Here is a 72,089-nt window from a genome sequence, read left to right as displayed (position 1 = left end):
CTTACGATCTCCCATCCACTCATCAAGATTTCTCTTGAATTGAGTCAGTGAGGGACTCTGCCTAACATGAACTGGGATCTTGTTCCAAAGCATGGGAAGCCTCTGGGTTATGAATCTATCCCTCCAGCATGTCCTATTCATACTTGTGCCGAGGTTTAAGTCTTTAGATCTCGTGGTCCTGATGGATTTGGATTTTTTGAGGTGGAGCATGTCCATCAGATCCTGATTGGACATGGCCTTGTACGTCAGGCGGAGATCACCTCTGAGCAGGCAGTATGCTACTGAATAGAGCTGAAGTTTCTTTAGTCTGGCAGAATAAGACATATGTTGGAGACCCTTGATCCTCTTGGTGAGGTACTTTTGTGGTCTCTCCAGCTGTTGCAAATGCCGGGTGAGGTACATACCAAATGGGGCATTGTACTCAATAATGGGTCTGATGAGGGAGGAGTATAGGGGTACAATGACATCCTTGGATCTGGATGTGAATCTCTTCATGATGAGGTGTGCAAGGTAGAATGTTTTTCTAACCACTTTGGCAACGTGGTTGTCAAATGAGAGGTCGCTGTCGACTTGGGTCCCTAGGTCTCTGATTACTTTTTCCGTACTCAGTGGGTTGCTGTCTATGTGATAATTTGTGGGTACTTTGTTTTTCCCAAAGGGGATGACTATACATTTTTTTGGCATTTAGTTTACGGCCGTGACTCCGGCACCAGTTGTCTGTTTCTGTGAGGCCTTTTTGTAGGATGTATGTGTCCGCTGGTGTATCTACTATGGCGCCTAGTTTGCAGTCATCTGCGAACTTTGTCAGCCACAACCCTCCCATATTTGCTTTAACATCTGAGAAATAAATGCCGAACAAGAGGGGTCCCAGGACAGATCCCTGTGGGACACCACTTGTGACTGGCTTTGAGTCTGACATTGCTCCAGTGATTTTAACTTTATGGGTTCTGTCCTTTAGCCAGTTTGCAACCCATCTAGTGACATAAAGGTTTACGTTTAAGCTGTTGAGCTTGTCTATGATGCCTGAGTGGGGTATTGTGTCGAAGGCCTTAGCCAAGTCCAGGTAGGCTGTATGGACTGCTTTGCCCTCATTAATGGCTCTAGTGACTGTTTCGAAAAAGTCAACCAGGTTCAAAAGGCAGGATCTGCCCTTTACAAAGCCGAACTGGGTGGGGTCAAGTGTCTGCAGGTCCCCTATGTCTCTGTTTATGAGTTCCATAATGATTCTTTCCATAGCTTTGTAGACCAGGCTGGTTAAGCTTATGGGGCGGTAGTTTCCACGGTCTGTAGAGGTACCTCCTTTGTGGAGTGGGACCACTGCTGCTGTATGACAGTGTTCAGGTACATATCCTGTAGTAAGGCTAAGGTTAAATAGCATTTTTATGTGCGGGTTTAGCTCCTCTTGGAGTTCACATAGCACGCAACCTGGGATACCGTCAGGTCCCATTGATGCTGTGTTTTTAGCTTTGTTGAGGGCGGTTCTCACTTGGATATCTGAGATGACAGGGAGATTACATTCAGCTGGGATAAGTATTTCTTCTTTTGGGGGGGTGAGGGAGGGGAGAAATTTGCACTAAACCTGTCAGCCAGAATGTTGGCAATATCTGTGGGTTCAGTGTATTTTTTGTTGTTGTGAACAAAGTCTGAGCATATCTGAGGGTTTCCACCCAGGTTTCTAACATAGCTGAAGAAGGCTTTGTGGTTAACTTTAGTGTCCTTAGTGATTTTTCTCTCAAAGTTGGCCTTGGATGTTTTTATGAGAGAATGTAGTTTTCTGCTAATGTTGATCAGAGATGTCTTCCCTTTATGGGATTTTGCTCTGACGTGCAGTAGCTTCCTTCTTTTGTTATACAATTTGTTAATGGCTGAGGTCCACCAGACAGGACGCTTGCCTTTGGTGGAGAGGGACTTGGATTTATTTGGGATTGCATGATCCATGCATTCTTGGAGATGTCCATAGAAAGCATTTGTGAAGGATTCAGCATTGTGAGATGTGGTATCCACTGGCCCAGTGGGCTTAAAGGATACCATCTCAGTCTTAAGAAGAGTGAAGTCTGCTTTTGAGAAGTTTTTCACTGTGTTTTTGTGCTGGGGTGGAGGTGGGATATGTATATCCAGGGTGATTAGTTTGTGGTCAGATCTCACTAGTGAGGAGTATACCTCCAGTGTGGAGCATTTTGTCCCCATGTTTGTGATGATCAGGTCTAGTATATTATCCCCCCTAGTGGGAGAGGTGACTAGTTGTTCCAGTGCATTTGAATTTATGAATTCCAGGAACCTTTGGGCTAGGGTTTTAGGGCTAGAATAATGTACCCAATCTATGTTTGGGTAGTTGAAGTCTCCCAGTATGATGGTATTTTGTGATACATTCATATCCTCCAATGTCTTCAGGAAGGTTGAGTGGGGTTCCTGAGATTGGGAGGGTGGTCTGTAACATGCTACCAGTTGTATAGCAGTTTTGCCTATAGTTAGTTGCACCTGTATGGTCTCTGATGCTTCATGTGTTGCTACTAACCTGGAGGTGTGGGTGTCCTTGATAAATATGGACACTCCCCCTCCCTTTGTGGTTCGGCCCGGGTTTTGAGGCCAAAAAGCATGATACGAGGTATAGCATGGTAGCGCTGGGGTGCTCTCAGGAGCCTTGAACCAGGTTTCAGTTACTGCACAGACGTCGATGTTCTCCATGCTGAGGAGTGCATCGAGTGCCTGCATCTTGAGATTTAGACTTCTGGCGTTGAGCAGCATTACCCTTAGTTTTTTTCCATTTTTGTTTTCTAAGAAGGTGGGTTTGTCTTTTGAGCCTTGCCTAAAAAAGGCACTATGGGGGTGGCAAGAGCCTTAGCCAATATCTGGAAGCCCAGTGGTGACAGGTGTAAGCCATCCCTTGTGAAGCAGCATGGCTTGTCCAACATGTCATCCCAGGCAGACAGACATTGGATCCCCTTAGAATGACACCAGTACTTGAGCCAATTATTAAAGCTGATCATCTTGTCTTTGTATTGTGGCATCATTCTTGGTGAGGGCAAGATGCTGCTCAGGGTCAGGGTCATACCAGCCTGGGCTACATAATCGGAGAGCTCCTCTATGTCTCTTTTCATGTAGTCCAGGGAGGTACGTCTCAGGTCATTCATGCCAGCATGGACAATGACGGAGCCATATTCGTACTTGCTTTGGAGTGACCTGAGTGCGTGTGTTATGTGACGGATCCTAGCTCCCAATAGGCAGCTCACAGTCACCCTCTCCTTCTTCAGCCTGGTCAGCGGGACATCAGTGTGTCTGACTATAGAGTCACCTATTACTAGTGTATCAGGCATGGTGTTTGGCCTTAAGGGCTGTGATTGGTTGACACACTGATTTATTGAAGTATGTGTTGCATGTGTTTTGTTTTGAGGTGATGGATTTTTGGATGTCTGTTTTGGGAGCCTCTGTTGTTTTGGTAAGGTTTTTATTAGAGCCTCCGAGTATGTCTTTGTGTTTTTATGTGTTTGGTTTGCAGTTGTGGTAGGTCTATGTGGGACTGGGTTTGTTGTGTGTGTGGTTACCATCTCCTCCTGTCTGGTCATGCCAGCCCTGAGTTGAGAGAGTTCAGCCTCCAGTTTGGCTATATAGTTGCATCGCTCACATGTATTTGTGTTTGTTGGAAGGAGGAGAGGGTTGTCTGTGTACATGAGACAATTGTAGCATTGTCTCAAGATACCCAGATTAACCAGCTGAACTGGAGAGGACGCCAGTAATCTACCACTCGACATGCTAGAACAGTATAAGGGAGTGCTGTGCCTTTAAGTGAAGTGGATATTCACAGGGGTGGTAGGTGGATGTAGTGCTTTACTTAGTACGAGAGTGCTTACTTATTAGAGAAGTTTTGAGAACAAGTGCTAGGGTTATAATATAGTGAGTAGTCTGATTATACTAAGAGTAGAGCTTCCTTAAGGGAAAATTTGAAGAGCAGACTTGGCGGAGCCAGAAGAAGTTTAACCTTGTTTAACCAGTGCTGCGCTATGCGCACAATTGCGTAAAGCTGCGCAAATGCGGATTTTAAACAGGGAACTACAAAAGAGCTAGAAATGGTCCAAAACAACCAATTACAACAGCTCTTTGCTGAGGTCACTTCCTACAGGGACAGGTAGGCTGCTCAAGGCTCCCCACTCCCACTGGTGAACAAAGAAACTTCCTTCTATCCAAGTAAGGTAATGGACAACACAGGAACTACACCACAGCCCAGAATACAGCAATGCCTGTAAACTGGTCTAAACTAGTCGAGGAGAGGCGGGAAAACAAGGATTATTTTTTTGTTTTTGTTTTTTTTGATAGAAACACACAGAAAATGCAGAAACAGTGATAAATCAGTTACACAGGCTAGCACTCTTTAGTGGGCAGCCTCAACAGTTAAATTAAACAAACAAACAAACAAACTTTCGATCAAATTCGACTAAAAAGTAACTTTAAGTGCAGATTTTAAAATAATGCAGCAAACAGCTAAAAAAACATATTTGATCATTTGTTTTTGTGAGGGAAAGGCACAATTTTCATTCCAAATAACTGTTTAAAAGGAAGCATTGCACCTGAACTTTCAGTAACGTCCTATCTTCTGTTTTTTCTTGGGTTATTTGAATTTTAAATCTGCAAATGATGCTACGTTGTTCACTCTGGAAAGAAAGTGAGGAAGAAGTGGGAGTGGAAAAGCAAACAGTTTTACAAATTCTTTTCCACCTAGGACTACAGTACATTGTAGTTTGCAAAGATTCCTTGGTGAGATGAATAGTTGAAGCTGCCTACAATATTTATTAACTCGTACCTGTGAGAATGGAGGTATGCATCTTCATTCTTGATGAATGTTTTAGAAGTCTGGATTGACTGCCTAGTGCCCATGTCACTTGAGACAGCGTGGCTTTTTTAAATCTGGAAGGAGCTTGGCACTATTTTCAGCTCAGCTGCAGACCATGCAACAGTGCATATGGCAGCTCAATATATAACCAGAACCCCTCTACCTTTCTGTATTTAAATGCTATTCTACTCCTTATCTAATAGCTATGAAATATTGCCTCCCTGGTAACAGCGAAACCTCTCTTTTCCCTTCTGAGATATATACATGTATGCTGTAAGGAAAGGAATATCCCCAAAACAATTCTTCTACATAAGTCTACCTGGCAATTATAAGATTATAAATCTAAGAAGCTGCTTTGCACTGTGCTAGTTTATGCATATAACATCTGTGATTCACTACCTGGTGCATTAGCATTGACCTTCTGCTTATTCCTGCATTAGAGTTAGGCTGATTTTTTTTGTTTGTTTTATTTTTCCACAAATAGACTATTCTAGCTTTATGTAGAACTGCCTCAGATGTTTACACTTTAATTTTTACTACATTGTCAGCTATTTTTTTCTCTACTGATTTCCCTACCAATGGCTTTCTTTGTTACCTTAAGTAATCATAACATTAAACTTCCACTATAGCACTTAAAATTAAAACCTATCAGTATCCTAACATTACACTTTATGTTAAAGTCAATTGTTTAATACAGTAATCTAATTTGCCCTATTAGTACTTTAATGTAAAAGAAGAAACTTGATACCTATCATTCCATGCAATTAGGCATACATCTACAATGAATCATCAAGACTCCTTGTTTGAGATTATAAGACCACAAAAGCTTGATTCAAATTGTAAAGGCATCTTTATAAGTCATTCTGTCAGACAAGCCGACATCTCACTGACCAGACTGAATAAAGAGAGGGTCACAGTCAGTTACTTCTCTGGTGCTAGGATCAGGGATATCACAAGTGCCATCAGGACCTTTCACCTTCTTAAATATGGATATGATCTCATTGTTACCCATATGCTGGTGAATGATCTTAGGCAGTTTATCATAAAGGACGAAACTGAACTCACACTTTTCTCTCTGGGGAAGATAAACATGACTGTTCAGCAGTATTCTTTGTTTAGCAAGAATGGTGTCTAAGTTCAAAGAAGAAATAATTGGCTACAATAATTAGCATGTTACCTATTTATTCAAGGAACCCTGTTTGTGAGTGTGTGTGTGTGTGTGTGTGTGTGTGTGTGTGTGTGTGTGTGTGTGTGTGTGTGTGTGTGTGTGTGTGTGTGTTTCCCTGGAAATAAATGGTCAACATATCCTTCTACTTTGCTACAGAAGGACTTCTCCTCTCATCACATTACTTTCACTTACTATAACAAAGTTAACTCTCCCCCCAGGGTGTTCTTCAGATAATGTTCAACTCAAAGGTTACCCAAACAATATCATAGCTGCTGTACTCAGTGCAAGGAGTATGAATAGAATGTCTGAGTGTCAGCTCAACGCATCCTTGAAAACATCCATATTTGTGAAGTTATGGAGAAGTGATTTCAGAACAAAGTTTGCACTTACCCTTTATCAGAGGATTGCAATTACCATGTATTTGGAGCCTTTGGGAAATGTAGGGGTGTATCAATATTTATCATGAATCCTACTGCACTGCGCCAAGTCTTAGAGTACATTAATCTAGAAATCGTAACGGTCCTTGTGTAACTCAGTGAAACCACTTACTATATGATTGCCAACTACAAGTCCTTTTCTATGTCCTCATTGGAGTATACCAAGTTAATATACTCTTTAAGATGAATGCATTTATTATGTGTGGTTTTAATTGTACCTCACTCACCTGGATAGCCAATATAACTACTAACAAATTGGCCAGAGTTTCTTTGATTTTACAAATACCAGCTTCTTAATGCAAAATGTCTTCATCCCCATTATAGATATAGACTTCTATTTTCTTGCACTTACCAGCTGTTCCCACTCCTTTATCATCTGTCATGTCACCACCAATTTTGGTTAAACCAGATCATGTAGCTGTGACCTATATTCTTACTAGGATTGTTATGGTTAATTATATTTTTTATGTCTGGCAGATGTGGTAGCTTGTGGGGATAGTGAAGGACATTACATTGGTCTTGTTATGGTTAATGTAGAAGTCGTTTTCTTCCTAGGTGCAGAGGTTTGAAAAAGACTGTTGGTGTACTGTTGGAAGGCTAGAGGGAGACTAGTGTGAATCTAGGTGAAGAATTTTTTTTCAGTTTATAATGTAATATTTAATAAGGGAAGTCTTCCAGAATTTCATTAATAAATAATGAAAATAATAGTGGCTCTAGGACAGATACCTGATGGATACCTGTAGTGACTGTGCCGTTTGCAGAAATGTGGTTACTTGAAAGGACATGAAAAGTTTTATCTCCAAGATAGCTTTGCAACCACATAATTGTATTGTTACCAATTTTTTTAAGTTTGGTACTGAGTAGGTGGTGGTTTATAGTTTGAAAAGCTCTAATCATATCAACACATATGCCAGCTGTAAATGAGGCCTTTGTTGATGTTACCATAGATTGCATCTTTTGCAGTGAGAAGGGCTTTAGTGGTGTTAAATACATTTCTGAAGCTATGCTGCTTAACCAAGAAGAGGCCATAGCTATTGAAGTGCTTAAGCAATTGTTTGTAAAAAATGTTTTCAAAGATTGTGGTTAATGAGTAAATATTGTTCATAATCTTTATGTTTTTTGGCAGGATGGACAATTGGAAGTGGAATAATGAATGCTTGCTTTACTGCTGGGAGCCTATTCCTGTTTTAAGTAATATATTGTAGATAAAAGCAAGTGGTTTAGCAATTGTATTTGCTACATTCCTTAGGAACGTAGGATGTAGGAAGTTGATGTTTGCTGAGGAGAGTGTTAAGTTTTTTAGTAATTCTTTTATAGAGATATCAGAGAAGTAGAAAGTTGTTGTACAGTCTACAAGAGGATAAAGTTGTGGAGGTGAGTTGAAATATGTGGATGTATTTATTGAAGTAGGTGAGAATGAGCTGGTTAAGATCATCTGAATTGCTATTTTTGGTGGAGAGCTATATATATATTCCTCAGAGTTTACTCTCTCAAGAATAATTCTGTTGAAAATACTGTTTTCATCCCCTACAAGAATTGTGATAAATTTAATAGTAAGACTGTATGGAGGAATACCAGTATAAATCTACAAAATCACCTCCTCACTTTAGAAGTCACCTAAAGGCATTAAACAATACTCTTAGGTGTACAATAAGCAACTTCAAAAGCTAATTATGATCTTAAAATAGTCACTGATGCCAAAGATAACCACAAGGACTTCTTTGGGAAAATTAGGAAACTCAGAAGTAATACCCGGTCATTCTCTGAACTATTGGCATGGAATCATAGCTAATATCCTAGATGATAAATTGAGCTTTACATTCATGCCTTCCATAGGTACCAATACTTTCCAATTACTCTGATTATTATTTCCCTGGTAATATCATCTATAGTCACCTTAGAATATCTTACCTCATCAATCACCAAAGCTAAAACACTAGTTCTTCGGGCCCCTGGCAGGAATACAGGATATCTGCTTACAAATACTAAAGACTGCAACACTCAAACACTTCTAAATCTCTTTAAGCTTAGCCTCACCAAAGGCTATGCTCCTGAAACTTGGAGAACTGCCACAGATCTACTTTTCACAAGAGTGACTGTAGAACTGACAGTAATTACATATAAAAACATCATAGTCTGATTGGCTTATGTTATAAAAGGTATGCTTTAACACATGCCATGCACTTTTGAAGCCTTTTGTAACTCACCACCTTATAGCTACATCATTTTTTCTGCAGTTTAAACCCCACAAACTATATAATATACTCGAGATTTTTAGTCACCTTTTAGCAAGTCCAGGACCAGCACTAGCCTCCTCAGGTAGCTGCCTAGGGCCTGGTGCTGGCTGAGGTGCATCATAAATATGACTGTTCTCCATCATTTAGCAGTAGTTCAATATAGTAAAACAAAACAAAAAAAAAAAATCACCTCAGACCATTTTATTCCATCTGCTTCACAGCCAGCCAGCACCTTTAAATTAGTAATAGTATCTAGCCAACTTGTTACTTCAGTTGCATTAGCTCATTAATAATCATTTGGCCTTTTTCATCAGGGGTGGGCTACGGAAGTCAGTAAGTAGCATTTTCCATTTTGTTAACTTTAAAGAAAACATTTTATTGTTTTAAAAATATATCAATGTGCAGTTCTTAATTAGTCATTGTTGTTCCCACTTTCTCATTTTTATTTGTTGTAGGTGGCCATCCCAAATTTCTAAGTACCTCCCGTCCCATCAGTTGATCTGTTCCTCACAATGTAGACTTGGCAGTAGGATAGACTTTACATCTGTAGGTATAAATAGACTATATTGTGCTTATTAACTTCATTTACCAAATATAAGTTTCTAGTTGCTCTTTGTTGTTTGCTGTTGCCTGCCAGAGGCAGACTGCAAGCAGAGTGTTCATCAGCAAGCATGACCTTGCCCATGTTAAAGACCTGCAGTAGTCTTAAAGCCAAAAGAAGTCCTAACCAAGTAGTAGCCTTGATGTTATGCAGTCTTGCTAGCTGCTGTCAGTGTGAGTACAAAAAAAAGGTTTCACTGTACTTGAGCACAAACACTTCAGTGGTGGGCTGGCAGTGAAGTGGATAACTTTGTCAGAAGAGATGAGTTGTGAGCATTTAGAAATATATATATATATATATATATATATATATATATATATATATATATATATATATATATATATATATTTATGTATATACATAGCTATATATACATATGAGCAGGAGGAAACCCCAACAATAACAATTTTGGAAGATTGTCAGGCATTGTATCCAAAGCGTAAATGGACGGGTACCATATCTTTCTGAAAAGGGAGAGAGGTGATATTCTGATGGACCTGACTCAGATTATTTGTGAGTACCTGGTGACAGTCACTTGTTTTCCATTAGGTAAACACAGCCAGATGTGTGAAAATCAAAGCTGTGAAATGCAATTCTATAATATTATGCATTCTCCATTGCTCCCATCTGTAATTCAGCTTTCAAATCTGGATTAACTGGTATGCAGATTGCATACTCAGTGTCACAGATAAACAAATGAAATACAATGATTGTTGAGAAACTCCATTGACCCAGGATAATGCATGCCTTCGTAGGTTCATAGGTTCATAGGTGGTTACTGGGCAATTGGCCCGAAGGTCTTTGCAAGCTTAGCATGTGTGCCCAATATAATACTAGAGAAACCCAAATAAAGGATCTTGCCTAAACTTGAGATCTTAGTTAGCAATCACTGCCCATATCTAGGAAGGTCATAAGTGAAATCCTCAGCAGGAATTTATAGTATCCCATCTAGTCATCCAGGCTATGCTTAAACAGGGTCATAGAGTGGCCTTGTTTGATGTGAAGTGGTAGCCTATTCCAGAGGAGTGGGCAAGTGGCAACCTCTGAGAAACATATCTGTCTCTACAGCAGGTCCTATTTTTTTTGCAGGCCAGGTTAAGGTCCCTGGAGTGGGTGACCTTGTCCCGTTTGACTTGTGGATGTACAGCATTTCCATTAGGTTTGGATCCAAGATTGTTCTGTAGGCCAGGCATAAGTCTCTTCTAAGTAGTCTGTACACTACTGAGTACAGTGACGGTGACTTCAGTCTGTTAATGTTTGACATGTGCTGGAGACCCTGAATTTTCTTGATTAGAAATATCTGAGGTCTCTCACGTTGCTGCAGGTGCTTGGTAAAGTACATACCAAAGGGAGCATTGTACTCAATTATTGACCTGATGAGGGTCAAGTACTGGGGTGTCATGACCTCTTTTGCTCTGGAGGCAATACCTTTGCTAATGAAGTATGCAACATAGAATGCCTTCCTTACCACAGTGGACACATGGTGGTCAAAGTTTAGGCTACAGTCAACTTGCATTCCCAATTCTCTCACTACTGAGTTGTTACTTATGGTATTATTATTTATATGATAGTCTGCAGGGATATAATTTTTACCGAAGGGGATGATAATGTATTTTTTTCAATTGAGTTTAAATCCATGATTTGCCAGCAGTAATTAGTTTGTTTAAGTCCCTCTTGAAGTATATTGACATTATTTGGGGATTCAATGATTGCACCTAATTTGCAGTCATCAGCAAACTTAGTCAGCCACAGGGCACAGCTCGTCTGTTTTGACCTGAACTTCTGAGAAGTATATTTTAAACAACAGGGTGCCCATCACTGACCCCTGTGGAACCCCTCGGGTGACAAGTCTACTGGTTGAGGTAAAAATCCCAAATTTTGACTGGGCGTGATCTGTCAGTGAGCCACTTAGTAACCCATCTGATGGCATAAGGGTTGATATTCAACTGGAAGAGTTTATCAATGATGCCCGAAAGTGGAATTATGTCAAAGGCTTGGCTAAGTCAAGGTTGGCTATATGCACAGATTTGCCTTTGTCTATGGCTCTGGTGCCATTTTTGAAGAAGTCTACCGGGTTTAATAGGCATGACCTACCTTTGACAAAACCAAACTGTGTTGGATCAATGTTTTGTTGATTACCTATATCTTTATTTATAAGCTCCATGATGATTTGTTCCATGGCATTACAGATAAGGCTAGTTAATCTTATGGGTCTCTAGTTTCCAGGGTCTGTTGCTGTACCCCCTTTATGAAGGGGGGTGACGGTTGCTGTTTCCCATTCAGCAGGGGCAAAACAACTCAGGCTATGGTTGAAAAAGAGTACCTAATGGAGTTGCTAACTCATGTTTTAGACCATTTAAAATGCAACCTGGGATGCTATCTGGTCCCATAGAAGTTGTATCTTTGGCCTTGGAGAGAGCATTAATGACTTGCTCTTTGGAGATGTAAGATTGGGGAAATGAAGTAGGAATGCTTTGTGTAATGTTTGCAGGGGACATGGGGGTGAAATCTTTACCAAACCTGTCAGCTAATAGGTTAGCTATTTTCAAAGGATCAGTGTGTGTGATGACATCCACAGCTAGTCCAGCACACATCTGGGTCCTACCTTTTAGGTTATGGATATAGCCGAAGAATGCCTTACTGTTATCCTTAGCTATGGCTGCTAATTTTTTTTTTAAGTTGCCCTTAGAGGCTTAGAGGATTTTACAAGCTATGCTATCTGTTTGTTCAAGCAGAGGAGGGTGTTCTTCCAGTGCTGGGACCCCTCTTTTTATTCTTATACAGCAACTTCTTCCTCTTGTTGTAAAACTTGTTAATGCTAGATGTCCAACAGGGAGGCTTGTTTTTACTTGAGGATCTTGTTTTGATCTTATCAGGTACAGTTGTCTCAATACATTTGTATAAGTGTTTGTATAGGACATTTGTGTATACCTTAGTATAGTTGTCAATACCGTCTGTGGGAAAAGGAGATTAGAAGTTATTTATGCCATCCCATAGGAGGGTATAATAAGCTTTGGTGAAATTTGTTAGCCTGATTTTACTTAAGAAGGGTTCAGTGTGATAGCTACTTCAAATGTCACTGATTTGTGATCAGATTTAACCAGTGAGGGTCCTATACTTGTGGTGGTGCAATGGTCACCCATGTTGGTGAGAAGCAGGTGGAGAATATTTGAGCCCCTTGTGGGGTTGCATACTATTTGTTCTAGGGCATTAGCATTAACAAAGTCCAAGAACCTTTGTCTGATCATGTTCGTACTCATATACAATAAGTTTCCCAGTCAATGGAGGGATAGTTAAAATTGCCCATGACTAGAGTGTTTGGTTGTAATTTGACCGACTCAAATAGGGCCAAATAAAACAGCATGAGCATCTTGGTTCATTGAAGGGGGCCTATAGCTAATGATAATTTGAAAGGGGTCTTACCCACAGTTAGTTGAACTTGGAGTAATTCCATTGTGTTTTCCTGTTTAACCAGTCTAGGTATGTAGTTATCTTTGATGAAGACATATACTCCTCCTCCTTTTGTTATCACATGTTCATTTTGTGGTCTAAAAGTGTAGAAGGCATTGTAGCTTTGCAAGGCTGAAGTACTCTCTGTGGCCCTGAACAAGTTTCTGTGACTACATCAGCATACTCCAGGAAGAGGAGTGCTTGCAGAGAGTGCAGTTTCTGATTTAATGTCCTAGCTTTTAGCACCATAAGCTTTAATTTATTTGTGAGTGATATTTTCACGCTGGAAATTTTGTTCTTGAGACCTTGCATAAAAAGGCACTAAGGGGAGGTCAAGTGCCTTAGCCAGTAACCAAAAGCCTAGAGGTGACAGGTGAAGACCATCTCTGGCAAAGCAGAGTGGTCTATCAACCATATCATCTCAGGCTGGCAGGAACTGGATCCACTTAGAATAACATCAGAAACTAAGCCAATTGTTGAAGTCAACCATTTTTTGTTTATATTGTGGTATCATCTGGGGTGAGGGCAGAATGCTGCTCAAAACTAGCTATATACCTGCTGCCTGGGACACATACTTATGGAGCTCAATGATGTCTCTCTTCATATAGTCCAATGAGGTACATCTCAAGTCATTCACTCCAACATGAACTATGATGGAGTCATAACAGTACTTGTTCATTGACATAAGTGCATGTGTGATCTGATGGATCCTGGAGCCTGATAGACAGCTGGCCATAACCTTCTCCTTGTCCAGCCTGGTGAGAGGGACATCTGTGTGTCACAATAGAGTCAATAATGACTAAAAAAAATTGGTTTAGATGTGCTTTGCCTTAGGGGCTTATTTGGTGAGACACTGGTGCTTGTGGTTTTATGTGTACTGAGTGCTGTAGGTGCTGTAATAGGTCTAGCATGTTTGTGTTTGGAAGGTCACCGGTGTTTAGGTAGGTTTCTGTTGAGTACCTCCACATATGATGGTTTATATGGTGAGTGCATGGTTTGCGTAGGAGGTGTAGTATGTGAGCTGACAACCTGTTCAGTGTTACTGCTCTGTGTGCAAGAGAGCAAGGAATCCAGATTGTTAGTGTAGATGCATCTCTCACAAATTGTACTTGGATGATTTAGGAGTAGAAGGTTGTCAGAGTACATGACGCAGTTGCTACACTGCCTCAGGATACTCATGTCAATCAGGCTGATAGGAGAAATGAAGGGGAAACTGACCATCCATAGTGCTAGAATAAATCCTGTTTTCACAGTGGGGAGAGAAAATGGAGGGGTGTGGTATAACTGGGTGCTCTAAGCGAGGTCTATACTTATAGGGTGCTCAGTAAAGGGTCTATACTAGTGGAGGTTCTCTAAATGGTATGAGACTATTGTAGATATGGTGGTTTTGGGATTGTTTAAGGGTTTAAAGTGCAGCTAGGGAGCTCTCTGAGCAGCTAAGTGCAACTTAATGACTTCTTGGCCAGATCATGGGCAGCTACTATGGGAAAATGTATCTACTGAAGTTTTTGCATTTATACCCACCAATGATTACCCCCATTGCGTGGTAGTGGGCGATGGTACACTGAGATGTGCTACGCATAAACAGATGAATAAAGCAGAGCAGTGGCTGGTCATCTAACTCCATGTATCTGTATTAAAACAACTGCAAACCTGCGCAAACACTAGGCTTATGTAGCAACAGTGAGCAAACTGAATTAAACAATTTAACCAATAAAAAAGCTCAAAACGTTGTCCTGTTCCACCAACCTTCAATCAGATGAGTCCTAACTGAACTCTTCTGCCACAAGGGTGCAGGGGGGGGGGGGGTTCTTCAACAAAAGTCAGCCTGGTTTAGTGCTCAATTTAACAAACGGAACCACATTCAGCAGGTCTGAATCTACTCTATGCTACAGCATACAAGAAGTGCAAGAAATCAGCAAGAACAGTTTTAAACAATCAGCAGTATAGGAAAAATACAGTTTAAAAGTGCTAAATACAGGATAGAATTGTACTTATAGTTAGCAGAATGCAGGAGATTCCTTGGATTGCACAGACAAGTACAACAGAGGAGTGGCTGGTTGCCTAACTCTATAGAGCTGTGTTAAAACAGTGAACAAACTGAATTAAACAATTTAACCAATAAAAAAGTTCTGAACTGAGCCCTATGCCAGCAACTTTCAATCAGATGAGTCCTAACTGCACTCTCCTGCCACAAGGGTGCAGGGGCCCTCTCCAACAAAAGATAACGTGGTTTAATGCTCAGTTTAACAAACAAAACCAGATTCTGCAGGTCTGAATCTATTCTATGCTACAGCAGACAAAAAATGCAACAAATCAGCAAGAACAGTTTTAAAAAATCAATGATATAGCAAAAATGCAGTTAAAAAGTGCAAAATACAGTATAATTTTGGACTTATGGATCGCAGAGATGAATACGGCAGAGAACATACTCTTATATTGTGGAGCTTAGGGTACTGTTTTAGGAAGATTTCAAGTGTAAGCCCTCACTCAGCAACCCAATAGGTAAAATTAAGTCTAAAAGGGGGTTTTGCATATGCGTGACTGCACTAACTCAAATAATACAAGAACAGCATTGTACCCCTATAATTAATTCACACGCTCTGCTCTTACAAACAGGGTACATATTTTTTGACTGTGTGCATTTAGGATGCTTGATTATTTAGTTTAACTTTCACTTTGCACATACCTGTGCATATTTTACAGCTTTTATGTTGCTGTGTATGTTTAGCATGAGAGATCATTTGATTTCAGCTGTTACTATTACTACAACCAAGGGCTTTTTCTGACAAATGTCAATGATAATTACAAGATCTGTGCTTTACGTTGGTTAACAAACAAGTATATAAAAAAAAACACTGTTGAGGTTTGTGTTGCCTTTAGAGGAGTACATATTAAGTCATGCTAAAATTGATTTCTGTACTGGTTTTGAAATACATTGAAGCAGAAATCTTCATTAAATCATAGTTGCCCTTGGCAGATGATAAGGAGATGAAAGGGAGGTCTATCTATCAAAATCTTCTGTCATACAGTGGTTGTGACAGAGAACATATTAATTTGTTTTTTTGTTTTGTAGCACCATTCTGCCTTAGGACATTATAGGATTTGTAAGTAATGATTATGCCAGCTCTATCTCTTTCATGTTTAAACAACTTTTTAAATGTAATAAACGCACCAAAGAGTACAAGAGAGGTACTTTTTCTGAAATTACAGTGAATTGTTTTTTTTTTCCTTATTGTAAATGTGGTAAAAATACAAGACGTGTTTTGATTCTATAAACTAAAGAGGTGCTTTTTAACTATGTTAAAAGAAATCTTTCAGGAGTACTAACTGATAATTAGTTTATTCAGCTTGCCAAAGACATGCACCATACTGTTTTTGATTGTGGTTCTTTACATAGTTACATTATTCCCATTCAGTGATATGCACATAAACAGTTTTATTAACTAAAGGTGACTAAGTTATATGAATAAAATTGAAAAAGCATTATAAACAACTGTATGTCTGTATATTTCTAAATATTTCATTTAGGTAAATCTCCAGTGATGGTATTTCTCTATAACATATGTTAGATAAGTATAGCTTTGACTGACAAGTAAACTGTCAGATCTGTTTCACACAGAGATTTTGAAGCATAATCATTCAGTGAGGCAGTGACATTCATTTTGTCTTAACTGCATGTAAAAATATTCTGTTTTGAACTTAAAACTGCAGTTGCTAAAGCAAAAATGTAAGATGAAATCTTGTATCTGCTGCAGAACATGACTGAACCAAGACCTATTGCCACAAACAAAAGATGGGTTGATTGGCTGTCCTGTTTAGAATATTCACTTGTCAGTCAGACACTATATGAATTCATCTGCTCGTGCATACTGGAGTGATGGGTGAAGGCTTAGGAATGCTTTCTGTATAGCAGGTTTTACTCTGGAGAGATCCCCACATTGCTGATAAAATTCAGCAATATAATGAAGCTTCTATGACAAGTGCTAGCGTGTAGAGTTGAATGCAGAAGAAAAGATCAGCTTCAGTTGATGCATATAGAGTATCCAGTGCCTTCAGAAGTACCTCGGGAAGCTATTACCTCTTCTTTTCCGTTACTGCTGCAGAACACACTTTTACATTTCATAGAGAAATCTGCAATGGTCAAAAGGAAATTTTACGTAAAAGAATTATGCAAAAGTCTGGCAATCACTATTGAAAGAATTTCTATTATTTAGTTTCACAAATACGTATCTATAACTATGCACACATATTTGCAATGAATATGAGCATAATCAAACTCTGTGAGCTGTGATTTATTTCAATTATTATAAAAATTGCTTCTTCTTCTTCCATGAACTGTATATCAATTTGTATGACGAAGTCTATGACACTGCTCTCAGAAATAATCTATTAAGCATGCTCATTAATTGTTACTTCTGACTTTAATAATTTTATATTTAGCAATTTTGTGTATATTTTTTCTTAAATCCAAAAATGTGAAACATGTACACATTTCATACATATTATAATTATGGAATCACTACACACCCACAATTGTATTCTTCGCATTTCTTTATGACAAGGTAGAAAAACTGCATTATAGCAGAATATAAATTGTAGTAACCTACTTCTTCTCCTATTAGCTTTTTCCCAGTTGGGGGTCTCAACAGCAGAGCAATGGTCTGCAGAACAATTGTCAGTCGAGTTTTACAATGTCGAGTTGCCAGCCCAGCGCCCAACCTTCCACAGAAGACACACACACACACACACACACACACACACACACACACACACACACACACACACACACACACACACACACACACACACACACACACACACACATATGCCTAGGGCCAATTTACAGTGTCCAGTCCGCCTACATCATGTCTTTCGGATATGGAGAAAACCCATGCAACTGCACGAGGACATGCAGACTCTGCACACAAAAACCTCAGCCATGAATTGAAACAGAGAGACTCTTGCTGTGAGCTGTCAACGCTAAACACTGCACCACTGCAGCCAACCTAAATTGTAGTAACCTACTGCACTATTAAAAAAGGCGATTTGTTAAATCTTATAACAATTCTATTGAAATGAGATACATTCAGTAGTGGCACTTACATTTTAAATAATGCACTACTAATTGTTACACAGTCATGGTGACCAACAGTACACCGGAGAAAATAAGACAAAATCTACATGCCCTTAATGCCGAAGGGATTCCAAGTCTGATTTTTATGACAAAAAATAAAGTCATCTGTATGCTGAAAAGTTCTAAACATATTTTTACTAAACAGACTGAAAATATGTTTTTCTATCAAACAGGAAACATGATGATTTGGATTTATGCCAACTTGCTGTTTGCAATATTAGTGAGTGCCAACATTGTGAAACAATATAGATGAATCCAATTTCAGTGACAGACGAAGATTTTTTTTTTCCAGGGTGCAAAGGAGCAAACCTTATTGTACACCCCACATGGAGGAGAACCCAGTCATGTATACACTAACACTGAAGAAAAGGTCAAACTCAATGAGTACTGAAGGTGGATTTTAGAGATATTGAATCATCTGACCTCAAACTGACAGTACACAAAGGAATCTGAGATCCAAGGCCCAATATAATGAAGGGAAAAGTAAATTCAGTTTAATACAAATCATAAAAACACAAGTTAAGCACTTTCACTGAACAAATGTCTTAACCAAGGACTCTTCACCAGAGCTAAGTATTCACATGTGATTTCAGTAGTTAAATAATTTCTTTAATTCATCATGGCTTCCTTAAGGATATGCATCAACAACAATATTGATTCATGTTACCAGCAGTCATGCAACTGTCAGCTATACCTGTGAGGGTACTGAAGGTTTGAATAATTAATTTTCTCCTAAAATATAGCTATGCAATACTGAATCCTAAATGCACACTATATTAATTTAACAGCAGTGTTCAGTGTAATTAGTATAGAATATACTGGTACTTAAATTCACAGATGTAGACTGTAGCCTTGTTGTAGTTAATCAAACAACACAATTATGTCCCAATAGTGGGAATAAAAGACAGTTCTAAGCACTTTTCTGAAATAGCAAGCTTTTGCTAAGCACCCTTCAGCATTGTTACGATCAGATGATCTTCGTGTATCACTGTTGTAGTCCTGACTTGTGGGATTTTCTGCCATGAAAGCCCTTGCCTGGCCTGACTACCAGAGAAATTCTTTCCTCCTCCTCCTAAGGCTGATGGATGCCCTAACTGACATCAGTACACTTGGGTATATAGGGAACCAGCCGATGTCATGAAATCAGTCTTTTCTTGCAGTAGCAGTGTTTCAGTGTGTTGGTCGGTCTGCACCATAGAGAAGTCGTTGTAAAGATAAATACCCTGTTGGTCAACTCCTTTCTTTTGTTTTAAACTCATGTCAGATAAAGTAAATAATTGTCTCCACTGTGGTAAGCAAATCCACACAGAGACTTTCATTAGGTTTGTGTCACCTACTTAGGACAGGATTATGAAGTCCCAAGTTGCCACTTTTGTGCATGCTTTACCTCTAGGACAATGAGATGTAGGGCTGAGATCTTAGCTAGATTCTTTAGTCTTGAATCTTCCCCTCAGAGTCTGATGGTATCTGCTGGTGATCCAGAGGTAGAGCAGCCTAGGCATAGGAGGGAAAAAGAAAAGAGACTCAAGCTTAGGATCTTGGACAGCAACCATTCTCCGCCTGTTTCTTCCTGTAGGCTTGTGATTGTTGAAGAAGGCAAGGCACTTTCTCAGCCCTCTACTTTGTCTGAGGTGGTGATGCAGGCCTCTGTCAAGACCATTTGGAGTCTGACATGCCATCAGGTCCCTCTACCTCTGCACAGGCCATTGCTTTCAGCTCATTGGTCAGGTCCAGGACCGTTCAGCAGGCCTCAGCTTCTGAAGAGCCCTCTCTTACCAGTGGCAGTCCTTTATGGCTTCTGCCTACACCAGTTCATCACCAAAAAAAAAGTAGTGCTGTAGGGCCTTCACCTAGGCCTACTGGCTCCCTTTCTCAGGGCTTATTTAGACTAGCAGAAGGCCTGATCTCCATAGTTAGATCTAGACAAGTACCTGGGGATGCCTTACCAGGTAAAAAATAAAGGGACCCTACTTCTGAAGCCTTCCCAGACCCTTTTTAATCTGATGAGGATTGAAACATAGAGGGATCTGGTTTTGAAGAAGGACCCTCCCTCATATCTTTTGAGGATTCAGATTCAGAGAAGAATCTGCCCTCAGCTTCCACCCAGAGGATATCATCTTTGTAGAGATTCTCCATGCTATGAGGGAACATTTTCAGTGGGAGGCACAGGAATACCCTCAGTCAAAAATGGAAGTTAGGGAGTTCCTGGAAATGCCAGAGCACAAACCTCTTGCTATTCCACCGATCTTAGAGGTGGTTGAGGATGCCTTTCAGGATTCTTCCTTGACTCTCTTCCCCCAGCCTTTCATATACTAGACAGGTTTTATAGGGTGCAGGATTCCCATGAGTACCTTTTCAAAAACCCATCTGCTGATCCAGAGATAGTTACCTCGGACCCAAAGGGGCTAGAGCCAGTTCTTCTAAAAACCCTTTACCTATGGATAAAGAAAGCAGGGCCCTTGATAGATTTGGTAAAAAAGTTTATACATCAGCCATCCTTACTATGAGGGCTCTCAGCTGTCAATTTCACATGATTAAAGATCAGCAAACCATTCTGGATCAGATAAAACAAAAAATCTCTTCTCTAGAGGATAAAAACATTTCTAAAGAATTGTTGTATCTCTGCCACTCCAGTTCTCAGGGAGCTAGGCATTCTTTACACTGTGGCTATGATGCTATAGAGGCTTCTAGCTGAACAGCTGCCACTGGCTCAGTTATTACAAGGCATACTTGGCTTAGGGAACAATCTCTTCCTGACCATGTTAAATCTAACCTTCATAATGCTCCCTTGACAAGGAATTCCTCTTTGGACCTAAGTACCTAAAGCTGAGGCTGTTTTAAAAAAAATGGAAGACAAAGATAAGTCTATGCAGACTGTGAAAGACTTCCTCCAAGTTCGGCCTCCTAGTTTTATCAAGAACTTCCCCCACGAAACACTGGTCCTTTCCCTCCAAACCTAGAGGCAGACGGAGGAAAACCCAGCAGGAAAGGACTCAAAAGCAGTGACAGCAGCTACAGATATCTAGACAATGGTCCTCAGAAATTTCCAGGCAAGGGAGTTCTAGGCCACAGGCTTCTGCCAGAGATCAACAATGACTCACCGACCATGCTTCCCCTCCAACCCCCCCCCCTCCACAAGACTAGAAGGAAGGCTTCCTATTTAAACAAAACTAGACTCAAATCACTTCAGACAAGTGGGTTCTAGTCATTACTTGACATGGTTACAAACTCACTTTCAAAGAGCCTTTAAAACACTCAGGCTAGCCAGATATTCCTCAGAATCAAAAATCAGAGGCCCTTTCTTAAATCCAGAATTTGTGTACTTAAGAATTAGTGGAATCAGTTCCAGAACATTAAAAAGGCAAAGGATTCTACTCCAGGTTATTCCTGGTTTCCAGAAAAGAAAGTGCTTGGCTGCCTATCTTAGACACAGCTTCTGGCTACTGTTTATATAGTAGTGCAATATTTTTATGGATTTTAATACTGTACAGCACATTGATCCGATATATATTTTTTTTTTCATTAAGTAGTAGTGCATAGGCACTACTAATGCTTCATGTACTTCAAAGAATTTTGACTGGGTTTCTTTAATCATAAAATAAAATAATGACTGACAATCATGGGTGTGAACAAAGACTGATAACCACTTTATCGACACCAACTCCATGGAAAATTATGCACCTGCTTCCTCTGCTTCATTTATTGCAACTCATGATTACTTTATCACCATGGAAAAGTAAAACCAAAGTCACAAACAATAACTGAAATAACACCAGGAAAGAAAGAAGAGATCCACACAGTCTTTGTATTAAACGCTTTCGTTTTTTAATAAAAACTTCTTCAGAATACACATCCACATATATATAAAAAGGTTTGATTCATTGTGGATGTGTATTCTGAAGAAGTTTTTATTAAAAAACGAAAGCGCTTAATACAAAGACTGTGTGGACCATGGAAAAGTAACCGCATTTTCTATTTAAAAATGTCAGCTTTGACTAACCTGTCTTCTTATAATTGCTGACAAACTTTATGACTATCTTTCACACTCGGTAGTTATACATTCATTACTAAGTCACAAAGAAGCTGTAGAAGGAGTTGATAAGTCAAAGCATCAAAAATAATTGCAAAATTCTATTAAATATTTGTCAGATGTTAAGACAATTAAGCTTAAGGAGGATCTATAACTTAACTCATAGATAAAATAGTTAGCAAATTAAAGTCAAGAGCTCCTTATCTACTGTCAGAATCTATTAAGTATAGCAGACAATAAAAACTAGAGACAGGAGGATTATCATGCTTGCATTAAAGGTACTACATTTACTTAATTTAGAAGCAAAATGCTGAATATATTCTTACCTCAGCATAAACTTTAAAGAATACATTTCAATATAATTTTCACTATTCTGTAGTATGAGCATTATTTTTTAATGTTATTGTTGTTTGGGATTTTGCCACATGGCGTTTCTTAGCAGAACCCCTTGTGACACTTAACAATGAAAAGGCGTTTGCTTTATAGTTTAGTTAGGTTTTGTTTAGCTTAGACTTACTCCAGGATCTAATAAAATCCATGTAGGCACCATGTAGAGCCTACACAAACTTACCATGTCCGTGTACATAGTTCCCACTTGGCAGCGCGCCATGCATATTAATGATGGTGCAGTGCTGAGGGTGAGCTGAGGAACATGCTTATTGAATCAGTGTAGGGAGGGAGAGGTGTACTGGCTAACTGTGGCTGTAGAGGAGTATGTGACTCCCTGCAATATCCTTTGTTTTGTTCTTATTTTTTAATTTGTTTTATTTTTATTTTATTTTTATTTTTTTTTTTTTAAAGTATGTTTTCGAGGTGTGGTGTGGAGCACAGCAATGCCAAGCAGTGCTCATATATAACATAGCAGACACCTGCCAGACATCTAAAAATACAAACAGGATATGATTACTTATTTAATTAAAGGTGTTTGTAAGCATGTCTAAGTGTGTTTGCATGGTGTGGCGTTCAGCACTGCTTATAGGTAGCTCAATGTTATATGTAAAGGTATAATGCTTTTCATAATATCCTTGTAGCTAAATGGGTAGAGTTACAGCTTTATGTGCAGTAGGTCCAGGGTTTGAATACATGGAAGGGAAAACATGCATTTAGTTTTGATATACATATTATGCATTTGTTAAATAACTGATGACCTCACTGTGCTCTGTCAAGCTCTGATCAGCTATGCTCAGATTTGCTAAGCATTGCATAAACATGATAATGGTTGCTAGTGTTTGTTACTTGCTCAGCTCTGTTTGGTTGGTTTGTGTGCTGCTAAGCTCCACTAAGATCATTAATCTGTGAGTTTTCATGCTTCTCAGCTGCACTGGTTTGTGAAGGGCTAAGCAATGCAGTGCTTTTCTGAATGTTGCCCAGTGATTTGTAAGGGTGGAAAAACAGCCTATATTAAACCCAATAGGTGGGAATACAGCAGAAACTATTGGAGGTCTTTCTCTGACTGTTACTATGGCTGGTGTTGGTGAAGGTGCACACTTTTGGGTGCAGCATTGGGGCATTCTGAAGTCCAGGGTCATGGTTGGACTCCTAGTTAAAAACCATGATGACTGGCTGCTGCAGGGAGGTTTCCAGGGCTCAGAGTGTAAAGTGAAGTCCTCGGACTGGCTGGCCAGAGAATTAACCAGTGTTACTGGTATCCCCCACAGAGGTGAGCAGTGCTGTCACCACCATGATGACCTGAAAAGACAAAAGAGGGGACTGTTGGACACTTGGGTCCAAAAAGCTACAGCAAGAAATGCCCCACAAGTTTGTAAGTAATTTTACCTCTGCTTTAACAATATGTAATCTGAATGTCTGCAAAGCTGGTATGCATAATAGTGTGCTTCTCTCCCAACAGCTGTAGCTGAGTGGGGTCACAATGTCTAGTTGCATGCCTGGCACTTGGGCAGTTTGCACCATGAGTGTGGTGAGTTTGGATGTATTATGCTAGCTGTAATGAAATAAGTAAGACATAAGTAAGAACGAGTAAAGTATTAAATGCATTAAAGTATATACAATAAAGTTTGTAGTGCCATAAATGTGGAATTACAGCTGTAGTGCAAGAAATAAATAATGCCAACTGTAGTGCAATAAAAACATGAAGCAATACAATTGACTGTATTAAAGTATATACAATAAAGTCAGTAGTGCAATAAATTTGGAAGTAGAGCTGTATTGCAAGAAATGAATAATGCCAATTGTTGTGCAATAAAACATGAAACAATACTAATAACACCAAGGAAAATGGTGTACATCAGGATTGTCTTGTTGTAACCATTGCAGTAGAACTGTATGCAGTCAGGCTTTAAGGTAAGGTGATGCAGTCAAGTATAACACTGTCATAGCTGTAGCATGCAAATCTAATGGATGCAAATTGTATTGGTTAACTCATATAGTACTGTTCAAGGCTGTCTCTAATTCACATAATACTCTGTCATTTACAGACAACAGGTAATAAAGCTATATGGGTGAGGTAACCTACTCTATGAGCTGATATTGTTTGTTGACTTCACAGATATTTCAAACCACTAACAATAAATTGTGTACACTAGCATTGTTTATACTGATATATAGCTAACCTACTATCTGTGTTATGCTTGTATTTCATGCATGTTCTACTGTCACTGCAGTCTAGTATAACACTCTAGTAGTACTACCAGGTCATATTTTGGTTCAAGGTGAGCTCTAGGCAAATATCAATCAGTAACTAATTAGCAGTGATTCAGTAGCTCAGTTTATTAAATGCTCTGTATATAGTACATTTTGCCACACACAGACCAGGGTTCAAATCCAGTGATATGTAGCACTAAATATTACAGTAGCAGTCACACAATGCTTAAAAATTCTTTCTCTACAGAAAGTACAGGTAAATGGGTGAGCTAGCCCATATTATGTGTAGATAATTGTGTGTTTAGATATCACAGACTGTTAAAATCATTAGCAAGAATATGTTCATCAGCAATGTTCAGTCAGAAATAAAATGTGTAATCCTGGTATGGCTGTAATCCTGGAGTGTCTGTTAACAGTTGCTGCAGTCAATTAATGCATCCTATGCACATGTCCCCTGCAGTCCCTATTATTGGGTTCTATTCCCATGCCTGCCAACAAGGGATGACAGCTGTTTAGTGTCTGTACTGTACACATACATGTCTCTCAAGTGTCATGATTTCATGTTATGTAATTAATAGTACATAATCCATCTGTCACAGGATTACCATGGAAATGATTACCTAGATTGCAAAGTATCACCAATTCAGCCCACAGAACGCTTTGATAGTTATATAGGTCCACCTGATGTTCAACTGTTCCATGTATTTTGTACCCCACAGTTGTTACTGCTTGGCCCATATTATCCCATGAAAATAGCTTGAGAGATATGTACATGCTACATCAGCTATAGGAGACTTCTAGTCACTGTACACATAAACAAGATACAGACCCACAGAGTAGATAGTAGCATTGTCAAAGAACTAACTAGAAATGTTACTAATGGATTGTTTTTTTTTCTCTCTCCTCACCCCTAATCTTCAGTTATTTCTTATTGTTATTCATTATTTTGGTTTACTATTAACATATGCTGTTACAATAACTGTATTATGGGACAGGTGTTTTATTATTTTGTTTTATAATGGTTGTATATTAACAAGTTTTGTTACATTACCTATTTTGTTGGTGGTATGCTGTAACTGTTGCTGGCATGGTATTAACACACTGACTGTTCTGTTATTTATTACTGTGTTTTACATAATATGCATTGATATATAGTTGGGTTATTTTCAGTGTTCTGCCATGCTGTTACTTCTAACAATGATTTTCTCACAGCTAACCTATACTTATTGCTATACCTCCATTACCACAGCATGTGATCCTCCTACCTTACCTCAACCAGCAGTGGCACTGAGTCCTAGCATGTCTGGGACCCAGACTTGTAATGCTCCCTCCACTGCCCCTGCACTACCTGCAGCATTGCGTGGAGCCACTTCAGGGGACAGGGCCCAGCCTCACCCTGTGAGTGCTGGCAGGGGGGTGTTGACATGCAGACTGAACTGCTGGTCATGGTGCACAGAATTGTTCGTCACAGCTATGAACACCACCAGCGCTGGCTTGAGGGTATGCTGGACAACCTGGTGGTGCAGTCTTGCCCTTGCACCAAGCCTCTAACACAGCCCCCCTCTGGACAGAGAAGGAGTAGTATCGACTGTCTCATGGGTGGGGATGTGAGTCATGCTGCTGCCGTCTGGAGGCACATGCTACTTAGATTCCTCAACAATCCAAGGTGTTCACCCACCTGATGTGTCACACACCACCCCTGTCTGCTGTCTTGTCTGTCTACAAATGCATCCTCTCCTACCTAACTTACCTCCCCACATGTACCTAAGTCCCTTCCCCAACATTCCACTCCCACCTTAATATAAAAAAGAGCACCTCTCCCAAAAAAAAAAAAAAAAAAAAAATATATATATATATATATATATATATATATATATATATATATATATATATATATTGCCCCCATAAGTAGGTCTCCAATTCAAACACGTGTCCACTGGACACAAGTAATTTGTTCTAATTGGCTTGACAATGCACTTATGTTGTCCTCAACCCTCTCTCTGGGGTATGAGAGCTCAAATTCATCTACAAACTCTGTCAAATTGTGCAGCTGTTGCTGTACAAGAAATGGGTAGCTTTGGTTCTTTCCTACACCCTTCCTGCACATTCCTACATACCTTTCACTATGTTTTTAATCCTGCTTGCCCCCATTTCACTACTTTCCTATCTTCCCTTTTTTCTTTCCTTTATATCTTTTTAGTGTGGAGCTGAGCGGCGCACCTTGTTGCACAGCTTCACTTAGCTTAGCTAAATAGAGCTCTAATGAGTATATGTGTTTATAGCATTGTAAGTCACATGTACAAAATAAACACCTCTGATATGTTTTGAACCCAAGCCCATCACACCAACAGCCTACTGCTTTAACTCACCACACCACTTAGATCTTAATTAAAACAGGTGTTTTCATTACAACATAGTGATTGCCACTTACAGTCATTATTTGTGTCTCAGTGGAGCTGTGTTCCACTCTGCACCGCGCAAACTAAAATTAAAATTAATGGGAAAAATGGGAGTGTACCTTGTACTCTGGTGCAATAATACACCACTAGACAGCCAAAGACATAAAAATGGATTTAAGTGAGGCCTGTGATAGCAGTTAAATGTGCCTTTGTATCAGCGACATGTAGAAAGACACCTGCTAAGACATTCATGGCAAAATACATATTCATCCAAGACTCTGGTGCAGAAATACATCCATATAAAGCCATGCACATACTAATGGATGCAGAAAATGTTTGCCACAGCCTGTATGTGTACACCTATCTTGTAAATGCACCTACTGTAGCAGTGACTCAATAACTCAGTCTGTTAAATGCATTGTATACAGTACATTTTGCACACAGTCCTGGGCTCAAATCAAGTCTTGTGTTACAGTTCAATTACATTATTGTGAAGACATCAAGTAATGACTGAGTCATGCAATATTTATCCACATAGGTTATTGCTAATTAATAAACTACTATCCAAATTTTCAAGTCAAAGGCCTGCAGGTGGGGAAACACTGCACATATCAATATAGCATAAGTATATGTCACCTACTACTCAGTTATTGGCACTGTTGCATAACAGATGCACCTTAATCACATGCCTCGATTGGACTGTAAAGGGTGCCCTTACCTTAGCTTTGCCATAGTAACAAGGGCTGACACAGCTGCCACAGTTACATGTATGGCTTGTTGTCCTCTGAAGTGTTCACACTCTGCTCTAGGTGTTCTAGGCTGCAGCAGCAGCTGCAGCTTGTAGCAAACACACTTGTATGTAATGGTAGCTACTACAGACCTACCATACCTCCCAACCCCCTAGCACAAGGAATGCGGGCACAGCTATACTTAATGGGGGGACAAACATCCAGAGATTGGGACATGTTTTACAGTTTGCCCCTACATTGACAGTAGGTTGCCACAAAAACATCTATTGCATTAGCATGCATATTCAAAGGGGTATGAAGTCTGACACTCAAGTGTGTGTCTTCCATTGCTAACCCCAACCCACAATGTTTGCCAGTAAGTTGCCACATGACCAGAATGCCATGGGACACTAAACACACATATGAGGCTAAGTTGTGGACATACTGCATAAATCTCTTCAATTGACATTTATGGTACCTACCCTCTGTGATATTGTAGCCTCCACACCTCAGTAATGTCCATCTTAACAGCTAAGAAAGGGGCCCAGGTCTACATGAACACCTTATATATTGCACTAGGGTAGCATGTCATTGCCTAATGTTAATGCAATTCAGCTGTTTTGGCTGCAATTATCATAGCAGAGCCACAGATTGGTATAGAGGCAATTACCTGATAATGAGCAGTACCTTAAAAAGGCAAGCAGCTGATTATGTAGAATAAGTCTGTATGAGACTTACCTCACACAAAGAGTGTATTTTGCAAAGATTACCAGAAGCAAAGTTCAACAAAGGAGTACTGCACTCAGCCAGGTATGCAATTGTTTTCTCCATATAACATGATGCAGATGGGAGGATGGAGGTATGGGGAATAGGGATCACTGCAGTAAGCCTGTCTTACATCTATGGTAATGACATGTCATTGATACTCAGCTGTCCCCCACCTACAGGCATGCCTCTCAACTTTCATTGATTTCCACTCACATCTTAGCTCTGTTCCTCTTATTCCAACCTACAATGATTGAATTTTGTAGGGGAGCTAGTGAATGACACATAAAGCATAGTGACAGGAGGTAAGTGTGTATACTCTTGTAATGACAGATGATGTACCCTAATTCACCTCCTCTCAGTCTGTCAATGTCTCACATAAATATGTCTAACATTTTAAAAGTGTCCCTGACTGCCCCTGATATATTCTGTCTAAGTCCATGATCCTGTTTACATTGTTCATTGTCTGATTGAGAGCTATGCCTAACATAGCTGTCAATCTGTTACAGCAAGATGTCTGAACAAAGCCATAATTACTGATGGGACAAAGGCCCAAAATTAGGGACATTGTAACTATTGCTTGTACAAAGTAAGAAAATGAATAGAATAACAGATATTACAATATCATAACTGTGCTTTGAAGGGGTATGACATCTTAAACCCAGATGTCTGCCTTTATTTTCTGACATCAGCCATCAAGGATTGGCCAACCTTTTGTCAGAAATCCACAATATTGTGTGGAAATTACCAAAACTATTAGGCAAGCATGTTGACATTCTGCAAACATCCGTATAGTTGAGAAGTATGATGCCTACAGGGAATGTATACTACAGCAGGTTTGCGTTTTTTCTGTCATTGTGGCACATTGGTGTTGCTGGACTGTCTCCATATACTAGTTGTAATAGCATACTGCTATTTTTCTGGCAGTGGCCATAGGACATATTAGTGGAAGTTTGCCCATGGGGACACACCACAGTAGACTGCAGTGCTGGGTGTAGGAACATACAACAGAATCTGTCACAGTGCCCTATGAAGGTTAAGGGCTACAATATTGCCCTATGTACAAATGTGGTGTTTAGCCAGAGTACAATATTTGTATGTTCTAGTCTGGAACAGTTAACTACAGTTCATAAACTGGATAATCTCAGGTGTGTATTTGAATGACTATTGACATGTTTGGACTTATAGTTATGACAGGCTACACAGCCTGGTATACATGAGGCAATTACTCCCAGATGCCTATACAAACACAAAAGGGAGATGGTACATAGCTGAGGCAGTGACACTAGTACTGGCATATCATTCTCAAGATAGGTGTACTGGGTTTTATGTGTAGTTCTATCACATACAGTGTCATATTGCATACCTTACAGGCAAATTGTATTGGCAACTTTAACTGGATGTGGCTGAAGTGCATGTTATAAAGAGCTTGACTTGTGTGTGTATGTTGGTGTGAGGTTGTCTGTTGTGCATGGGATCAGAGATGAGAAGATGTGAGACTGGTAATGTGGTTGTAGATCCTCATTTGTATGTGTCTCTGTGGTGTACCATATGTAAAAGTGCAGGTAGTAAAGTACTGCTTTTGTCTTGGTTTTCACAGGTGACCAGGTGGTTTGGAGTCTGTCCCCCTCCCAACCTGATATCAGTATCTCATCAGACTCTGATGATGATGGTGGCCATAATGAGGCACAGGTGGGGTTGTTGGGGGATGAATCTGTCCCAGAGATGGACATTCTGCTTCTGCACCATTTGTCACCACACACAGTCGGTATTCCCACATATACCCAATCCCTAGAGGCCACAGATATTGGACAGTCAGAAAGTGGTAACATTGAGCAGGGCAGTGTAGAAATGATGGTGTCACTGAGTGTAGACATTCAGGCAGATTGACAGGGGTGCTTGTAGGAGGACTGCTGTCCATCCACCACCTGTTGTAGGTGTTACATCACAAGTCACTTGGTGCATGTTTCGGGCCATCATAGAGGCACAGACATGCTCTGAACATAACACCAGAGGGATGTTTCTGGTTATGGATGCAGCGCAGTCTGAAACCTGTGACTGACTCCACCACATTGGAGACACCTTGGATGAGTTCACTGATGCAGTGAAGAGACAATGGGCTCAGACAGTGTCTGTTTTGGACCACACACTGTCTGTGCTGGAACATGTGGTTGGAGTTGGGTGTCAGACACTTGGACGTAGGTCTGCAACACCATCTGCTGAGTATCCACTTGGCCATGCAGTCAAGCTCCCATACTAGCAGTACTTCCAGCACTATAGAAGGAAGTGTGCTGTCCAAACCATGATGTGGCAGGCCATGGGTACATGGTCCTGCGGGGGACACAGCCCCAGCAAACAGAAGTCACCATCAGGTACTAGCATTGCATTTGACCTTGGGCATGGTGGTTCCAGTGCTACTGCTGGCAGAGCCAATTCCTGTGTTTGTGGCAAGAGACAGTGAACTGTCCACCCTACCATGTATGGTCCACAGCTGCCCAACATAGAAATGTGTATGGATAGCAGTGGTCTTGACTGTGTACATGCATGCACTCAGACACTGCTGTCACATGCAGGTCACCAATAGACACACACAACACCTCCCCATGGCCCATCTAACCCACACCCTTTCCTGACTCACACACATGCTGTCAACTGTTTGGCACAGCCTAGGCCTCCAGTACCCCCACACCATACCCTGTGCATGTGATGATACCTGTGCCACATCCCTACCATCTGCCCCATGGATGCAGGGGAAATTCTACTATTTGTCTGATGCACAGGGGGTGTATATTACTTGACATGTACTTGTGTTGTGCAGTATTGTTTTGCCATGCCACTTGTTGTAGGTCACAACAGGTACTGTATGCTGGCATCTGTCATGACTACACATCACACTTTGTGTATCTCTGTTGCATGATGTTGGATTAGTGGTAGTATTACAGAATGACAGGTGTATCACAGACCTGTGTATGTTTCTGTTCCAGGAATCTAAGGGGATAAACTATGAATACATGGCAGCAATACAGTGGCACAGGATGGCATGGCAGCATAATAGACATATGATATCAGCAAGGTACGGCAGTGTATGTGCATGGCTCCCAAGGTGTATATGTGTAGGTCAGGAACAATTGGGGCAGTCAGTGTAATCATGCATTCATACATTGTGATAAGGTCTGCTACCCTTGTTACTTATCACCTGCCTTTTCTGAACTAACAAATCTAGAAGGTGTGCTGATAGAGTTGTCATGTCTGCAAATATCCTGTGTCCAGATCAGACAGGTGGCGGACATCAGTAATGATTATGTAGAAGAGTGCAATATAGAGGCCAACAGCTAGTCACAAAGCCATAAAATGCATAACCATTGCATGGAGATGGCCCATATGGGCATGTCCGTACTGCTGCAAGGGGATATATTTACACACATGGATGGCTGATGTGAGATTAGAACCCCTACCTATCTACTATAGGTTCATAGGTTCATAGGTTAGTACTAAGCTAACTGCCCTTGCGAGTCATTGTAAGACTAGCCACCTGTATCTGTCTATAAGGTGACATTCCACAGGCACAAGAGTCTGTGGGTGAGTGGATTATGTACTGTTGTGGCCTTGGTCTGGTTCCTTTGGACAACTGTTGTGATGTTAGTGCGGACAACCTCAGCATTCCAAGGGTATGTGGGGACATTCTTACATCCCATATATGTATATATATATATATATATATATATATATATATATATATATATATGTATGTATGTGTGTGTGTGTGTAACAGGGATTTCTTTGTAAATGTTGCCATATGTGTATGTTTTGTACACTTGTTAGGTAGATATATGTGGACAGTCTATGTATCATTGTAATTTATATAGCTATATACTGTATACATCGGTGTCATATGTATATGTGATACATACTGATAGATACACTAACCATGTGTGAGGGTGAAAGGGATAGACAGATATGTATACGTAGCTGTCTGTATGTACAGCCATATTTCCACATAGTAGGTCTTTGTGAGGAAGGAGGCAACAGACTTGCGCTCAAGTTAGCTAAGTGTGTGACCATGCCCAATGGGACTGTCAGTACTTACAAGTGACTCCAGGCAAGACCTACCTGTACTGTCATCAGGGATTTTGTATGCTGCAGACAATGGCTGCTGCACCTGTTTCCATAGTACAGCACTTCCCTGAAATTGTCCAAGGCGTTCCCCGGCTGTGTGCTAACATCCCTAGCCCAGTGAGCCACATCAGCCACCAGACAGAGAGATGTCATTCCTCACACAATCAACACCATACAGACATACATTGTCAGCCCTGCGTTATGTGAGACATACAACATGTGGCCAGGTTCTATGTCACAGCCCTGGAATTGACTGGTCTGATGATATATCATTGCAGATGTACTGATACAGCAGTTGTATGGGAACACCAAAAAACAGCTAATGATAATAACCAGCTAAGCAGGGCTAGCAGAGCTGAGCTGTGTACAAACATGCACAATCATGGTTTTAGAGAAGCTGAGCACCACACAAACATTGCCAGCCATTACCATGTTTAAGCGGTGCTAGGAAGGTTTTAGTACAGTTCGGCAGAGCGCAGCGGAGCCATATTTTAAAATTGTGTTCATAACATGTACAACAAAATTACATTGATGTTCTCCCTTCCCTGTATTCAAGTCCTGGATCTACAACATATAAAGCCAGAACTCTACCCATTTAGCTATGTGGATATTAAGGAATCTAGTATACCTTCACATATACCGCTGAGCTACCTATTAGCAGTGCTGAGCACTGTGCCATGCCACGCAAACACACTTAAACCCACTTACACATGCTTAAACATATTAAGAAATAATTAATTAATTACACCCGGTTTCTATTTTTAGATGTCTGGCAGGTGTCGGCTCACTATCATTTTAGCTTGGCATTGCTGCAGTCTGTACTGTGCAAACATGCATTAAAAAAAATAAGAACATTTTAAAATACAGTTAAAACAGGACATTTACACATTCAACAATTGACACACTGCAAAACATTGCTACAGTGCCAGGACCATTGCAGGGAGTCTCATACTCATCTGCTGCCATGGTTAGCCACTACACCTCTACCTACATTGATTCAATGTCCATGGTCCTCGGTTCTCCCTCGGCAGCATGCCATCATTAATATACATGGCATGCTGCTGAGAGGGGACCATGGCCATGTGCACAGATACATTCTGTGTAGGATCTACACGGTGCCTATGTGGATTTTATTAAATCCTGAGGAGTGTTTTTACATAATCCACTTCAGCTATTAAGAATCACTAAACAGCTTTTTGCAAAAGCAGCTTTTATCTGTTTTATTTTGTTATACCCACAAGGCACACTGGAACACACACCAAGAAATCTCCAAAGGAACTCCAGGCAAGAGCAGAGCTGAAGTCAAACTTGTTAAGCAACAATTTATTTCCACAAAGCTTTTCGTTCAACTGATAGCCGAACTTCTTCAGACAAACAGAGCAAAAGTTTCCAGGTTATCGTCAAGCACCCTTCCATGGCAGTGATGACAATGGGCATGGGGAGGTCCAAACTGCAGTGTTAGAAAATATGATAGGGACCGCTTCAGGAGTTTCTTCTGGAGATGGTAATGGGCAGGTGTTTGTTGACGATGCAGAGTCTGAACATCCTAGAGCTGGGAGGGATAGTGATCAGAGCCCTTTTCCGAATGGGGGGGGCAGAATCATCAGAGAAGGTACAACACAAGAGACCGTTACAACACGAGGGGACAGAATTTCTACAACAGCAGTAAGTCTGTGACCAACAAAAGGTAATGAAACACAGTAATGGTCTAAGAGTTATGTCGAACAGTGAAGGTGATTTTAAGATATTCAACTTTTCCAGTCATAACATTGACCAGGTTTTGTGTGAACTTTTTTCTAGGGGCTTGACTTTTGTGCCAGCCCAGCACTTTGATTTTCCTAGAACGTTGATTGATCTTAAGTTGTTTACCAGAAAAATGAACTTGACCTTACTTTTGGGGAACAACCATCATCCAGGTGGAGGTATGAGGGTACCTAGTACTTTCAACCCTCCCACACACCTGTCTCTTGTCTTGTTTGAACACGTGTGAAATGGACACCAGGAACTTATGCCATGCTAAATGTAACTGTAATATAAATATGTCTAGGGATGAACATGAGGCATTGCAAATGTTTAAATCATTACCAGTGAGTGTGTTGAAACCAGACAAGGGAGGGGATTTGGTGTTAATGGACATGGAAAATTACAATGAGAGGATGAGGAATGTGATTAGTGGTAAAGCTTTCGAGGCATCTAGTGTCAGTGAACTGAATACTGAGCATAAACGCATTAATGGCTTTTTAGGAGACCTCTTTTTGGAAGGAGTTATAGATGCAGAAATGTTCAATTACTTATCGGTGGTTTCACCAAGAATTCCCACCTTGTTTGGATTGCCAAAACTACACAAAAGTACCACAGACCCTCCAATGAGAGTCTTAGCTAATGCTAGGTTTTGCATCACATATGCTAATGCTAAACTTGTTGACAGTATTTTGAAAAAATATGTCAAGATGGAGACCCAGATTTGTAAGGATTCATGGTCCTTTTTAGCAGCTATCGAACAATGTCCTTATCAGGACAACATTGGTTTGTTGATTATAGATGTTACTGATTTATACTTTTCAATACCCCACAACTTGGGTAATGATTAGGTGGTGGAGCGGATGCTAGCCCATGGAGCAGAGAGTAATGAAGTGTGTTTGGTACAGGAATTGTTGGACATCATTTTAACCAACAATTTTGTGATGTTTGACAATGATATCTACATCCAAAACGTAGGGGTGGCTATGGGCTCCCCATGTGGAGCCAGTTTTGCCAACTTGGTTATGGCACAATGGGAACATCAGCATGTGTTGAACACACTTGAGATTAGGACTAGGGTCAAGTGTTACACAAGATTCCTTGACAATGTTTTTGTTTTGTTTGATGGGGACAGAGTGAAGGTAGATAAATTTGTAGAAAAGATTAATAACAGTACTACTTTTTTGAAGTTTACCCACACTTTTGCAGAAGACAGCATAGCCTATCTAGATGTTTATTTGAAGAAATATTTTGTAAATAAGTGTTTCGTGGCTAGCATCTACCGTAAAGAAACATATTCTAACACAATGTTCCACTACTCTAGTGCCCACCCCCAACATCAGAAGAAATCTATAGTCAAGGGACAATTGGTTCGTGTTGCTCGGATGGTATCAGACGATGTTAATTTTGTTGAAGAATGTGAGGTTTTGAAGAACATGTTTACCAAGAGAGGTTACCCTGAGTCAATGATTTTGGAAATAATAGAGGAGATACAAAACAAAAGAAGAATGGGAGTTTACAAACCTATTTTGACAAGGCAAACCATGATGTCTAGTACTGGCTACACTAACACAAGCTCCCTCTCTGTTGTTTCCATTGATGAAAATAATGTGGAGGATAATGGGTTGAGTTTTACGATGAGATTTTTTACCCTTACAGTCTAGAGGCAGATTTAATAAAGTGTATCCTGGTGAGAAACTGGAGTTTGTTCAGTTTTGATTCTGACATAATAAGTAAATTGGGTGACAGACCTTACATCACTTACAGAAAAGGTTATAATGTAAAGAGTATCATGGAGATGAATAGTGGAATGTGTCACCGGATTGATGGGACTTTCAAGTGTGAGGCGTGCAGTTGTTGCAGGCACTTGGCTACTGGGGCCAGTTTTTCAATTGCTAACAATACTTACAGGATAAAGGGAAGATATACATGCTCTTCGAGATCTGTAGTTTACCTTGCTACCTGTCAGCTTTGTCCTGCATTTTATGTGGGCAAGACTGACAGGAAGTTGAAAGAAAGGATATATAAGCATGTATACAGCATAAGGAAGGCTAGGTTAGAGAATGCCCTGACCAAACATTGTAGTGAGAATCCCATTCACTCTTTTGTGTTTAGGGATTAAATCAAATTACATCAGATGTAAAAGGGGGCCCTTACCAGTTACTGTTAAAGAGACAGGAATTGATTTGGCAGCTGAGGTTGAATTCTTACAGAGCTCCGTGTCTTAATGACAAGGTTTCTCTTTTGTGCATACTGAAATTAAGAAGTCTACTGAGATAGAGCAATCGCCATCTGATGTTGGTGTTGATGGTAGTTGCACATATATTGGCTTGTACTTATTTCCATTTGTCTACATGTTCATATGAGATTTAAGCAAGCATTATATTAACAGCATGTTTTTATAAATCTAGAAATGTGAACGTTGGGGTAACATTTCATGATTGTTTGATTTTTTACTGGATTAGGTTTATTTTATATTAATCTAAGTAGGATTTTTACATGTCCAGCATTTGAAGATGTTGGTTTTTATTTAGTGGGTAATATTTGACTGATCATGTATAAAAGTTTTTTATTTTTAACTTGCAGTCTTGTTATTTATGGTATAGTCCCTTTAAATGTTAATTAGTTTTAACATGTGTTTGTAAAGGGAGATGTATATATGGGTGTGGTGTTGTTTGCTCTGTTTGTCTGAAGAAGTTCGGCTATCAGTTGAACGAAAAGCTTTGTGGAAAGAAATTGTTGCTTAACAAGTTTGACTTCAGTTCTGCTCTTGCCTGGAGTTCCTTTGGAGATTTCTTGGTGTGTGTTCCAGTGTGCCTTGTGGATTTAACTGGAGTTTCTTTGGTATACCTAGTTTGTGTTATTTTGTTATACATCATTATTTGTTGTAACAGAACAAACCATTTGCTTACACATAGCATGCCAGAATAAAGATTAACATTTCAGCTGAAAGGAACTTTAAAAAAAGAGTAAATAAATGCTACACAATAATTATAGAATAGTGGTGGTGCTACTGTCTATATTATATACAATGTGGTTTGAATTTTACTGCATAAAAAATTTTCCATATTAGTTAAACAATGATTACAGTTTTTACTGTTAAAGAAACTAATTTGCAGTATTGTCCTTTGCAATTAGTTGTCTGCAATGCAAGATTAATGCATCTGTTTCCACTTCCTGTACAAGAGATGCCATTTTCTTTGATAAGTAGCTTGTTGACTCATTTCCATTATTACACAGTTCATAAATGTAGCAGCAGCTTCTTTAGATTTCATGCATTACAATGTATTAGATGGGAGGATATACAAGAATTAAAGAGGAAAGCAGTATTTTTATAGAAGATACACACACACACAACTATCTGACAATGAATGTAAACACTGCATATTTTTTTCCTTCTCAATGGACATACCAAAAATAAATTCACATATAAAATAAAAGTAAGATGGATAATGCAGCATTCAAACACATTCAATTAACCTATCAATTACCATTGGAGGCATATTTATCTCATCTTGATATTCACTATATACATATTAGGACATGATGTATAGTACATTAATTAATGTGTTGGACACTTTGGGATTCAATAAAATCCATGTAGGCTTCACGTGAAGCCTATATGAAGTTTACATGTTAGCATGATGAGCGGCAGTGCTAATTGCACATACATGCTGCTCATTGCACTTACACAAATACAAGGAAGGTTTCACGGCCTGCAACAGTGCTGCTGGCCAGGAAACAACAAAGAACAGCCTGAGCACAGAAAGAAGAAGCATTCAAGCTTGTCTACTAGCAAACATGCTCTGTGAAATCTTGTGGACAGCTACAATGACTACCAGGGGTGAAAATACTGTAATAACATCAATAAGAACACAGTAAAGTATGTGTATTGAGTACAATGTACATTAAAACAATTATTTGTAGAATGAAATAATGGAGGGAGAGGGTAAATGGCAAGCGGAACTATAAGGAAAAGTAGACTGGGCAAGGAAAGTGTGCTGATGCAAATGTGCACAGACATGAATGATAGGAAGAAATAAACATAAAGACGGCATGGTAAATATGGAAATGTTCCCAAGATAGAATATGTTAATGTATGTACACTTCCAAGACAAGTCAGCCATATAACATTAAGCACATATGTAGATAGCACAGTACATACTGCTCTTTACACCTCCTGTGCAATTATATTATGATATAAGCACACATGATTGTATATATGTGATGGCCACAAAAAGTTACATGTCAGTGGAGGTGAATGGTTTTGATGTACACATCACTGACATGCTCACTGGAGAGGACACTTGAGAAGGATGGTATATACAATAGGGCGTGTGTACATACTCAGAAGATCTGCAAAATGACTTGCTTCAACATGACTAACATGTCACCATAGCTCTCAGCCAATCAGGGGCACATAGCAACATACTCCTGGACATATGTAGAAAGAAACAGGCACAATAATGGACATGTTTAAAATATTACAACCATTAACCTGCGGCATTGACAGAATATTTGATTGCAACTTATTATACCTGCTCTGCAGAAACAGATGTGTACAACTGTAATGATTGTCAGTATTTTATAAGGGGAATTCACCATCTTGTCCCCAAAAGTGTCCACTTTCTGGAGAGGTTAAGTGGGACATTATTAAACCTGGATTTGAAATCAGGGGCAATCCTGGCCAGCTGAGAGGTTTGCATGACACATAAGCCACAATATCCCCTGCAAGACTCAAACCTATGCCACCAAATATTGCCACTAAGCTGTATATTTACTGCATGCAGCACAGAACATATCACACAAGCATCTAATAAAACACCTTGCGAGAAAGTCTGCATGGTGAAATCCTAATGGGTATGCATCACAGAGAACAGTTTTGTATGGCCTATGAAATGAGTGAGAGCTCGCTGTGCCATGTATGATACATTTGACTAAAGCAACCCTGTCTGATCTAGGCCATATGGATAACAACACATACAAACACCAGACTATTATAAGTGTATTCCCTACATACTGCTGGATATTGCATGCATCTGCAGATATAATAGCAATGGATATTGTCAGAAGCATCTGTAATTGATGTGTGAATTAAGAAGTGATCTATTAGAATGAATGGTACAGGAGTACGTGAGACTGATGGCAACTATGCCCATGTGCACAGAAAATGCAGCAGTGTAAAGTCAAGTAAAAATGACTGAAGAAGTCGCCAATGTAATACTGTACAAATACCAAACAATACACGGAGCACGCTCTACAAGTATATGTCAAAACTCATCACATGTGCTACATAATCACTATACCCCTGACATTGGCAGTAAAAATGTTATAATGGCATGAAATCCCAACAAACATTCACGTGTTCATGCAAACTATCAAGTGGTGATACTGATGTGATGTAGTGGTAAGCCTGTGACACAGTATAGTCACATTGCCGCTGTACCTGTGCTATAACTGTACTTTAAGCTGTACATCACCTCCAAGTAAAACCTTGGGTAAGAATCACTTGCAACACAGTGGATCAGTTAACACAGTCATACAACTCTGCCTATTTAATGGCATTACATCAGTTGTACATCATATACTAATATGTTTACTAGTGGAAATGTGTGGATGAGGGCCATGACATCATGTATGGATAATTACAACTGAGGCGGATGTGGTTCAAGCAGAATAGTTAATGACAGAAATGCTGACAGTCACACAATGCTGCTGTGGAACACCTGTATAATCCTTATGAATAGCAGTACAAAACAGCATATAATGAATCTGAGGAGGTTGCAAGTGAATCTGAAAATTTCATGTTTGTGTATATAACAGCAATACAACATGTTGATGAATCCAGGTGTATGCACCCATTTTATCACTATGATGTAATATTGCTGCATGTAAGATAACCTTTCCAGATGATAGGCACATGCATGCACACCTGTACCTTACTGCAGCTGTTACTGTGATAGTTGAATGAGAGCTTTGTAGAATGCAGATATACTCAGAACACACGCCTTAGTGAGGTAATGATATACATAGCATCATCCAATGTCCCCATTCCTCAGGAGACATATTGCTACAGCTGTTATGAAAGGAACATGTAATCAAATGGCAGCAGTGGGCATCAATAAAGTAGTTCAATACCCCGACTGGAATACATTGTTGTACGGCTACAGTACATCCACACCTCAACATAGGAGATATGGATGACAACAACATTGATACAAGAGCCCATACAATCCTAGCCATTAATATCCAGTTTAAGCACACATTTCTATCTCTCAGTATGGGAAGATAGTCAGGGTATGTCTGTATGTGTTTGATTTTATTACAGACTATAGCTATCCATATGGGACATGGGCATGCATGAATGGATTAGCAAGCATGCATCTAGTAGTATGTAGATGGCTTGCACAGAGTTATGGAGGAGCTCTGCTTTACAATGTGTGCATGCATATTTATTTATTTAGCATTTGATTACCTGGAAAGTACAACTTGGAATGAGCCAATTTTCAGCAGAGGCCTGGGGATAAATGCTCCAGACACCTGTCTTTGTAATGTGGGAGGAAACTGCACCACCCAGAGGAAACCCACACAAAAGCAGGAAGGACATGCAGACTCTACACAGAAGGCACCCCAGCCAAGAATCGAACCAATAAACCTCTTGCTGTGAGGCAACAAAGCAAACCACTGCACCACTGCACCATCCAGTCTTTAGGATGATGACATACTCAGTGTTCCACAGAAAGGATTTTATGTGGACAGAGTAAAAAAGAGGATGTTGGAGTCAGGTGGCTATGTTAAAGGTTCTCCTGAGTGGGAGTCAAATCAGAAGAAATTTAAAGCATCACAGAATAACTATAATATATCACCCCCATACACACACACACACACACACACACACACACACACACACACACACACACACACACACACACACACACCAGTTGACTGAGGGAAGATTCAAACGTGATACATGTCTAGGTATGCAGGCTAGATCCCATACAATGACAAATTAGTGTCACAACAGATGTATGACTTTAATAGTGTTAGAGTGCACTATATAGAGGATGGCATCATCACTGTTTTCTGAGAAGAGGATGTTGGGAAGAGGGTCTGACAGAGCTTTGGACTCACATGCCAGTGTAAAATCTTTAGACTGATAGTTGAATGCATAGAGACACACACAAGTTGACTGCTGTAAGATTAGAAACCCTAATTAGCTTGTTGCACAAGTTACAGAACACAGTACTTAACACTAGTACCACTGCAGAAGTCTGATTTCAGTACTGTCAGACTACACTTTATACAGAAAAACATTATCAGTGTATGCTGAAAAGAGGATGCTGGAGGCAGTATGAAATTGCTGTGGAGTCATGTAGCAGTACAAAAGTTATCCTTTGACTGTTACTTGAGTGAGGGCATCAGGAGCTAGACTCATCCTCATCTGAATCCACACAAACCAACTCAGACATGGGCACACACAAACAAACAAGTCAACAGTTGTGAGATTAGATCCCTTGCCTATCTAGTTACACAGACTATAGAACACATTACTCAATGATCATGCCAACAGAGAAGTCTGACTTTAACAATGTCAGAGTGCACTCTGTAGCAGATAAAGAATAGTTGTGTAAAATCTTACCATAACCATAAATGTCTTTCTCTTCCATGTTGCAGTATTCTTAACCTTTGGGTTATCCACCTCCTAGCAACTCAGTATACAAAAGCTTTAGTCACTGTAATGTACATGGGATGTCTGATGTTGTTCATAGGGAACACTGGACATAAAAAGTGATGGCTGCACATACCTTCCTAAGAAATGAGTGCCCCAGTTGGACCCCAGTCCCAGGATAGCTGTACAAGTCCTTAACCTAGGGGTTGGGAGGGTGGCCTAATGGTTAAGGTGTTTGCCTTACAAACACAAGGTGCAGGGTTTGAGTCTCACAAGGGATAATTGGCTAGGCTTAAAATGGCTCACAAGGGCACTTAGCTTAGTACTAATCTATGAACCTATGAACCTATAATCATCCAGCAAAGCCTGAATTTTCTTTTGAATAGGGGGTAGGAGGATGGGATAGAATACTGCATCATGAAAGAGAAGGACATCTATGGTTATGGTAAGATTTTACACAACTATTCTATGTCATTCTAATCTCGTGTTGCAGTATTCTTAACATTTGGATGAGTGCCACAACTCAAACAGAAGAAGATGGTGGTTTGGAACTATTTTCCAAAAATCCATGCAGGATTGCCTACCAAACCCTGCCCTGGCTCTAGAGATGTGATCTGTTTTTTAATGCTTTGTGAAGGTATGGACAGATATCCAGACAGTTGCTTCTGGAATAGATGCATTGTCCAACCCTTTGAAAAAAGCTACAGAGGAGGCCATGGCTCTAGCAAATGGGCTTTAATATTGGAGTCTATGTGTTTTCCATGGTAGGCATAGCAAAGGGAGATGGCTTTGGAAATCCATATAGAAACAGTCTGCTTAGTCACAGCTTTTCCCAGAGCCCAGGAGTGAAAGGAGACAAACAGTTGCTCTGATCTTCTAATAGATTTAGTCTTATCAGTGTAGAATCTGAGTTGTCTGTGAACATAAAGGGAATACAGGAGTCTCTCACTATCATTCTGGGGCTGTGGGGAGAAAGTGGGAAGGTGGATACATTGGTTCAGGGATAACTCATTGACCACCTTAGCCATAAAGGCTGAGTTAGTCCGTAAGGCAACCCTATCATAGTGGAAGATCAAAAAAGTTGAGGTAACCATGAGGACCTGAAGCTTTGAGAATCTCCTGGCTGAAGTTAAGGTCGCCAAAAGCACAGTTTTCCAAGTGCAATACTTTAGAGACACTGTAGCTGCTGGGTCAAATGAAGCAACTATGAGTTTCTCCAACTCATAGTTCAGGTCCCAGGACAGTGAAACTGGCCTCCTGGGTGGTCTGAGGTATAGAACTCCTTTTAGAAATAACTTCACTTTAAGTATAGAAGCAAGTGGTGGTTCTAAAGACAAACATGCAGAAATAGCAACAAGACGGGCCTTTACAGAGGAATAAACCAACCCTGCCTGCAACAAATCACACAGATAAGACAGTGTCAGCAGAACCCCTACTTGAAATGGGTCTAGCTGTCTTTTTAGATACCAAATGGAGAACCTTTTCCACTTGGATAGATAGGATGTCCTACTATTGGGACATTTAGCACTTCCTCATAATAAAGGTGTCTGAAAGTAATCAAAACTCTATCACCCACAGGGTTAAGTTCAGAGATCCAAGGTGGGTATGCATCAGAGATCCTTTGTTCTGTGTGAGTAGGTCCACTCTGTGAGGTAAGTTGTGATGGTTGTCCCTGGCTAAATGCAGAAGGAGGGGGAACCAGTGCTGTCTTGGTGAAAAGGGGCTCATCAGCAAGATTTTTGGTTTGTCCTGCTGAATTTTCATCAGGACTTTCTGTAGGAGTGTTGGGGGGGGGGGGCATGCACAAATATCCCCTCCCAAGAGATAGAAAAGGTTTCCGTTGCCCTTGCTAGGAGGCTGGGAGCCCTGGTATAGATTTGTGGAAGCTGTCTGTTCAGAGAGGAGGCAAACAGGTCTATTTGTGTTATACCCCACGTGTGGAATTTGGCCAGAAACACATCCCTGTGTAACATCCATTTTTGGGATTGTGACATGGATCTGCTTTGATTGCCTGCCTGTGTGTTCTGAGCTGAAGGTATATAGATGGCCTGCAAAGTTACTCCATGAAGGACTGCCAGTTCCCAGGTCAGAAATGCAACTCTGCATAGCAAGTAGGATCTTGTTCTCCCCTGCTTTTTCACATAACAAATAACAGTAGTGTTGTCCTTGAATAATTTCAGGGGTCCTTGCTTCAGGACATGTTGTAAGACCCTCAGAGCAAAGAAGAGAGCCCTCATATCTCTGATGTTGATGTGTTCTCTCTTGAAGGGGCCTATCCATGTGCATGGAACCTTCAAGCCACCCATACTCCCCACTCCAGGTCTGAAGCATCTGTGTACATTTCCTGTACTGGGGATAGGGGTTGCAAGGGAAGCCCTGGATTCTGAGAGACTTTATCCACCCACCAAAGGATATCCTTCTTTTAGCATGTCAGGAAGGGAATGGTGTGGTTGAGTGGGTGGGAGTGTTGGGTCCATGTGGACCTCAGATACCACTGAAGCTTTCTCATGTGGAGTCTTACCAGCAGCAATATGAGGCTTGTGGAAGCCATGTACCCTAAGAGTCTGAGGTATTTTCTTGCTGTCATTGCAGGGGTGTGTATGGCAGACAGCAGGCATTTCTTTACACTGTCCACCTTGTTGGGTGGGAGAAATACTATCATAATGTCTGTTCTGATTCTGCACCCCAGGAAGACCTGGTCCTGGGAGGGGGTTAGTCTGGATTTGGGGAAGTTGATTGTGAAGCCCAGAGACTGCAGAACAGAAGTGACTGCCTGGAGATGTATATGGAGGGTATTGCAGCAGTCTGCCTGGTTCAGGAGGTTGTCCAGGTATGGGAATATTTGTATCCCTAGAATCCTGCAGTAGGCTATCACTGGAGCCAGGCATTTTCTGAATACCCTTGAAGCAGTAGATAGCCCAAAGGGTTAAGCAGAGAATTGAAAATGTGAGGAATCCACAGAGAAGTGTAAGTACTTCCTGTATTTGGGCCTGATGGGGATATGTCGGTAGGCATCTTTGATCACTAAAGTGGCCAGAAATGCCTGAGGCATTATCAGTGGAAAAAGAGTTTGAAGTGTAAGCATGTGGAAAATGAGTACTAGAAGAAAGAGGTTGAGGTGCATGAAGTCCAGTATGGGTCTCCATGGGCCATCCTTTCTTGGGACTAGAAAAAGTCTGGAGTAAAAACTCCTTCCCTTTTCTGAACCTGGAACTGATTGAATAGTTCCTTCAGAGAGAAAGTTGTCCAAGATGGGTTGTAATAGGGGCAGTTAGTCCATTAGTGGCTGAGGGATGCCCTTGAAAACAGGAGGAATGACACAGGTCATGAAATAACCTTTTTTATGATTGACAGAAACCACTTGTCTGAGGTGATGCTTTCCCAGAAAGGCAGACAGTGAGACAGTCTCAGGGAAAGGGTAATATGGCCTGGAGGGGGAGGAAGATGAGACAGGTAGTCACATACTATCTGTCTTGTCCTAAAAGGGCTGTTTCTGGGTTGGTGTCTGGGCAGGCCTAGAAGGAGTCTGCTGCTTCCTGGAACTCTCATTGCCCCTAGCCAGAGGAGGAGGGGCAGAGTATTTTCTAATAAATTGAGTCTTGGTAGGGTAATTACAGTGAAATTTAGGAATAGGTGATACAAACAAATGTTTAAGGTCCTGAAGTTATTTTCCCTTTTGTTGCCGGGTTTTGAAAAGTTCTGCCACTTGAGTGCCAAACAAGGCTGAATTGTCCAGGGGGCATCTAAAAGTTTAGCCCTGATATCATCAGGAAGGGGTTACAATCTCAACCAAAAGTACCTCCTGAGCACTGAGGTGGAGGCTGCAGATCTGGCCAAGCCCTCTGCAGTATCATAACTGCATTTTATTGAATGTCTTGTCACTTGTGAGGGCAAGGAGATCAGACTAGAAATTTGGGACTTTGTGGCGGAATCAGGAAGGCCATCCAAAAGCTTAGAAGCCTGAGATAAAAAGACAGAAGCATACTTGGATATGTGTGTCTGGTAGTTGATGGCCCTACAGACCAGAGGTGCTGAAGAGCACACCTTCTTGCCAATTCTCTCCATTGGTTTGCTGTCCTTATCAGAAGGGAGGATAGAGGAGGAAGGCAGCAGTCTGGAGGGTTTGTTTGCAGAGACAGAAATAGTACCAGGATCTGTAGCAGGACACTTAATAAGACATTTTGCCCCTTCAGGGACCTTATAAAACTGGTCAATTCTTCTAGGAGTAGGGGGTTGGGACTCAGGATTTTTAGAAGCTGCAGAAAAGGTATCTAAAAAAGCTGGCAGGACTGGTGGAATTGCAGAAAGTTTCATTTCTGTGTAGTCCCATTTTACAGAATTCTCTCATTGAAGAGACTGTTTCTCCAAAGGTCAGGTCCTCCCTGGGGGAATCTCCCTCAACAGAGTGCTCCTCAGGGGATGCATAACCTAGGGGAGAAGGCATTTGAGAGACATAAGACAAAGAATTCTCAGAAGAGGAATCTGAAGACTCTTTAGCCTCCAATGTGGGAGGTTCAGTGGTCTGGGGCCTAGTGCCAATAACAGGAGGAATAGCCATGGAAGAAGCAGCCAAGGAAAGCCTGAGGGTCATAAATGAATAAGCCTTGAGAGAAGGTTTGCCAGTCAGGTAAGCTCTCAGGAGGTGAAGAGACATGTTTAGTTTTTTGTTTTTTCTTCAAGGAAATCCAGGCCTAGAGGGCATAGGGTCTAAGGAGGGTCTAGTCACTGGAGTGACAGAAGCAGAGGAAGGACAGTCTGGACATTTGCAGTGAACCGAGGTTCCCCCTCATTGGTGGCACCTGACGTCTGCATAACTTCCATGGATGTGCTTTCTGAACTTGGTTGTGCAGCCTCCAAAATGGTACCCGCTATACCTGAGTTGGCTGGTTCTGTACATTCCTCCAGGTGTACATCGGCCACAGGGGGAATGTTGGGTGGAAGAGGTGCAGCAGTTGTTTCAGGCCTTGAAACTTTGGCCTTTATTTTTCGCTGGCTTGGTGGTATGACCGGATGGCCCTTCCATCCCAAGAGCCAGACATTTAGTCTTTGGTTTTCCAGGGATATGTTAAGGGTGTGCAGATATCTGTGAGGGGTCTTCTGGATGAAGGCTTGACAAATGGCACAGGCCTTATGGTCATGGCTAGGACCTAGGCAAAATAGACACAGGTCCTGGGCATCCTTATGAGGGATCTGATGTCCACAGTTACACTTTCCTTTTCTGGGTGCATGAACATGAGCAGGCATTCAGTGACCAAGAAAATAATAAGAAAAAGGCTCTAATGAGTACTTAACTTTAATTGCAGGATCCAATGGCAGAGATGGCAGGATGAGCTGACGTTTGACTTGCGGCAGAAAAGTTCTAAGGAAGGTACATGCAGACTTCACTTTTGTGGCCCATGTTCCCTATGGTTAATGTCAGACATCCCATGTACCTTGCAGTGACTAAAGCTTTTGTATACTGGCTGGACGTTTGCGTCGCTAGGAGGAGGACACCCCGAAGGTTAAGAATACTGCAACATGAGAATAGAAGCACATCATCATCATATCATAGTGTTGCAGGTAACATATACTGTTATGTGACTTGGGTGCAAAGTCAGGATTTGTGAAATGACTATGTGAGTACAGTTTGCAAAAGTACTTATAAATACACCCCGACAACTTAGGTGAAATAAGCTGTCATGAATGCATATTGCAGAACTGAGATCAACATGTACTTTTTTTTCAGGATGTTGTGTAGATAAGGCACACACACACACACACACACACACACACACACACACACACACACACACACACACACACACACACACACACACACTTGGAAAATACCAGTAGTGCAGTGATGGAGTTATGTCTTCATATTCGGATGAAGGTAATACAATTTACTGACAATATCAATGGGATATAATCATGTATGAGCAATGTCCACTGTCACTATAAACCCATACCAAATGTAACAATGCATTTAGGCTATGTACTTCTGGAATCTGTTTGATAATAACCCAAGCACTCATATATTATTTGCAAGTGCATTGCTGCAGGGCACACATGAATATAAGAAAGTATGTGTTCAGTAAAGCACACAGGATATCTTTTTAGATGAACATTAAACCCATCATCCTACTAAAGATGCTACAGTATATTCTGATGAGACAGAAGAGGTGATTACAGGGCAGTAGGAGGTACTGTGCTGGCACATTCATGATAGACATGTACCTGTTTTTTCAGGATATAGTGTATATCACACACACACACACACACACACACACACACACACACACACACACACACACACACACACACACACACACACACACACACACACACACACACACACACACACACACACACACACACACACAAATACCAGTATTGCAATAATGGAGGTATGTCTCTTCATATCTGGATGAAGGTAGTACGTTACTGACAATATCAATGGGATATGATCATGCTTGAGCAATGTCCACTCTCAGTGTAAACCAAGGCCAAATGTAACAATGCAGTTTGGCTATATAATTCTCAAGTCTATTTGACAATAGCCCAAGTACTGATATATCATTTGCAAGTGCTTTGCTGCAGGGCACACATGAATATCAGAAAGTATGTGTTCAGTCAAGTACACGTCACTGCCCTACTCTTGTGTTTATGAACACATTTCCATGTATTGGAGGATTACGGCCCAGTAGCCAGAGTTAGACATCCTATACACCTCTTCACAAAGTACATTGTTGAGAAGCTGATTTGCGTAGATGATGGCAAAGTATTAGCACATGTGTGAGTCAAACTTCAGGAATTCAACTTGGACTTGTGAAGTAACAGTTTCCACTGGTGCTCATTGCCAAACTGAGTACAAATAGGCAGCATACAGTAAATTAGCTGATTGGGGTTAACTGCAAAATACATTTGTTTGTTGTTAATGTCTCATGTGTAGGCCTGGCAAGATGTTATGGGAGAAACTACTGGCAGATGGTCTATCTTTGAAATACTAGGGCCAAAGTTTCATTACATAAATAACTGTTGGTCTTGTTTTCCCTGTTTGAACAATAAGTGCCAAGCAAATGCAGTTCTCTGCTTCAGGAAAACATTGAAAAATTTAATGTAGTACACCTCCTTCACACAAGCAAGCTTAGCCGTGATAGGTGGCAGTCAGCACTCTTGTCATGACTGAATGTGGAAAAGGCACCTATTACCTAGCCTTCTCTGTTATACATAAGAGAAGTGAGCTTCTGTTCAGTGCACAGGTGAGCAAGGTTTCAAATCCAAATGATTCCCATTTTTTTTTACAAATGTCAGGATGTCATTAGTTAAGTAAATGTGATCAGGAATGCAAATGTGACTATCAAAGTGTGCCAGTAATGCCTATATTACTACACGTAGTAGCTGTTTTGCAGGCCTCACTGCAAATCACAACTTAATTGTGTGTACACCTTGCTAAAAATGACAAGGGGTGGTACATTTTTTGAAATGATTAGTATGACTCAGCAGATATGCTAACTCTTTTTGTAGGGCCAGATATCTTGAACAGTCCCCAGGATTCAAGAAGGCCTATTTTCCATGCAGGAACAGTGTAGGAGCTCCGGCACAGAAAATGACCACCGAGCGATCCAGGAAAGTGATGTTTTCACGTGCACGAGCAGCCCTACACTGTTCTAGCACAGAAAACCAGCAAATATGCAAACCACCTAATTTTCTGGTGAAAACCATGTAAATGAGGTGATTTTGTGATCCACCAAGTTGCCAGATCTCCATGCTAGAACAGTGTCAGTGCAGAAATGTATTCAGTTAGTAATCAAATACATTTCTGCATCTGACAAAACGGAGGCATGACAGCTCGTGTATAAACATGTATTATGTTTAATACACATGCCAATGGCCAAATATAAGGCCATTGACATTAAAAACAGTTTATTTTTTTTAAATTAAACTTTTTTGGGGGCCGATCTTGGCTGTTTAAGCTTAGGGCAATGGTGCACAAACGGGATCATACCAAAAATTAAAAAAAAAAAAAATGAGAAAAGTCAATTTAAGTTAATTCTGCATTTTGCCATTGTAGTCAATGACATGCAGGATGTAAACAATACGAGGGAGCACTGGTTGTCAAGGAGAAAGGGTCCGTTTAAGTACAGTAACTGATGGCCTACACACTGGAGTATGCAAATGAGGGGAGTTATACTGAATCACAAAGTGTCAGCTAGTACCTAACTATATAGGTGCAGCAATACAACAGTGCAAGTCTAAGACCTGGATGATTTCATAAGGGGGTGTGTCATGCTTGCTGTAAGCTCAATGAAGCTCTGTGGCCAGTGTCTGCCCTTAGCAAAGCACAGCTAAGGAAGGTGGTGTGTCAGATGTGCTTGAGCACTGTGTATATAGCCTAAAAGTGTGTGCACGCCACGCACCGGGATATAAACCAAAAAAAAAAAAAAAAAGACGAACTGGCAGCATGCCTCAGGGCTTAAATAGGGAGAAACTGGGAAGGGGAAACAGCAGTAGGAAGGTAATCAAGGAGAATTCGCATAGCTGGCAGGTGGAATGTATCAGAATCAGCCAATTACACATGCAGCAGCCCAGCACACTAATATAAACTATGCAAACACCCTACAGATGGGTTTTTCCTACAAACTCTACACCACTGGTATACACAGATGGGTTTTTTTTTAACTAGCAAAACTAACTAAAAATGTTAGAGGCTGCTACTGCTTTACTCCATCAATATGTGCTAGAGACTGAGGGTGGTGAGGAGGAGAATCCTGACAACTACTCCACAGTGAGGAGGAGGAGAAGAGTGTACAGACCCAGGGTAACCTACCAGAACCTACATGAGCTGGAGATAGTAGAGCGGTATAGGGTGGACAGGGACATTCTACAGCAAATTGTTGAGCTGTGCCGGCCATGCCTTATACACAGAACTAATAGAGGAGAACCCATACCAGTGGATACCAAGGTATGTCTAGGCTTAAGATTGCTAGCCACAGGTACCTTCCAAAGACCAACTGGGGATATCATGGGGGTCTCACAGTCATCAGCATCCAGGGTACTCCATCAGTTCCTGGATGCCATGACACAACATGCCAATGAGCACATATATTTCCCCACTGCCCGTGAGGTGCTGACCACATGTATGCATCTCTTCCACCATATAGCAGAATACCCTGAAGTAGTTGGTACTATAGACTGCATGCACATCCACATCAAAGCCCCACAGGGCAGGGTCTACATAAACCGCAAGTGCTTCCCCTCCATCAGCTGCCAGTTCATGAGCGATGCCCAGGGCATGTGTGTTCTGGCAGCCCTGGAAGCCATCATGACTCCCACATCTGGCATTGCTCACAACTGTATCAGGCATTTGCCAGGGGAGATATCACATATGGCCATCTAGTGAGGGATGCTGGCTATGCACTGGAGCTGTGGCTGATGACACCCATCAGAAATGCATACACACCTGAACAAGAACACCATAATGAGGCACACGCACAAACCAGGATCTTGTAGAGCATGTGTTTGGGATGCTCAAGTCACAGTTCTGCTTCCTTGACATATCCAGTGGAGCCTTGCAGTACTTACCAGCTACATGTACAAATGTTCATAGTATGTGCCATGCTACACAATATGATCCTGCGGAAACAGCTGCAGCAGGAATAGCATAGGGCAGGGTCACACAGCACCTCACTATTGCCAAGGCTATCACAGGCACAGAGAGAGGAACATCTTGAGCCTGCTCCTCTATGCTGAAGCAGGCATGCACAGTATGCCCAGGCCTTGGCAAAGAGGTAATGATAGCACACACACTGACACTGTAGGGACCCAGAGACTGATACCTCTCTCTGACTTGCACATACAGTAAAAAGGATGCCAAACATGACACTACCTGAGCTTTACCATGTATAGGGAGTGCACTGTGTGCATCCAACATAGTCATCCCTCCAGCACTGTCCTCAGTACTGGCCCAGCAACAAGGTAAGTCACTCTTCCTATCATTTACTAAATGGAGTAGTATGTTCTCATACTTTTATGTATGATATGGATGCAAGCATGCAAGGGAATTGGATGGCTGAATGGGATTGCAGCAATCTGCTATATGGGACAGCAGGAAATTCATAACAAATACTGGTGTCAACATATTAGGCAGCACTACACAAGGTGACAACCCCCACTGCAGTACATGTGATGACCATAACAAATGTAGGTGTCAGAGGGTCACACACATGGTTGTCAATGAGGGTCACATATCCATCACCAGCCTCACCCAGCAGGACAGGTGTAGATAACCATGAAGAAAGGCCGGGTTAAGGCCCCCAAATGATGGCAATGGTGAACAGCCCCCTCACCAGACCTACACAGACATACTACAACAGGTTCGGCAGTTGCATTCTAGTTCTGAAGCGTAAGAAGTCTGAAAATGAAATATATGCCATTAAGATCTAACATGTGTACTCTACTGATATGCCTCCTGTCTGCATGATAGGTCACAATGCAATATAACATGAAATGGAAGCCAACAGACTAACTGAAATGCCAGTACAGTCATTTCAAATGTTAAAGTCTGCAGGTGTGCACCCCCCCCCAATCCCATGTAGAAATGCAGTAACAGATGGCCTGCAGCACTCTCAAATGGCCTGCAGTCCTCTAGCAAAGGCCCATGCCTCACCCATAATGCCAATGTACAGAATGTCAGGGGGTCCCAAATAACAACCTAACACAGTAAACAGAAAACAAATGCAAGGCCATGTTGACAAATGCCAGTAGCATGCCTCCCCATGTCCTACTGCAAGGACTGTGGATCAGGCCATAAATACTACTGGGATAAATGCCCAGCTATAGGGATACCTCCGAGATATTGTTTACATAATGTTAGGTGGAGGACAGAATAATAGAGGGGGATGTAGAAGCATGGATTTCATGGAGTGTGTGAAGTCTGAAAATCTAATGTCCACCCATACTAGTCCCGACTGCAAACCCATGAATAAATAGCCACAAAACTGCTTGTAAACCACAAAGTGAAGATAAACTGACCAGATATATGAGTTCTGCCTGTGGATAACTTGGGTGTATCTGTACAGCTGAGAGGTATGGCCCCAGCATAATATGACCATTCCATGAAGTTGAGAAAAGCACCAGGAGGGGAACCCCATCCAGCATACTAACAAGATGCTGAACCATTTACACAGAATCAGCAGTCTATTGTCTGTAGCTACCCCTCCACAATGGCAGGTGTGTATCAGAATGTGTAGTCTATATGCCTCAGAATATTGGTCTCAGCTTCATTCATCTTGTATTTCCCAGTAAATAACTGTGAGCAAAGAATGATAACTGTCAGTAGTTGATGACATGACACATCTCAATGTGAAACAGTACATATGTCAGGAAATCTCTGCTACAACCAAATATGTCACACAAGCACCACAGACAGGAATAGTTATAGTATTCCCCATATGTTAAGCTCATTGTGTCTCCATATTGGCAATCTATCTACAGATATCCTACAGAAACAGTTTGCTAGGTGTAGCTATATCACAAAAACCCTGAAATGTAGTCCAACCCTCCCTGGAATGGATGCACACACTCAGTATATAAGGTTATACTGGGCATGCTCCTACACTTAGAGAAATGAAGCCCATGTCTCACAACACAGTGGACAACAGATATCGGTTATTTGCAGCTGTCTGTGCACGCACACCAAATTGTACACCATTGATACTTCACACACACACATTGGATAGGAATACACACACATATCTAAGGCCAGCATAACATAATCTGCCAAATATATACACACAAAGATGTGGGGAAGAGAAAGACAGACAGCGACAGAGAGAATTCCATTATGAGGCCTGCCCCACCCACGACACTTCCCATTGGCCTATATCACAGGATGTGCTGATGTCATTCACTGTAGAAATACCTTTGGTTAGCCCTCAGTCCTATAATGTCAGTGGTGCTTGTGATAACTGTGTAACACTACAGTACAAATAGGTATCCATATAGCAGTTGTAATCTCAGTCCTGTCAAATGTAAAGTTGTGTGTGATTGTGTGTGTGTGTTTCTAAATTAATGTGGTTGAGGTCATTTACACTCACTAAACCTCCCTTACCTCTCCTTCAGCACTACTGCTGATGTCACTCACCTTCAAATATACCTTTAGGCAGCTCTCCACTATGTAAGCTCTGTGGTGCTTGTGATAACTGTGTAATACTATAGTGTAACAAGCTAGTTAGATAGGAGTTCAGTCCTGATTCTGGCAACTGTATAAACGTGTTTGTGTAAGAGAGTGTGTGGTATCCTTGTAGAAACCGGATTTTGTGGTCACTCACACTTACAACACTTCTCTTACCCCTCCTTTAGCACTGCTGTTGATGTCACTCAACTTCAAAGATACCTTTGGGGAGTGGCTAGGATGTAGACTGGTTGGCAGCATCTTTTCTCAGCTCTGCACTCAAAAGATATTTCTGACAGGAATTTTTAAAAACTAGATATTGTAGACAAACCTATTTTGTTGAATTACTTCTACTAATATCACTAGAAGTCTACAGTGCAAAAAATTTGGCTTTAAATATTATTTTTCCTGTCAAAAACAAGAAGGAAGGTATCTGAATCTACTGAAAATGAGCTTTTCTAAGCATACCACACAGGACCAGATGATGAAAAAGGAGATACAGTCTTTATAAAATGCTATACAAGACTTGTCAGTGAAATTTGACAAAATGAATACCAAACTGGACACTTTTGAGGAGAGATCTACAAAACAAATACAGCAACTGCAAGAAATAATGACGCAACAGAAGTCTCAGATAGCTGACATAGAGAGATCCTTAAATGATACTGAGGGCAGACTCTCAGAACAAGATCTTCAGCTACATTTTTTTATCACAACAAAATGCTTCATTACAAAACAAAATAGAGGATCTAGAGAACAGGTCCAGATAAAATAACCTTCGCATCTATGGGCTACCAGAGAAAACAGAGGGAGATGGACAGAGGCACAACAAACTAATGGGCACAGTATTTTTTAACATAAGGGGTGGCGTAAGCCACAAAACTTTGGGCTAGGCTTATAAATGCCTTAGGGCAGACAGCCTAGTATAAACCTATGAACCTATGAACCTATGAGATAACATGGTGACTTTCCTTACTACCTGGTTACCAGAAGTTTTAAAATTGCCTGAAGCTCTTTCTTATGGAATTGAAATAGCCCACAGATCCTTAAGAGCTGCTTCATCAACCATCAAATCAAAAAATCACCCGAGATCAATAATAGTAAAGTTTTTTTCATCACAGGACAAGGAACTTATTTTAAAAACAGCATGGTCAACTTCTCCAGTTAAATACAAAGACAACATAATCAGATTTGATAATGATTATTCTGCTGGAGTTATAACTGCAAGAAAAGAATGTCTCCCTCTGATAAAGGAATTGAAAAAAAGACAACTTAAAGTCCACTTTCTGTTCCCTGCAAGAATAAAAATATTTTTTACTGAAGGTCCTAAAACTTTTGACAATCTGCAAGCAACAGTTTCTTATCTTTCAGCTAATAAAACCTTGGATAATGTGGAAGAAATGGATTTCTCCCAATTTGGGGTTAAGCGTCACTTAGAAAAAAATGAATGGAGCACTGCTGACAAGAAGAAGAAGAAATGATAAAAGACATATGAAAAACACAAACATTATTGTCTTCTATTTGCTCTGTAAGGCAAAAAAGTTCTTTGAAAGCATTCATGCTTTACACATGTGTCAGTCTTTGAAATAATATAAATGCAAGATAAGCAGGACATTTTAAGCAAGGTAACATATATTTCTCTATTACAGTGTAAATACTTACAGTCATGATTTTTCTAACTCTAAATGATGTTTAGATAGTTCATTTATAAATTACCTGCTTTTTACTGCTAGTATAGAATATGATGTATTTACACTGACATATTAATGTGGTGTGTTTAAATGAGCATGATTCCTTTTTATATTATTTACACTAAGCTGCATGAAATATCTAAACTGATGTATTTAATGCACATAATAATATATAAAAACTGATAGTAATAACTGTCAAAAAGTGTCTTGAAAAGTAATTATCTATTCTTTGATGCTAAAAGTGCCTTTTTGACTAACAAACAACTTTTTGGCTTGTATATCTGCCCTTAATGTTAAGAAAACTAATAGAAGTTTAATGAGCTGGTGTTCAGTTTAAAAAAAAGCCCTAAAAACTTCACTTACTTTGTTTTTGTCTTCCCGCCATGGTCACGAGCTGGGAACTCTTATTTTGCCACCCCTGAATGAAGGTTCTTCAGTTAGAATCCATTACAGTGTGTTAAACCTTCTAACAGAACAAAATGAAAGTAAACAGTCATGAGTGGTTTCAGCACTAAAACAAGACAGTATGGGTGTGGTGTCAGCTCCTAAGCTACTTAAAGTAACCAGCACACTATTTATGAGATGGAAAAGTGCTTTTACAGTTTTAACAAATATTAAAAGTACACTGAAGTACCTAATGAATTTAGAAGGTATCAACACATACATGACGTTTTATTATATTGTAATATTTGTTATTCAGTTTGAATTGTACACCTAAACAGCACACAAAGCTTAAAAAAAAGTATATCACTTGGAAGAAACTGTATGAATAGTTAACACATACAGACTTTACTATAATCTTTTCTGATAAGATCACCCACGTAAATTACTATAATTTAACTTAATTTTATAAAAATGTAATATATTTAAGTCCTTGACTGGAACTATATAACATATTTGTAAACAGACTGCAGCTAGTGTACTGAACCTTAAGGATAGTAAGTCAATTAAGGTTCATGAATGTAGCTATGTGTTATTAGGCATTTTAAGGGTAAAAAGGAGTTGCTGTTTAATTATCAAGATACTCTGTAAATATTAAATTGTTCAAGTAGCACAATAATTAAGCAGTAATGAGCAAGGAAAAATCTCAGTCTTGCTTATGATATTGTTATATATATATATATATATATATATATATATATATATATATATATATATATATATATATATATAGGAAAGAACTGCTGAATTATAAGTATGCTTTTATTAAAGGCAAGTTTTATTAATATTGAACATCCTCACTGAAAATGAATGGTTGTGTAGAGATACAGTAACTCCCATTGTATAACCAAGGCTAAAGAGATTGTCTTGTATGTCTAAATTGATCAGCCTTGAACCTTAGATTGCAAATAGACATGCAACATACTTTTACTTATAATACTGAATATATATTATATAACATCACAAACACTAAAGCAGCTACATCTCATATCAATCAGCATTAAAATATGATTTGAATAGCATAGGCACTTACTAACATATTGCTGTTGGTACCTGATATGCATATAAGTAACAGGTCTAATTTCTGTTTATGAAAGTAAATACCAGGTTGTGCGCATTTGTTAATTATGAAACAAGAGCGTGCTATCTATTCTTTTTAATATCCTATAGGTATGTACTTGTTAGAGACACACACATGCTGCAAAGCTGCTAGTTATTGCATATTCATTAGTATATTTCTGACTGCAGTGTTATAAATATATGGTGTGGACCACTTGAGTTGAGAATATGTCTCTATATTGGGCATGTTCTCTGTTTGAACATTGTATATTATCTATAATATGATATGGAGTACCCTCACTAAATTCAAAGAAGCCACAATAGAAACAAATATTTATTAAAATGGAGAATAGAAGGATGAAGAGAAAATGAAGGAAAATGGTTGATGGTCATATAAGGTTATCTTTTCCTGTGTATGTAGAAGAGTTGACAGTAATAAGTACCAAACAATTGTGTTATAGCATATTTAAAGCCTACTTTGCTTCTCATATTTTCCAACCTTACAGTTATAACGCTGCAGATAAATCCTGTAATATCATAAGGAGTATGAATTGCTATTTGACATATGACATATGTGGTACACTAGTGATGAAATATGCCAGTGGCACTAATAAATATATAGGAATTGCTAAGAAATATAGTCTTAAACTATATAATACCAATGCCAAAAACAAATTAGTAACATTCATTCCACTAAAATATGACTTTTTGAATTAAAAGAAAACTATAAGATTACTGATAAATGACAATACAAATGTAACATTATATTCATTGTTACAGATACTTTCTGATTTAATCAACTTGTGGCATGGTTAACTGATGCATATAATGCTTAACATTTTTTTTTATGTATGTATGCATATATGTGTGTATGTATGTATGTGTGTATATATATATATATATATATATATATATATATATGTGTGTGTGTATGTGTATGTATGTATATGTATATATATATATATATATATATATATATATATATATATATATATATATATATATATATATATATCTGTGTATATATATAGGTAGACCATTACAATAAATTTGATACCTATGAATGCCACTCACACTATAAGGGAGATAGACAGCAAGCATATTATTTTTAAGATGCCTAACCGTTATTGCTACACAAAAGATATATTAAAATAAAAGATTTTCCTTTACAATTTAAACAAAACCAAATAGTTAAGTATTAAATCTATGTATAGTTGTGTTGCCTTAGTGTTTTATAAAATATTAAAAATAGATAAAGACTGTATTTAAGTAATCTGTAAAGACAGATACATGTATACTTAAAAGATATATAAGATACTTTTCATTATAAAACTACCATACGACGGGGCCGGGAGAGGATGCTGAAATGCAGACTTAGAGAGATCGCTTGAATGATTAGATCATTCAAGGATGAGATGTTTTTTCTCATGGAGGGGTTTGGTGGTTGTTTATCTTATATTGTTCTCAGTTATGATCTTGTAATTTACTTTTATTGGGTGTCTATACTCTATTGTAATACTGTTGGAAGAAGAAAGAACAAGTCATTCCCTTCATGTACACACATCTACACATTGTTACGAGTATATGAATATGGATAAAAGCAAAGCTATTTATTAATTATTTATTTTTTATTTTTTTTATTTTACATTTGTTGACCGGGCTAGTCTAGCTGGACATATATCCATTTTCAGTAGAGGCCCGGGGAGAAAAGCTCCAATTACATGAAGTAAGAAAACATTAACAGCAAAAAACATGATAAGCAAACTACAAAAAGTACAATGGTAGGCTTGTGTAAGAATTTAACAAAGAAAAAAAAAAAAACAACTAGCAAACACAAGGCAAGTTAACCAAAAACAGCTACTTAACAATACAAATTTCAGGTATGCAGCATACTAAAGTTAGAATAATAAAAACTGATAAGAAAATCACAAGACGGCATAACATGGAGAAGGAAAATAAAACAAATCTTTTGAAAAGTCAATATAAAAGAAGTAGCTGACATCAATTAGATATATTATTTAGAGGCACAGTTAGGGGATAGTGGGGGAAGGTAGGAGTAAGGGAGAAGTAATTTCAGTCGGGTTTAGCACAAGGACATAGCCACTGAGTTTTAAGATATTCTTTGATGTGTTTTTTGAATAGGGGTGTGGAGTCTAGGTTAGTTATTTCTTGAGGGAGTTGATTCCAGATTTTCCCAACAGAATTTGAAAATAATGAGTCACCAGCTTTATTGTAAGATTTAGTTGAGGCTACTAGGAGTTTATTAGCAGAGCGTAGAGTAGCTAGGTTCTTATAAGGTGAAATAAGTTTTGTAAGGCTTGGGGTAGCTTCAGGGTAGTGAAGAGACTTATGAATGATAAGTAGTTGCTGATAGAGTAAATGGCTATTTAGTTCTAACCAATCGAGTTGCCTGAGGTTGAGACAATGGTGAGTTCTAAAGGGAGTAGCAGTAATGAATCTAGATATACCATTATAACAGGTAGAGAGTTTGGTCATGTTATTTTTTGATAAGTTAGTATATATAGCAGAGGCATAGAAAAGGGTAGAGATCAGGTGGGTCTGGGCAATGGTTTTTCTAGCTGCTGGGGTAAGAAAGGGTTTAATTCTGTAGAGAGTACCTATTTTTTGTTAACTGATTTAATGGTGTTGTTAATATGGTCATCAAAATTAAGATGGTTATCAATAGTTACACCTAGTAGGCGAGTGGTCATATCTGGGTTAATACAGGTAGCATTATTAGAGGAGATAGAGAAAAAAGGTGTGGAAGATTTGTGAGTAGGAGTGAAGAGAAGAAGTTTTTTTTTTTTGGCATTAAGAAGGAGGGAGTGTTCCATAAACCACTTTTCTACATTATAGAAGACTGTTTGGGTGAGGGACTGGAGGGAGGAAACATTATTAGCAGAACAGATTAAAGTTGAGTCATCAGCATACTGAATGCAGATGGCTTGGGGTATATTCACGTGTAGGTCATTTATAAATAAAGAAAAAAGAAGGGGACCTAAAATAGAGCCTTGAGGAACCCCAATGTTTACTGGTAGTAAGGAAGATAGGTTGTTGTCCCATAGCACTGCTTGTTGCTGTTTTGGAGATAACTCCTAAACCATTGAAGTGCTTGTGAGCCAAGAGAATAGTGATTTAGTTTATCAAGAAGTATGTTATGGTTAACCATGTTGAAAGCTTTTGATAGGTCTAGGAATAGAGCAGAGGAGAAAAGATTATTGTTTCTGTTGTTATTTATAGTGTCAGTGAAGGAGAGGAGGGCAGTTGTAGTGCTGTGGGAAGGTCTGAAACCATGTTGACAATTGGCTAGTAGTCTGTTTTGTAGAAGGTAGTTGAGAAATTGTTTGTGTATGCATCTTTCCATAATCTTTGCTAATGGGGAGAGTAAGGCAATAGGGCGAAAGTTTGAGAACTCAGTAGAGGAGCCACCTTTATGTAGAGGAATTATATGAGATATTTTCCATATGGTGGGAATTTTTCCTTCAGAGATAGTCCTATTAATAAGTATGGATATGGGGTAGTCTATAGCTTCTGCAGCAATTTTAGGTATTCTGATGGCAGTTGGTCAGCGGATGGAGTACAAGGTTTAAGTTTCTTGAGAAGCTTGTAAATAAGAGATGTAGCTACAGGTTGAAGGTGAAAGGCATTCGAGGAGGTGCTAGGGGTATTTGGTAAGATAACTGTGGATGAGGGTAATGAATTAGCTAGGGTTTGAATGACTTCTGTAAAATACTTGTTAAAGGCATCAGGGATCAGGGTGAAATTGTTAAGGTTAAAGCCTGAAGGGGTAGGAGTAGTTGTATGTCCTGGTTTAAGAAGTGTGTTAATACCTGACCAGAATGTTTGAGGGGTGTGTTGAGTGGATTGTTGAAGGTATAGATAAAATTCCTTTTTGTCTGTAAGAGTATCTTTCTTAGTAGCATTTCTTAATTGTTTAAAGAGGAGGTGATCTGATGGACATTTGGTAACTCTCCATTTAGCCCACATTTTATTTCTCAGGATCATTTTCTTCTTAGTTTGTCTAGTTAGCCATGGTGCTGTTTTGGATCTTATCCTAGTAGAGCTAATGGGAGCATGAAAGTCAAGGATCTGTAGAAAGTTGGTATTAAAGTAGGCCACTGCCTCATTAAGTTCAAGGTGAGTCAGTGGAGACCAGTCACATGCTTTTAATTCAGTCAGGAACTAATATAAATCCAATTGCAAAATGTATATCTCTTAATGTAAATGGTTTAAATAATAGCTGCAAAAGGGGAAGTCTTTATAGATATTTAAAGCTATGTGAAGCGCAACTAGTATTTTTACAGGAAACACACCTTACACAGGAAGACATAAATAAAATAAACAATAAAACTTATACAATACAAGTAAGTTCCACCTATAATCAGAAGTGAAGGGGAGTAGCAATTTTGTGGAAAAACACTACTTTAATGCCTAAAATCATAAACACGTTCCATGACAACTCAGGAATGTTTTGTCTAGTGACAATATCTACCAATGAAATGATATATACATTAGTGAATATTTATTGGATACCAGGACTAGGTGTTAGAGTGGCCAAACAACACTTAGAAGACATTGTACAATATACCAAAGGCAATTTAATCATAGCTGGAGATTTCAATTGCATTATAAAAGAAACTGACGCAAATACTAAAACTACACGTAAGAGATCACCTTTAACAAAGTTGTTATCTGAGTTTGATGAAACTTTTAATATAGTTGACATAAATGAGTATGCTATCCCAGATTCACTATTCTTTACACATTTTTCCCATAGACATAATACATAGTCTAGAATAGATAGAGTGTACATAACAAAGGATTTAACCTCTAAATTAAATAAAGTCAAGACAATTTCATGTCCATTTTCGGACCATAACACCATAACGTTTGAGATAGACTTATGTTTCAAGAGAAGGATATCAGTAACAAGAATACCATCTTACATAACAAATCTCAAAGATTTTAAGGAATTTTACATTAAAGAGACACAAACATTCCTAGATATCAATCTTACAAAAGATGTATCTGAAATATATATATGGGATGCATTGAAAGCATACCTATATGGAAGAGCAGTGGGATGGTATAAAAATAAACAAAAACAGTAGAATAAGGAATTAATGGAATTACAGTCAAAAGTAGATAATTTAAAGCTTGATATTCAAAATGGAAACACCAACTTAATAAAAGAACTAGAAGATACTAATAAAAAATACTCAGAGACGCTACACCACAAAACAATGATCAACTTAGAAAAAATTAAACTATGTTACTATTCAATGAACCCTAAAAACCAACGAAGAATAGCAAATAGGACTAAAAAGATTATTAAAACAAATCAAATCAAGGAAATACATAATATAGAAACCAAAAAGAAAGTATCTGATTTAGAAGGAATACTAGAAGCTTTTAGGCTATTTTTTCATAAACTTAATAATCAAAATGAGAAAACAGAAACACATTCAGCATTGAAAGCTTTTCTCAAAAACAATGTTAAAGTTAGGTTATTAGAGGAGCAAGTACAACTAATAGATAAACAAATAACAATGACAGAACTTAAAGCTGAAATAAATAAGCTAAAATTAAACAAAGCTCCAGGTATAGATAATATCACCCCAGAAATGTTTAAATTACTATCAAATGAGGCTTTGCTGTTGTTATTGAATGTCTTTACATCAGTTAAAAATGGTAAAGACATTCCTCCTTCTTGGAAGTACACATTAATATCACCAATTCTGAAACAAAATAAAGATCCCAGTGAATGCTCATCATACAGACCCATTTCACTTCTTAATATAGATTATAAAATTGTTATGGCAATACATGCTGCTCGAATAAAACAATTACTAACACTTTTGATAGAGGAGGATCAAGCAGGTTTTATAAAAGATAGGAACACTTATGACAACATTAAAAGAATTCTTTCCTTAATTGATTATATAAATGTCACAAAAAACAAAATGAATGTTATTAGCTTTGACATAAATAGCACATTTGATTCAGTGAACTGGGATTATCTGTAGTTAGTTTTAGAAGAATATGGCTTCTCAAACAACTTCACTTTGTTAATAAAATCATTATATGAAAAATCATTGGCTTATATAAAACTGGGATCTTGTCTGTCTAAATCTATTAAAATAACTAAGGGCACAAAACAAGGCTGCCCTCTTTCTCCGTTATTGTTTGCGCTAGTCATTGAACCCTTAGCAAATAATATACGTATGGATAAAAATATTGAAGGAATACAACTAGACAACAGCCTAGAGCTTAAAATTCAACTTTTGCTGATGATATTTTAATTACCTTAAAAATAATAATAGCAGTTTAAAAGCATTATGGGACTCAATTCAAAACTTTCAAAACTTTTCAAGTCTTAAATTTAATGAGAACAAAACAAATGTATTGCTTATAAATACTAATAAAAAGATCTAAATAAAAAGTACCATAAATATATCTCTACCGATAATATAATTAAATACTTGGGAATTATAATAACTAACAACCTAGATACTACAATTGAAACAAATTATAAAGAGACCTTAAATAATATTACAAATCTAATACAAAGATGGAATAAATTCTTCTTTTCAATGGAAGAAAGGCTTTATATAATTAAAATGATCATATTTCCAAAAATTCTTTATGTCATACAAGCTTGTTCTTTGCCGCCAGCTAAATCGCACCTAAAACAATTAAATGATTTAATGGTAAGATTCCTATGGTATCCAAAAAAACCAAGGATAGTTATGAAGTATCATCTAGATGATTGGGATATAGGTGGCATAGGTTTCCCAGACATAGAAATATATTTGCATTCATCCATTATTAAAACAATATCATTATGGCTAAATACAAAATATACATCAAAATGGAAGCTAGTTCATGAGAGAATCTAGTTAAAATCAGGATTTGTAGTAGCAAAAAAGTATACAGATTTCATACCAAACAATTTTCTATGGCTGATGAAGGAATATATGATGATACATAAGAATAAAAATATAAGTTCCAAATACATTACTTATACATTAAAAATTTTCCAAAATCTTATTAATAGCAATCCTGATATTAAAGCATGGTCATTTCTTTTATATCCAGTAGCGCATACACAAGGTAATATAATAACATTTAATATGGAAGTAGTCAACATGCTTAAAGAAAAGGGATTAATATATTGGCATCAATTGCTAAACTCTGGAAAACCTCTGACAATAGACCAGATTAAACAGAAATTAAATATGGAAGATAGTTCGTGGTTACATGTACAAGAATTAAGACAGTATATATTAAGCAAACAAGAAACAATGCAACCATCAATAAGACAAAATGTTCCTAACCTTATAGAACATATAATATTACTAACAAATCAATCCATTACTGGAAAGGGATACTTATCATCTATTTATAAAACAAACAAAAAATAAAAATGCATAATAATGACAAAATATGGAATTATTATAGATCAGTTAATGGACATGTGCCAAATGACAGAGATAAAAAACTAATTCTTCTCTCTCCAAAGCAGACATCACTTTCATTACATTGGAGACATTTTACATGGCAATTCATACACAGATCTTATGTAACCCCTCATAAAATGGAACTTATGTTTAAGAAAAATATTGGCTGCTGGAGATGTGATTTATCAATAAAAGCAGACTGGCAACATATGTTCTATGAATGCCATTTGATTAAACCATATTGGGATAAAATAAATTATTTGTTGCAAATGGTATTCAATGATAAATTCCAGATTTCCAAATCTATTATTTTGTTTAATGCACCTGTACCTGACTGTGTGCCAAGAACAAAATATGTAATCTTATGGACTCTCCTAGCTATTGCAAGGAAGAACATTACATCAAACTGGAAATCCAAAGCTTCTCCAACTTTTAAGCAATTCATGAATATGGTGTCAGCAGTATCGCAATTGGAAATGAACACTATTAAAGGGAGAACTGAAAGAACTACATCATTATACGTAGCATGGCAAAAAGTAACTGAAATACTGGAGAATAATGACTGCAGCAGATTATAATCAGGAAACAATTGTATAGAAAGTCAATTATATGTCAACAATAGACACCCTTGTAAATACTTTATTTTGGTTTTAATGTTTGATATCTGTTTAGAGGTTTTAGCCTACCTTTTTAAATAATTTGTAAATACTTCATTGTCATAAATAACCTGCATTCATGTTTTCTTGTTTTTGGAAATGAATAAAAATATTTAAAAAAAAAAAAGATACCTTTGGACAGCTCTCCACCATATAAGTTCAGTGGCACTTGTGATAACTGCGTAATACTATAGTGTAGCAAACTAGTTAGGTAGAAGTTCCAATCCTAAACCTGGCAACTGTGTAAATGTGAGCGTTTGTATGAAAGAGTGTGTATGTCCTTATAGAGACCTGATTTTGTGGTCATTCATGCTTACAACACTTCCCTTACTCCTCCTTTAGCACTGCTGCTGATGTCACTCACCTTCAAAGATACCTTTGGACAGCTCTCCAATATATAATTTCCATGGCGCTTGCGATAACTGCATAATACTGTAGTGTTGCAAACTAGTTAGGGGACAGTTCCAATCCTGAACCTGACAACTGTATAAATGTGAGTCTTTGTGTAAGATAGTGTGTTTATCATTGTAAACACCTGATTTTGTGGTCACTCACACTTACAACACTTCCCTTACCCCTCCTTTAGCACTGATGCTGATGTCACTCACCTTCAAAGATATCTTTGGACAACTTTATAACATGTAAGCTACGTGGCATGTGTGATAAATGCGGAACAATATAATAGCAATAATTGCATAGATAGGGGTTTGAATCTCATTCCTGGCAAGTGTTTGTGTGTGTATATATGTCTGTACCTCAAAACTTTTGGACCCATTTACACCCAGTACACAGCTCAGTGCCTGACTTTAGCAGTCCTGCAGATATCATCCACCTTTGAAGTACCTGTTGGCAACCCTAAACCATGTAAAAACCCTAAACCATGTAAGGTCAGTGGTGCATGTGGTAAATGCATAGCATACTGTTCTGAAAAGATAGTTAGATAGAGGTTTGAACCTCACCCCTGACAAATGTGTGTGTTGGGTAAAATATTTCGTGGAATCTCTCACCCACTACATCACCCAATGCCAATATTTACAAGGGCCGGAGATGATCCTCACCTTAGAAGTACCTTGGAACAACACCCATCCTGTAAGCTCTGTGGAACGTGCGTTAAATTTATTACCCTGTAATAGCAATACATAGCTAGGTAGGGGTTCGAAACTCAGTACTGGCAAGTGTGCGTGTGTCATCAGTATACTGTGTGGGGGGGTGGTGTGATTGTGTACAGGATCCATTGGAGAGTGGGTTTTGCTAATTTATTATGCTGAGGACCTAGTATATGTCACAATGTCCATATTACAAGGCCAACAGTTGTCAAACATCATAGAGGTGGTGTAGACAATCCACAGCCCTAAATGTCTAGTGCCATGTGCAATGACTATGTGAGAGTATGGATTAGTGAACAATATAGGCAAACCTTCTAATACTCAAAGACCACTCTTCACCCACATATCATTCACAAACACACTTGGCTAGACAACAACCACTATATCAGTAGTTCCCCTGCATATTGCCTCACCGATAGTACCCATGGTGTGATTGCAGTGGACTACATGCCTGTTGGCCACAACAGTGCCACTAACATTAGAAAGTACTTTGATGTGTTACATCTCCTGACTGTGTGTTATCCAGGAAGTAAAAGCACTTGGCATCCTGTTCCATCCCCTTAGTAGCCCAATCAATGTGTACAGTGGCCCTTTTGCCATGTTCCCCACTGGATGCCTGCAACAACTGTACAGTCTGCAAATATAACCCACAAAGGGAATACCATGTCTTATGCACATGCCCTTTATGAACAGACTCCAATAACTCCACTGAATACCCATATCATACTGTCAAGTAGGTGCAATCACTACCTCTGTTACATAGCCAAGTCTCAACAAATGAGGTCAGGAATGCTACATCAGAAGATACCAATCGGTCCACAAAACATGCCCCAGAGACCTCAAGCACACTTCCACACTTCAAAGAACATGCTTGTGGGACATGTGCACAACCCAGACATTGTCCATGTTATGGAATATAAATCACATACATGGGAAGCAGTGCACATCACTAACCACCCACAATAGAAATCTGGATGAGTGGATGGAGAATAAAAATACCAACTCCTGGGGACCACTCCAGTGACTATACTCCTGAGCCACACTGAGGACTATTGTCATGTGGCCTGATGCCAGGGTATTCCCTTTGGCTAGCCTTGTAGAGCCTTCAGATCCATTCACCTACTATACACCTACAAAGCAATAAACCTATGGAGCTCGATACTAGGAAGTGTGTGTGTGTGTGTGTGTGTGTGTGTGTGTGTGTGTGTGTGTGTGTGTGTGTGTGTGTGTGTGTGTGTATGTGTGCATGTGTGTGTGCATGTGTGTGCGCGTGTGTGTGTGCATGTGTGTAGTAATCCCAGTTTGTTTGGCTGATGAATATCCCCTGTAGCTGTGGTTATTAGCAATTGTAGGTGTGTCCAAACCAGAACATGTACCATTCTCCATTTTACAACAGATGTTGTAAATCAACATATACCTATGTACAACCCTCAGCCCTATAATCTGTGAGGCATATGCAATCACTGTGTTACAGACCAGGGATTACTGTGCACATACTGTACCCTACCTATGACATGGTGGATGTGTTACCACACTGCCAAATCCCTGTGGTCTTGGTGCAGGGCCACATCCTAGTGATACACAGATGCCTAGAATGGAAATGGGATACAGTATGTGAGAACACATTCACTCAGCACTTCACTTGTGGGGGGAGAGACGGGTAAAGCTGGCACTGAATGTGTTGCAAAGACTGTGGCCAATATCTGTTGTCTCAGCATAGATATTAGCTTTGTTCAGCAACACGCAGCACTTGTGTTTAATGCTGTGGAGATTTTTGATGTAACTATCAAAGGTTGTTGTGACTGTTGTCAGTGTCTGCTGTATCTCTGCTGCCATAGATGTCTGTCAGGGATTCCATGAGGGATCCAAAGTTGTGTTTGAAGCTAATAAGGGAGTTCAACAGTCATGGGACACCACCTTTCCCTGCAGCGGTGTCCTCCTTCTGATGTACACCTTAATAATGGCAGGGGACCATCACATTGTCTCCCAGTGTTTGGAGGACAGTGTCTGTGTTCTGTTGACTCTGGCTAGTACCATGCATTCATGTACCTGTTTGTACAGTGCCTATGTGTATGATTCCACAGTCATGCAGCTACTTCCCATTGCCATGGGTGCAGTGAAGACATCCACCCCTGTTTGCATGGCTGCAAAGTCAGCTTTGGAGAGGTTCTTCCAGGTGGTTATCTTTGTGGGAGGTGTAGCTGACATGTTGAGTTCCATGTTGATTACTGCCTGTGTGACTCTCACCATGCAGGGATTAACATCTGTGGATTAGCAACAGTCCCATATTTAAGTGGTCAACACAGGTCAAGGTTGTTGCATCCTCTACCAGGGTCAGTATGAGCTGGTCTAGGGCAATGGAAATGATGAATCTCAGAAGTGTTGGGCCACTGTACTGGCACTTGGCTACATTCCCCAGGTGATGGAAGGGTAATTGAAGACTCATACTATGTCAGTGTTGCGTTGGGCCATCATAGATGGCAGGGTGTTGAAGAATGTGCAGTGACAGTCTAGGGAAATAGATGTAGACCTATAGCAGGCTATGGTCTGGATTGCACTATTACCCCAAGGCAGTTGTACCGGAAGTATCTCCAATGCATTATGATGGTATACTAGTCTGGAGGTGGTCCTATGCATAATTAATATGGAGACAACACTACCTGTGGAGGTGTGGTGTAGTCCATGTTTGGGAACTGACAGCTGTGGAATGTGTCATAGCCTGATACTACAGGTCTGTTGACTGCTGCTCTGAACCACCTCATCATTACAGCAGACACGTGTCCTCCACTCTAACGACTGCTATAAGTGACTGCATCCTGACAGATGTCCACTGTTGAGCAGTATGACCCTCAGATTGCATACATGTGTAGCTATTATGGTGATAATAACATTAGGAACATTGCCTAATAAGGCAGCATAGGGGTAGAAAGACATTTAGCCAGTACCTGGCAACCCAGTGGTACAAAACACCAAAAATCCACAATGAACTATTGAACTAGAACGGAACACAATAAAAGTCGTCCAAAAAGAGTTAGTGCTATTTATTGTAAATTACACTTTCAGCTAGGGCAATGCCTAGCCTTCTTCAGACAAACAGTTAAAATATGATAAACCAATCCTTTTATCTAGTCATGTTAGTGATGTCATCAATTAAGCAGTGTTGTTAGTAACCATAACAACATATTATCTCAGCCTACTTTTATGTAACAAGTTATAACTCATTAACTTATAAAACAGAAAAAAATAAACAAAACAATGTACAGTCCTCTCTCATCTTATGCTAAAAACACACCTTAATATGTGTACATGTTAAAAACTAGATTATACAAATTTAATAACAACATACTCTACTTAAATTTTTTTATATATATTCAAAGTTAGAAGTTTTAACAGACTTTTAATGGAAATACTATCATTAATACTATCAAATTGAACACAATATAAACATATAAAGTTTTTGTATATAATAGCTTAACCAGGATTTAAAGGTTTGTTAATGCAGCGTTTGTGTAATTAGGTATTTTTTAGTCCTTCTATTTACACAACGGAGAATCAGGCAATTCATAAGTACTTTTATGAATTTAACCTATTTAGTATGAATTTCATTTAGTATTTTAAGTAGAGTATGTTGTTATTAAATTTGTATAATCTAGTTTTTAACATGTACACATATTAAGGTGTGTTTTTAGCATAAGATGAGATAGGACTGTACATTGTATTGTTTATTTTTTCTGTTTTATAAGTTAATGAGTTATAACTTGTTACATAAAAGTAGGCTGCGATAATATGTTGTTATGGTTACTAACAACACTGCTTAACTGATGACATCACTAACTTGACTAGATAAAAGGCATTGATTTATCATATTTTAACTGGTTGTCTGAAGAAGGCTAGGCATTGCCCTAGCTGAAAGTGTAATTTACAATAAATAGCACTAACTCTTTTTGGCCGACTTTTATTGTGTTCCGTTCCAGTGGCAACCCAGTGGTGACAAAGTAGAACATCCATGGCAAGTCATTGGATTCTGTAGATCATGTCATCCCAAGCAGAGAGATTCTGGATCCCCTGAGAATGATACATAACACGTAAGCCAATGTTGCAGTCAATCATCTGTTGATAGTACTGCAGCATCATTCTGGGTGACAGTAGTACACTGTCCAGGGCTACTGTCACACCTACCTGGACCACATAATCAGAGAGTTCAACCATGTCTCCTGTCATGTATTCCAGGTAGATGTGTCCCAAGTCATTCACACCCACATGGATATGGAGTGATACTCATAATTGTTGTGGAGTGACATGACTGGCTGTGTCATGTGTTAGATGCTGGCATGTGACAGATATTTGGCTGTTACTTGCTCCATATTCAACTTAGTGAGTGGGATTTATGTGCCTCAGTATTGAGATACCCATGATCCTTGTATTGTGCAAGGTGGTTAGCCTTAGGAGCTTAGGTTGGGGGCACACTGTGTAGGTTAAATATGTGTCTCTTGGCATGTGCCATCTTGCAGTATCTGAGTGGGTGGCTGTTTGGGTATATGTCCATTGAGTGCCTCTGGAAAGGTGGGTGTGTGGCTTTTCAATGTATGTCATGCCTGTCAAAGTGGGTGTCATGGTGAGCTATGTGTTCCACATAGTGTGGTGCAGGTGTTGAACTTATCCTCTTGACCTACTAGTCCAGTCTTTGTCGAAGGGTACATATGTCCACACTGGGTGATATATGGGTAACCGTCACAGGTCTGACTGCTTGGAGTTTAGAGGGGAGGGCTGTCTGTGTACATGAGACAGTTGCAAAAGTGTCCTAAAATGGACACATGCTCCAGGTTAATGGGTGAAATTACAGATAGCCACCCTTCAAACATTCCAGGAGGGGTGGACATAACTAGTAAGTACTGAAGTGACATCTGTGATGAACGAGTACTGCTGATGGCTCACAGGTGTGCCACACTTCTTGATAATATAGCCTGGTGAAGTGCCAAGCCATAATGCTAGTTGAAATGCAAGACAGAAAGAACTAGCATGATGTATGGGTGGAAAAGAAGGAAGACTGTCTGCCACCTGTAACACATTAGCACAGCTGTGCAGTTATCAACAGCTTTGGCCATGTGAAAGTTCAGTAAGTTCTGTAGCATGTACAGTAACTGCATAACACCATAGTAGACATACCTAGATAGGCAGAAGTTCTAATCACAATACTGGCAAGTTTGTGTGTATGTGTGTGCGCGTGTGTGCATGTGTGCGTGTGTGTGTGTGTGTGTGTGTGTGTGTGTGTGTGTGTGTGTGTGTGTGTGTGTGTGTGTGTGTGTGTGTGTTTGTGTATATGTATGTGTGTGTGAATTATGCACTATCTGGCTCATACCATTTTTGACCTGTGTACTACCCTTTACACTTCTCTTCACTAGCATTTAGATCTGTTGATGTCATCCACCTTAGAAGTACAATTGGAAGAGGTGGAAATGTATAAGCTCTGTGGTACATCTCATAACTGCATAGAACTATATTAGGAATACCTAGATAGGCAGATGTTTTAATCCTAATGCTGCCAACTGTGTGAGAGAGGATCATATCTTGTGTGGCATATGCCATACATGGCTGGTGACCACCTCCCACTGCCAATAA

The sequence above is a fragment of the Protopterus annectens genome, chromosome 5.part1, assembly GCF_019279795.1.
Source record: "Protopterus annectens isolate FY-2018-M chromosome 5.part1, PAN1.0, whole genome shotgun sequence".
In the NCBI taxonomy this organism is placed as follows: Eukaryota; Metazoa; Chordata; order Ceratodontiformes; family Protopteridae; genus Protopterus; species Protopterus annectens.
Note: the sequence above shows the minus strand (reverse complement) of the source record.